This window comes from Apium graveolens, chromosome 2, assembly GCF_009905375.1.
Source record: "Apium graveolens cultivar Ventura chromosome 2, ASM990537v1, whole genome shotgun sequence".
NCBI lineage: Eukaryota > Viridiplantae > Streptophyta > Magnoliopsida > Apiales > Apiaceae > Apium > Apium graveolens.
Genome location: NC_133648.1, coordinates 6,735,798 through 6,807,886, shown reverse-complemented (window position 1 = coordinate 6,807,886; position 72,089 = coordinate 6,735,798). Strand labels below are relative to the sequence as shown.

The 72,089-nt window shown below is 36.3% G+C and overlaps 3 protein-coding genes and 1 pseudogene across 3 annotated transcripts; 2 read left to right on the top strand and 2 right to left on the bottom strand.

Annotated features, from left to right (window-relative positions):
- Positions 1 to 25,275: 25,275 nt before the first annotated feature.
- On the bottom strand, positions 25,276 to 26,745 carry LOC141684977 (putative carboxylesterase 2; annotated as a pseudogene).
- Positions 26,746 to 26,752: 7 nt separating this feature from the next.
- On the bottom strand, positions 26,753 to 28,514 carry LOC141706827 (putative carboxylesterase 2). Its single transcript, XM_074509677.1, has 2 exons — positions 28,380 to 28,514; positions 26,753 to 27,918 (listed from the first exon to the last, which is right to left on the bottom strand). Exon 2 carries the CDS (start codon positions 27,906 to 27,908, stop codon positions 26,928 to 26,930), a length of 981 nt encoding a protein of 326 aa, XP_074365778.1. The 5' UTR covers positions 27,909 to 27,918; positions 28,380 to 28,514; the 3' UTR covers positions 26,753 to 26,927.
- Positions 28,515 to 32,042: 3,528 nt separating this feature from the next.
- LOC141706826 (protein MIZU-KUSSEI 1) lies at positions 32,043 to 33,481 on the top strand. Its single transcript, XM_074509676.1, has one exon. It carries the CDS (start codon positions 32,605 to 32,607, stop codon positions 33,307 to 33,309), a length of 705 nt encoding a protein of 234 aa, XP_074365777.1. The 5' UTR covers positions 32,043 to 32,604; the 3' UTR covers positions 33,310 to 33,481.
- Positions 33,482 to 52,652: 19,171 nt separating this feature from the next.
- On the top strand, positions 52,653 to 53,297 carry LOC141684972 (uncharacterized). Its single transcript, XM_074490104.1, has 2 exons — positions 52,653 to 53,074; positions 53,195 to 53,297. Exons 1-2 carry the CDS (start codon positions 52,653 to 52,655, stop codon positions 53,295 to 53,297), a joined length of 525 nt encoding a protein of 174 aa, XP_074346205.1.
- Positions 53,298 to 72,089: the final 18,792 nt, after the last annotated feature.

Sequence of the window (72,089 nt, the reverse complement as noted above, 5' to 3'; positions counted from 1 at the left end):
TAGCGATTATCTTGTAACTGTGTAATATATAAACACAGACATAGGGTTTACACTATAAGTGTTATCATATATCGAGAATATTATTTACTGTAACCCTAGCAGCTCTCGTGATATTGTTCATCACTGAGAGATAACAGTTCTAGATTGTAACAGAGTTTATTGTTTCAATAAAGTTTGTTTTCTGTTACATAAGTTCTTGAAGTTTGATTTGATTGTAATAAACACTGTATTCACCCCCTCTACAGTGAAAGTGTGACCTAACAAGTGGTATCAGAGCCTTCTGTTAACACACATACAATTAAAGATCCAAACACAATCATGTCTGACACAGAAACTCCAACTAAGCCTACCAAAACTGAGGAATCATCAAAGACATCAATTCAGAGTCGATATGAGACTATCAGAGTTCCCATATTGAGACCATCTGAATATCCCATATGGAAGGTAAGGATGACCATGTTTCTGGAAGCAACAGATCCAGAATACCTTGATAGAATCAAGGAAGGGCCTCACAAACCTACCAAGCTCGCTGTTGTAGTTGCAGGTGAAGCAGCAAAGACTGTACCAAAGGAAAAGAGTGATTACACTGCTGAAGATATAGCATCTATTGCTAAGGATGTCAAGGTATGACACTTACTGCATAGTGCCATTGATAATGTAATGTCAAACAGGGTAATCAACTGCAAGACTGCCAATGAGATATGGGATGCACTGGAGACAAGGTGTCAAGGAACTGAAACAGTTAAGAAGAACAGGAAGACAATACTCACTCAAGAGTATGAACATTTTGACTCAAAATCTAATGAGTCATTGAATGATTTATATGATAGATTTGTCAAACTTTTGAATGATTTGTCATTGGTTGATAAAGAGTATGATCTTGAAGATACCAACCTAAAATTCCTGTTAGCTCTTCCTGAATGCTGGGATTTGAAGGCAACAATAATAAGAGACAACTACAATCTTGATGAAATAACTCTTGATGAAATCTATGGAATGCTCAAGACTCATGAACTTGAGATGGAACAAAGAAGCAAGAGGAAAGGAGGAAAGTCAAGGACAGTTGCTCTCAAGACTGAAGAGGAATCCCCCAAAGCACCTTCCTCAAAGAAAGACAAGGGTAAAGCTCTTTTCATAAAGTCTGATACTGAGTCATCAAGTTCTGAGAGTGATGATGACTCAGATTCTGAAAGCTTGCCTGAAACTGATGCTGATGAGGAGATGCTGAAGCTGTGTGCTCTTATGGTGAAAGGAATCACAAAGATTGCATACAGGAAGTTCAGGAAGGGAAAGAAGTTTTCCAGGAAAGGCATAAGTTCTGATAAGAAGAATTTCAGAAGATCTGAAGGAAGAGGAGGAAAGTCTGACAGAGGAGATTACGCCAATGTTAAATGTTATAATTGTGGTGAGAAAGGCCACATATCTCCTGATTGTAAGAAGACCAAGAGTGACAAAGGCAAAGCTCTTGTCACAAAGCAGAAAAGCTGGACAGACACCTCAGACTCTGAAAGTGAGGAGAACTATGCATTGATGGCAAATGCTGATAAATCAAGTTCTGAGAGCAGTTCTGAAGCTGCTGAAACAAAGGTACCTCAGACTACTTATGCTTTTCATACTGATGATATTAATGAGTTGAGAAGATATCTTAAAACCATGTTTGTTAGTTATAGAGATCAAACTTTAACATGTGAAAGATTAACTTCTGAAAATCTTGCTTTTAGGAAAAGAAATGATTTCTTAGAAAAAGAGTTAGTCATGTTCCATCAAACTCAGAAGGATAGAGATGATGCTTTTTATGTTAGGGATGAAGTGCTAAAAATGAATGAATCTCTAAAAACTGAGTTAGAAAAGGAGAGAGAGATTATTAGGACTTGGACTAACTCTGGCAAAATAACTCAAAATTTGCTAAGCAGTGGAAACTGGAAAGAGGGCTTAGGTTATGGAGAAAATAAAAATGAAAAAGGAACTGTAGAAATTAAGCCTGTTGATAAGCAAAAGCCGAAGTTAAAACCTGTTAAGTTTGTAACTGAAAAATCTGAAAATGAGAAATCAGAAGTTAAAAAGGAATTAGCTTCTGACAAACTAAAACAGGAAAAGACAGCTGAAGTTAACATAGGCTTAATGACAAAGAAGCAGCTTAAGCATAAGCTGAAAGATGTTAAGAATGCAAACAAGGTAAAATCACCTAGGAAAAACAGGAATGGAAAGTAAGGTGTGAATAAAAGCAATAACTATAAATCTGTTCCTGATGCTCCTAGGAAAGCATGTCATAACTGTGGAAGTTCTAACCATCTGGCTTCTTTTTGCAGGAAGAATAAGAATATTAACTCCTTATCTTCAAAATCAGGAGTTAAGAGTCAGTCTGTTAGATACAAACCACAAAATCCTTGTTTTCATTGTGGTAGTTTATGGCATTCCATTTATACTTGTAAGGAATATCATAGTTTGTACTATGATTATTATCAAATAAAACCTTCTTTAAAGAAAGTTTCTGTTGTTCCTTCTAGTGTAAGTTCTGATTCAAAGTCTGGTAGTATAAGTTCTGATAAGAAAACTGTTAACATAAAATCTGATGCTAAATCCGCTGCAAATGTTAACAAACCTAAAAAGGCCAAAGGATCCAAGCAAGTCTGGGTCCTTAAAACTAATAATTAGTGGTCTTTTTGATTGCAGGGCAACAGGAAAAATATTTTAGTTCTGGACAGTGGATGTTCAGGACATATGACTAGAAATAAGGCCCTGCTATCAGACTTTGTGGAGAAAGCTGGCCCAAGTGTTTCTTATGGAGATGGCAACATTGGAAAAACTTTGGGATATGGCAATATCAATCTTGGGAATGTCATCATTAAAGATGTAGCTCTGGTCTCAGGACTTAAACACAACTTACTGAGTATAAGTCAAATCTGTGACAGAGGTTATCATGTTGATTTCTTTGCAGAACATTGTGAAATAGTTAGTAAATCTAAAGGAAAAGTTGTTCTGAAGGGATTCAGGCGTGGTAACCTTTATGAAGCTAAGCTTTCAACAAGTTCTGATGGTTCTGCAATCTGTTTAGTGAGTAGAGCCTCAATTGAAGAAAGCTGGAATTGGCACAAGAAACTCTCTCATTTAAACTTCAACAAGATAAATGAACTTATCAAGAAAGATCTTGTGAGAGGACTGCCAAAATCAGTGTTTGCTCCTGATGGTCTTTGTGACTCATGTCAGAAGGCCAAACAAAGAAAATATTCATTCAAGAGCAAGACTGAATCATCAATTCTTGAGCCTTATTATCTACTTCATGTTGATCTATTTGGTCCAGTGAATGTCATGTCTATTGTAAAGAAGAAATATGCGTTGGTCATAGTAGATGAGTTCACCAGATACACATGGGTGTATTTCTTGCACACAAAAAGTGAAACTGCATCTATCCTGATTGATCATGTCAAACATCTGGATAAATTGATCAAAGATTCTGTGAAAATTTTGAGGAGTGATAATGGCACTGAATTCAAGAATCTGATAGTGGAAGAGTTCTGCAAAAATCATGGAATAAAGCAGGAATTTTCTGCTCCTGGAACTCCACAGCAAAATGGAGTTGTTGAAAGGAAGAATAGAACTCTCATTGAAGCTGCACGAACAATGCTTGAAGAAGCAAAGCTTCCAACCTATTTCTGGGCTGAAGCTGTGCAGACTGCTTGTTTTACTCAAAATGCAACACTCATTAACAAGCATGGAAAAACACCATATGAGATGGTGAAGAACAAGAAGCCAAATCTGAAATACTTTCATGTATTTGGATGTAAGTGTTTTGTTCTCAAGACTCATCCTGAACAGCTATCCAAGTTTGATCTAAAAGCTGATGAGGGAATCTTTGTTGGATATCCACTTTCCACAAAAGCCTTCAGAGTCTATAATTTGAGAACAAAAGTGGTCATGGAATCTATCAATGTCTCTTTTGATGACAAGAAGATCACTGGACTTGAAGATTGCATTGATCATGATCAGCTGAGATTTGAAAATGAAGATTCATATTCTGATACCTTAAATCCTGACAGTCTAAGTCCTGATACTGTAAACTCTGATGGATTAAACTCTGATGTTATTGAAACTGTGGTGACTACGTCAAAGGAAGATGCACCAATGCAGGGGGAGCATACTCAAGATATTATCACATCTCAAGAAGCATCAGAACATACATCTGGCTCTTCAAGTTCTGATTCGTCAAGTTCTGATAAGCCAAGTACTGACAGTGCTGAAAATCTAATTGCTGAAGGATCCAACTCAGAGAGCATAGTTTCAGGGGGAGCATCAGAAAATGAAAACGAAGACAGCATGAATCATGGGGGAACATCCAGTTCTAGAGAAAACCTTCCATCTGCAAGGAAGTGGACAAAATCACATACACCTGATTTGATAATTGGAAATCCTGATGCAGGTGTCAGAACTAGAACAGGTACTTCTAATGAATGTCTTTATAATTCTTTTCTCTCTCAGTCTGAGCCAAAGAAAGTGGAAGAAGCTCTTCAAGATGCAGATTGGGTGCAAGCAATGCAGGAAGAGTTGAATGAATTTGAAAGAAACAAAGTCTGGACCTTAGTGCCAAGACCTAAGAATAGATCTGTTGTTGGTACAAAATGGGTATTCAGAAACAAAACTGACAGTGATGGCATAATTGTAAGGAACAAAGCAAGGCTGGTTACAAAAGGATATTCTCAACAGGAGGGAATTGACTATGATGAAACATTTGCGCCAGTTGCTAGGTTAGAAGCCATAAGGATATTCATGGCTTATGCTGCTCACAAAAAGTTTACTGTCTTTCAAATGGATGTGAAAAGTGCTTTTCTCAATGGAGAATTGGAGGAGGAAGTATATGTTGAACAACCTCCAGGCTTTGTAGATTCCAAACATCCAGATTATGTCTACAGGCTTGATAAAGCACTTTATGGACTTAAGCAAGCTCCTAGAGCATGGTATGAGACTTTAGCTCAGTTTCTTCTGGAAAGTAGATTCAACAGAGGAACTATTGACAAAACACTGTTCTATCTCAACCATGGCAAGGACTTACTTTTGGTCCAGATTTATGTTGATGATATCATTTTTGGGTCTCCAAATGACAAACTTTGCAAAAAGTTTGCCAAACTAATGCAGTCAAGATATCAGATGAGTATGATGGGAGAACTTAGTTATTTTCTGGGCCTTCAAGTCAAGCAGAGTGAAGAAGGCACTTTTATTTGTCAATCTAAGTATACCAGAAACTTGCTGAAGAAATTTGGAATGCAAGACTGTTCAAGTGCATCCACTCCCATGGCCACTGCAACAAAACTGGATAAGGATACTGGTAATTCAGTAGATATTACTGATTACAGAGGTATGATTGGCTCACTTCTCTATCTAACTGCTAGTAGACCAGATATCATGTTTGCTACCTGTCTTTGTGCAAGATTTCAAGCAGATCCAAGAGAACCTCACTTAACAGCTGTAAAAAGAATCTTTAAGTATCTTAAAGGAACAGCTGATCTAGGATTATGGTATCCTAGAGAATCAGATTTTAAATTAATAGGTTACTCAGATGCAGATTTTGCAGGTTGCAAAATTGACAGGAAAAGCACAAGTGGAAGCTGCCAATTTCTTGGAGGCAGATTGGTTTCTTGGTATAGCAAGAAACAAAAGTCAATTTCCACATCAACTGCAGAAGCAGAGTATATTGCTGCAGGAAGCTGCTGTGCACAGATTCTTTGGATGAAGAATCAGTTACTGGATTATGGGTTAACATATTTCAAAATCCCTATTTACTGTGATAATCAAAGTGCTATTGCTATGACAGGTAATCCAGTTCAACACTCTATGACAAAGCACATCAGCATCAGGTACCATTTCATCAGGGAACATGTGGATGAAGGTACAGTGGAATTGCATTTTGTTCCCACAGATCAACAAGTAGCAGATATCTTCACAAAACCACTGTGTGAAGCTACCTTTACAAGATTGGTAAATGAACTTGGAATGATTTCAGGTGTTTTCTCTAAATCTGCTTAAACTTGTTCTATGTTATCAGACTTTATGATCAGTATTTACAGAATTAATCTCTTTGTGTATTCTGTGCTTAATTGATAAATGTTTTTAAGTACTAACTGTTGTCTGATATATATCTCTTAACTCTAATAAGTGATATATCTGTTTAAGTAATCATTCAATCCTATGAGGATAATTGTGCTAAATACTGACCTACTAGTCTTCAATAAACAAATGATCCCATGAAAGAAGTAATTATTTCTGTGGAAATCTTATGACACAAGCAAATTCTGATACTTGAGCTTAGTTTAGTTTACTTTATTCATCTTATTACTAAGTCCCAAATTAGAATAATGCTACTCATCTGTTTAAGTTCTGATTCTAGTAAAACTGCTGAATGTACTAAGTGCTGATAAACCTCACTTATCAAAAGAAGAAGAAAAAGAATCAAAGAATAATATCAGGTACTCCTTTGAGATCTAGAGTAAAAATGTGAATGGGACGACCCAAGTGCATAGCTGGTATTAAGTAAATATGCATTAGAAAAGCAAAATATTTTCTTGGTGACTTTTCACACTCTATGATTACTGGAGAAATACTCTGATAATAGCATAAATTCTGATAAGCAGTCGTAACTCACTTACACTGAGAAGCCACTGTAAAATAGAATTTAAAAAGATGCATAAAATTAGCACAAAAACAGTTGAGGTGGACTCATGCATGAACTCATTTATCAGTAGGTTTCAGGATAATGACAGCTCTTTAGCAAAATTTTAATTATGACTTATTTCTAAGATGTACTGAAGTAAATCAGACTTTACTCTTTATTAGTTATTTAGCTTAATGCACACACAAATCACTCCATATGAATGATGAAATTTTTGTGGTGGTCTATGTTCTTTTAGACAAACAGTCACTGTGTCACCTTGCACAAATTCTGAGGACACATTCTAGTTATATATTCTGATGATTAAGTTCTAAAGACTATAACTCAGAACTTGTATGAAAACTTACTAAGATAGATATTCCTTGTTCGAGTTACGACATTATGTTCTGATGACTGTTAAGTTCTGGTATAGGTCTAAGTTCTGCTTTTTCAGTCTAACCCTTTACTTGACTTATCTGTGAGTAAAATTTGGTAACAGTCTCAGATTAATTTAGAATATGTTGAAGTGGAAGATTAATAGTCTATGGTTAGGACTAATGGCACTCGTCCTTGAACAGTTCACTCTTGTTACATGTGCACACTCCTTTTCAAATGACTGTTATTCTTTTTCAAGTCTAGGGAGACGAGGTAGACTTAACTCTATCTGTCAGCATTAAATATCTTCGCGTCTCCTGGCATTCTCTTGCCTATATAAACAGCCACTTCACATTAGTCTTTCCATCAATTTTTCTCACAATCTTAACTTCATATTCTTTTTCAAAAACATCATGGTCCGATTCAACATGTTTTTGAATTACCAAAATTTTCATATGGAGCTAAGCTGCGCCGACTGGCAGCAGGAGTGGCATGTAACTGCCATTCCTGAAGAGATATGGGGCTCTGTCCCATAGGCGGTGCTGAACCGACTTCTGTTCTTCGAGATGGACTACCAGCTTCATCTTGATCGATTGGAGGAGGAAAGGCGGGAAGCTATCCGTCAGCAAGAGCGAATCATTCGACTCGCTATCTTGTTTGTCGAAGATAGGAAGAGGAAGATGACTTAATCTCGTCTTCTTCCTGTTCTTCTTCATCCTCAGCTTTGTCAGGCTCCTTAGCTAGGACTAAGGCTGTTGATGTTAGATTTAGAAGCTTAGGACAAGATTGTAAAAGTTCTGATGTACTTTCAATTTCATCAATGTATTATTTTGATATATTAATGGAATTTGTTTTTGTCTTATGATCTTGTCTCTGAGAAATTTTGATACGCATTGATAAATCCTGATAAATATTCTGATGATCGTATAAATTGTGTCTGACTTTAAGTTCTGATAATGTTTTATCAGTACTTACTTAACTGATTGATTTTACTCATTCTCACACACAGTTTTTTTTCAGAATATTGATATTGCAGAGTAAAATATTTGCATTAGTGGGAACAGTTTCAATTTTAAATTAAAACTGATTCACCTTGATTAATGGAATCTAGGTAAGTGGAACGGTTTTTCCTTGAAAACTGCAAGTGGGTGGTAATTATTCCTTATTTACCGTGCCCGTTACTTTTTGCCTTCTCTATGTATAACAGGTGTCAAGGTATTTACCACTACTTATAAATGCATGTCTGCCATGTGTCCTCAACGGTTACTTTTTGTGTATAAGTAAAAGAGAGCAAAGATTATCAAATCTTTTATTTACCTTTATATTTTATCTCTCTCTTTACTTTTCAACTCTCTCATCTACTGACGATTTTCTTTTAAGAGGCATTTTCTCAAACACATTACAGGTTACCGATTTCTTTCCAAACATAATGGCACCCAAGGACATTCTCTTTGATGGAGCAAAGTTTGTTCCTAATAACTTCTCTGCGATACTAAACACTACAGAGGCACCCTCTGAACTTCATTTCATTCAGGACTTTCTCACTAGTTCTGATATTGGGTTTGCTCTAACTGAGCCTACATCCATTTCTGGAGTTCAAGTACTGGAGTTTTGGAGGAGTGGAGTATATGACAATGGTGGTGCTCAAGGGTCCCCAAGTTTAATATTTTCATCAGGGGAAAATGAGTATGTTGTGACTTTGTCTACAGTTAGACAGGCATTACAGCTACCTGAGGACTGTGTTTATTCTACTGTTGATGACTCAGTTCTTCAAAACATGATGGTTAGTCTGGGATATGAAGGAACATTGACCAAGCTTGGACAGTTGAAGAGATCTTTTATAAGGAGGGAATGGAGTTTCTTCTTTGATTGCATTACCAAAGCTTTCGCCAACAAATGTTCAAATTTTGATGCAATTCCCATATTCAGCCAACAAATCGGGTATGCACTTCTAAATCACACTGATTTTGATTATGCACGAGCAGTCTTAGGTTTTATTGGGGATAGGATGACAGAAGATCGCAATACTGTATATTTTGCAAGATTTTGTCAGCTTATTTATAGTTTTTTGTTGTAATCAGCCCCAAAATTTTGGTGATCTAATTCCATCTTTCAGAATAGCTAAGAGAGCTTTTACTGATTTATTATCTTCTGATAATAAAAAGGCTGTGTTAAGACCCCTCTTAATACCTTTATCTGTCAAACAAGCCTTAATCACCTATGACCCTGTTAAGTACACCGCACTTTATCCTGATGTTCAAACATCAGAACCTGGTTCATCAGCACCTACCACCTCTACTCAGCCACCTCAAACCTCTCAACCATCTCTCAGAACATATCTCAAGTCCTATGTGAAGCATACATCTTCTCAGTCAAAGAGAACAAAGACTGTTTCTCAAACACCTCAGAAGAAGAGGAGGATTACTTTGAGAGATGAATCAGATTCTGAGGAACAGATTCTTTCTTCAGAACCTGTGGTAACTGCAGCTGAGAAAAAGATTTCTCAGAAGGATTCTGAACTTGGAGGATCTAAGCTTCTCAAGAGGCTTAGAAAAATGACAATTCCTGAAACTTCCAAGGACTCTAAATTACCAAGGAAATACAAGAACCAGAGGGCAAAAAGGCCAGTTTCAGATGATGAGGAGGAAGCAGCTAAGGAAGGGGATCAGGAATCTCTGATCTCACAAGAAAAAGAATTTGCTCCAGTTACTTCTTCTCCATCTACTCCATCTCAGGAAACTGTATCTGACAAGGCTACTTTCCCATCTGTGTCTCCTGGTAATCAAGGCACAAGTGCTGATAATGCTGATCAACACTTAGTTGTGCCTGGAGTAATTTTCTTAGAAGCTCCAACAACAACAAATCTTTTGCCAACACCTGTTACTGATGCTATTCAAACTCCGGAATTATCTAAGTCACCTTCTCTGCATCTAGACACTGATGATCAGACTTTAGGTGAGCATCATGATATGGCTGTTGATCAGAACTTAGCATCAGATCAGCAATTAGAGGATGCTGACACCTCCATTGCTACTCACACTGCTATTATATCAGATGATACTGATTCTATAAGTTCTGATGCTGCACATGCTGGAGATACTGGTGATACTGCTCCAACTGCAGATACTGATGCAGCAGGTCCTTCAGGACATATTCCTCTTTCTAAGTCTGAACTAGTAAAGAAGTTTGTTACAGAGGAACCACCAGTGCCTTGGAGTGAAACTCCTGCAGGTCAGGAGTGGACTAAGGAATGGAACTCAGTCTCATGTATTCCATCCGCGTTACATCTTACTGAGCACTTGACTAAAGCTGATGAAATGTTAAATTCTGATGATTTCAAAACTCAGCTTCGTGTCACTGCATTGAGTACTAAACATCTACAAGGTCTTCATTCAACTACTCATGCAAAAATACACAAGATTCAGGAGAACTTTATCAAGCAGGAACAAGTTTGGAAACTTGATAAGAAAAAGTTCTTTCAACCTTCTATTGACAGGATTGCTTATATTGAGAAGACTCAAGATCGTCAACAAGCACAGATTGATCAAATTCTGCAAAATCAAGCTTCCCAGCAATCACAACTGACTGAAATCCAATCTTCAGTGGAATTGCTTATCTCTCTTCTACTTCCTGCTGATGCCAAAAAGGGGGAGAAAGTGATTAAGTCCAAATGCAAGGATGACAAGACACTGCAAGGAAAGGATGATGAAAAAGATGACCAAGGAAACTCTGGAATGGGTGGAGGTCATAGTCAAGGTAAAAGATTCTCATCAAGAAATGCTGAAATTGCAATTCACAGGATAAGTTCTGATACTGGGAAGAGAATAAGTTCTGATACTGGTAAAAGAATAAAATTCTGATGAACTTCTAGATCTTGATGAAGAAATGTCAAGACAGTTATTTCTTCAAGAAAATCCAGGAATGGACTTGGAAAGTTTAAAGGAAGAAGAAGCTAGACTTAAATCAAAGAAAGCCACATCTAAATCTGAAGCTTCTGGTAAAAAGTCACTTCCAAAACTGAAAGGTATTGTGATTAAAGAAAAGGCACAAACTGAAGCAACATTTGCTAAATCACAACCAAAGATAGATCCAAGATCCAAGGGTAAAGAAAAGGTTGGTGAACCTGTTAAAGTTTATGTACCTCCTGTTGATGAAGAAATTACTGATAAAGAAGATAATCTTGCTCTGACTTCAAGAAAAGTTCTTAAAACAACCTCTGACACAGCTCAAGTTGTTCAGAGTCAAGAAATTAAAAGTTCTGATATTCAAAAGAAGCAAGTAACCTCTGACACAGCTCAAGTTAACTTGATATCAGAAGGAAGATCAAAAACACTCCTACCAGGATTCACTAAAGCAAAACAAACTCAATCTTTGAAGACTACTGCAAGTCGTTTTGAAGCTAGAGTAGTTACTGGAAAGGAAGCAAGAGATAAAACTGGATTGGGAAGTGCTGATGAAAGAAGAGTACACAACACTACCAATGATCCAACTTCCTTGAGTGAACCAGGTATTGGAGCAACTCCTGAAAGATTGAATCAACCGGAATCTGTACAAATGGTTTACCATACCTACTTGAAGGAACACATCTTGTTGTATTTCATGACAGATGGTAGGGTTTATCATATAAGACAAAATGCCATTCCATTGAAGTATTTTGAAGAATTGGAGCATGTATTATTCTTACTTCAAGTGGATGACAGATTGACAGGGACTGCTGCAAACTATTTGAAAGAACAGATTCAGAGACAGAAAAGACTTTATTCTGTTAAGTCTGACAGCATATATGTTCCAAAGTACAGAAATCACAATGGTGATATTGTTGATATGAAGCCTAATACTGCACAGATCAGAACATATCTTGGTATTAAGGGGCTTGAATTCAATCTAGAGTCTGACAAAGCTTATGTCATAAGACTAGATCAGGAGTTGAGAAAAGCAAAGATTAATGATCTCAGAGCTGCAATATTTCAAACTGGTGAAGATACTGCAGAGCTTAAAGATGTCAAACGGAGAATGATTGATGAACTCAGATATGCTGAGAAATGTTTGTTGAAGAATTATCTCAGAACAACTCCTGACATCAGAGAGATCAGAAAATGATGAAGCCAAGTTGAAGATCTATAACTGCTTAAATTCTGATGTGTATACAGACTAAAGTTGTTATCAGAAGTTGAATTGGTAAAAGCTTTAAGGACTGTAAGTTGTAGTTATCTTGTCTAATTCTCATGCATTTGTACTTAATGTTTTTGACATCATCAAATATCTGTTAAACTTGTATATTTTGCTAATTTATAAGTTGGGGGAGATTGTTAGATATATTTGATAATGTCATGGCTAATATGTTTTATGTTTAGATTTCAGATCTTATTTGAACAGGACAAATCAGTACTTAACTGATCAGTACTTATACTAGACGTCAGGACTTAAGGGATATCAGTACTTATGTTATCAGGAGATAAGTATCAGGAGATAGATATCAGAACTTAAGTGCTGAAGGACGATCAGATAAGGACAGTAGCTGATTAAAGTTAAGAAGATCAAGATAAACATAAGAAGAGATATGCATGAAGAAGGAATTCCATAAAGAATGGAATACTTGGAATAAAAGATATCTGATTGATATATATTAGGAAGCAGAATTATATTCCATATCAATTAGCGATTATCTTGTAACTGTGTAATATATAAACACAGACATAGGGTTTACACTATAAGTGTTATCATATATCGAGAATATTATTTACTGTAACCCTAGCAGCTCTCGTGATATTGTTCATCACTGAGAGATAACAGTTCTAGATTGTAACATAGTTTATTGTTTCAATAAAGTTTGTTTTCTGTTACATAAGTTCTTGAAGTTTGATTTGATTGTAATAAACACTGTATTCACCCCCTCTACAGTGAAAGTGTGACCTAACAGAGTTTGTTATCAGGGATGCACCAGTACCTTGGAGTGAAACTCCTGCAGGTCAGGAGTGGACTAAGGAATGGAACTCAGTTTCATGTGTTCCAAATGCTTTACATCTTGCTGAGCACTTGACTAAAGCTGATGAAATGTTCAATTCTGATGATTTTAAAACCCAGCTTAGAGTCACTGCATTGAGTACTAAACATCTACAAGGTCTTCATTCCAATACTCATGCATAGCTACACAAGATTCAGGAGAACTTTATCAAACAGGAACAAGTTTGGAAAATTGATAAGAAAAAGTTCTTCCAACCTACCATTGACAGGGTTGCTTATATTGAGAAAACTCAAGAGAAACAACAAGCTCAGATTGATCAAATTCTGACAAATCAAGCTTCTCAGCAATCGCAACTTACTGAAATCCAGACCTCAGTGGAACTACTTCTCTCTTTTATTACCTGCTGATGCCAAAAAGGGGGAGAAGGTAATTAAGTCCAAATGCAAAACCAACAAGACACTGCAAGGAAAGGATGATGGAAAAGATGACCAAGGAACCTCTGGAATGGGTAGTGGTCATAGTCAAGGTAGAAGGTTTACATCAAGACAAGCTAGTCACAGAACAAGTTCTAATACTGGGAAAAGAATAAGTTCTGCTGCTGGTAAAAGGATAAGTTCTGATGAACTTCTAGATCTTGATGAGGAAATGTCAAGACAGTTATTTCTTCAAGAAAATCCAGGGATGGACTTGGAAAGTTTAAAGGAAGAAGAAGCCAGGCTTAAATCAGAGAAAGTCACATCTAAATCTGAAGCTTCTGGTAAAAAGTTACTTCCAAAACCTAAAGGCATTGTGATCAAAGAAAGGACACATACTGAAGCAACTTTGGCTAGATCACAACCACAGATAGATCCAAGATCCAAGGGTAAAGAAAAGGTTGGTGAACCTATCAAGCCTTATGTACCTCCTGAGGAAGAAGAAATTACTGATGGAAAAGATGATCTTGCTCTGACTACAAGAAAAGTTCTTAAAACAACCTCTGACATGGCTCAAGTTGTTCAGAGTCAAGAAATTGTAAGTTCTGATATTCAGAAGAAGCAAGTAACCTCTGACAGTGCTCAAGTTAACTTGATATCAGAAAATAGATCAAAAACACTCCTACCAGGATTCACTAAAGCAAAACAGACTCAATCTTTGAAGACTAATGCAAGTGGTTTTGAAGCAAGAGTAGTTACTGGAAAGGAAGCTAGAGATAAAACTGGATTGGGAAGTGCTGATGAAAGAAGAGTACACAATACTACCAATGATCCAACTTCCTTGAGTGAACCAGGTATTGGAGCAACTCCTGAGAGATTGAATCAACTGGAATCTGTACAGATGGTTTACCATACCTACTTGAAAGAATACATAATGTTGTATTTCATGACAGATGGTAGGGTTTATCATATAAGACAAAATGCCATTCCTTTGGAGTATTTTGAAGAATTGGAGCATGTACTTTTCTCACTTCAAGTGGATGACAGAATAACAGAGACTGCTGCAAACTACTTAAAAGAACAGATTCAGAGACAGAAAAGGCTTTATTCTGTTAAGTCTGACAACATATATGTTCCAAAGTACAGAGATCACAATGGTGATATTGTTGATATGAAGCCTAATACTGCACAGATCAGAACGTATCTTGGTATTAAGGGACTTGAATTCAATCTTGAATCTGACAAAGCTTATGTTATAAGACTAGATCAGGAGTTGAGAAAAGCAAAGATTAATGGTCTCAGAGCTGCAATCTTTCAAACTGGTGAAGATACTGCAGAGCTTAAAGGTGTTAAAAGGAGAATGATTGATGAACTAAGATATGCTGAGAAATGTTTGTTGAAGAACTATCTCAGAACAACTCCTGACATCAGAGAGATCGGAAAATGAAGAAGCCAAGTCGAAGATCTACAACTGCTTAAATTCTGATATTTATACAGATTGAAGTTGTTATCAGAAGTTAAAATTGGTAAAAACTTTAAGGACTGTAAGTTGTAGTTATCTAGTCTATTTCTCATGCATTTGTACTTAATGTTTTTGACATCATCAAATATCTGTTAAACTTGTATATTTTGTTAATTTACAAGTTGGGGGAGATTGTTAGATATATTTGATAATGTCATGGCTAATATGTTTTATGTTTAGCTTTCAGATCTTACGTGAACAGGATAAATCAGTACTTAACTGTTGATCAGTACTTATACTGGAAGTCAGGACTTAAGGATATCAGTACTTATATTATCAAGAGATAATCATCAGAAGATAGATATCAGAACTTAAGTGCTGAAGGACAATCAGATAAGGACAGTAGCTGATTAAAGGAAAGAAGATCGAGATAAACATAAGAAGAGATATGCATGAAGAAGGAATTCCGTGAAGAATGGAATACTTGGAAGAAAAGATATCTGATTGATATATTTTAGGAAGCAGAATTATATTCCATATCAATTAGCGATTATCTTGTAACTGTGTAGTATATAAACACAGACATAGGGTTTACACTATAAGTGTTATCATTATTAGAAAAGATTATTCATTGTAACCCTAGCAGCTCTCGTGATATTTGTTCATCACTGAGAGGTAACAGTTCCATACTGTAACAGAGTTTATTGTTTCAATAAAGTTTGTTTTCTGTTACTTAAGTTCTTAAAGTTCGATTTGAGTGTACTATACACTGTATTCACCCCCTCTACAGTGTGTGTGTGACCTAACAATATATATAATATTATATATATAATATAGCGGTGCGGTTAACTTCGGTTCGGTTTTGTTGAAAACCGAAACCGAAACCGCACCGTTAATTCAGTTTTTGTCGGTTCGGTTTTCTTCGGGTTTTTTAGCGGTTTGGTTTTTTTCGGTTTAGTTTATCATTTTTTTCGGTTATTTTTTCGGTTTCGGTTTTTTCTGCTCACCCCTAGTTGTCTCCCTGAAGCCTCTTTAGGCGCGCCCTCTCAGCCCGAATCTTATCCACGGCTTGAGTAGAATAGAACATGAGTTGGCAGGAAGCCCTAACAGAAGCCTTGGTAGATTCTTCAAGGCTCATAGCCTGCCATTGCTTAACTTCATCATCTGTCACATAGAGCGAAGCCATAGGACCCAGATGGTTAAGTGCTAATGTCTCAGAGCTGGAGGACGCACCCTCTGTCCTTGCTTTCTTGGACGCGCCTTGGCCTTCTGTTAAATCTACCACTGTCCTTTTTGGGACATGGGTAGGTTGGAGAACAGAAGGAGGAGCAGGAATTGGTGGTTGAGCCTTTGGTGTATCTTTCCTTGGAGGCTTGGACTTGGATTTGTCGCTAGGGCACGCCCCAAATGACTTGGGAATTCTAGGAGGAGCCATTTCTGCATAAAACATATAAAAAAATATTAGTAAACATAGCGAAAAGGCACGCCTAGAGTTTAGGGCGCGCCCAAACCAGATTAAAATTGCTATTAAAAGAAGTAACACATGTGTTTATGATATGCAGAAGTAGAAAATAAAGATAAATGTAAGGTTAAAGTATGATGTGCAGTATACGAATAAAGAAACTAAGGTGACAGCAAAGTAAAACATAGAGAGGACGCGTCCCAAAGGGAAGGCGCGCCCCAACAAGTACTAATGTTATTCAAACCTATTGGGGCTTCATTTTGGGTGGTACTATCTTTATATTCTTCTTTATCTTCTTCATCATCACTATCAACTTCTACAACATGGGTAAGGGGAACGCCTTTCCTAAACTCTGTGTACCTACGTTTAGTCCTAACATGATCAGACAGTATGCCAACTCGCATTAGGTTGGACTCTGTAACAAGTGTCTTCAAATTCCATCTTTCTGCAGCAATCTTGAGTATGGCTTCCGCCCTTTCTTTGAGTGCGCCCTCAAGTTCCCGCACAGAAGGCTTGTCTGGTGCAGAAGGGAAGAATAACATGAGAATAAGAAAAAAGTTAAAAATAAAGAGAAATAAGTAGGGCGCGCCCTTACTTGGGTCTGTGTTGAACTGAATTCTAATTCCGGGGACGTCATATAAGTAGAAGAAGTTTTCTTTTCATCCCTTCTCGTGACTGACCTTCCCTGATGAGAAGCCCTTCTTATTATGATGTTTGTCCACAACCAGGTAGTAATAACCATGATCAGACTTTCTAAGGCTGAAGAAATGGCTAACCTCTTCCATGGAAGGTGCAAGGAATCCTAGATCCATGTACATAATGTACAGTGCTAGAACCAGTTTGTAGCTGTTGGGGGATAGTTGGAGGGGTGCCAGATCATATAACTCAATCACATCCCTCAGGTAGGGATGGAGAAGCACGCCCACACCTAAAGATACCAGCTTTGAACTGGTAACCATCCTTGGGATCCTGCTTAAAGATATGGGGGCGCATCATGCTCAGAGGGCGCGCCCATATCCCTTCTATATCATAGAATTCCCTTAGCCATTCTAATTGTTCATCCGAGCAATTAGATGAAATCCCCACACAAAATAACTTTCCTTGTTCCTTTCTGAAACATTTCTTTACAGCCTCCGTACAAATTTTATACTTACTCCAGTCAAAATCCAGCTCGCTGTCAGAAACTTCCCAGTGAACGAATGGAATGGGTGAAGGTGCTGGAGAGGTAGAGAACTGGAGGGTGTCTTCATCGAAAAAATTCATCTCATCACGAAGAGGCGATGAGTTCTCTTCGGGCGCGCCCTCAGAGTTAGGGGAAGTAGGCGCACCCTTTGATTGTTGTGGGAAAAGACTCGGAGAGATCGCCCTATAAGAAACCTTGGACGGTCATGCACCAATATTGAAGCCAATTTCGGTACTTCTGTACCTATCTGCATTGAGCTCTTCTTGCCAGTCATCAAGTTCTGTGTCAACAGGGGCTGGTGACCTTTCTTTTTGAACTAGCTTTTCCTTGCCCCTCCTTCGAGATAAAGGAATGTCATCCATAGAGGGGCTACTCGGGGAATCTGCCATCAATTTGCCTTCCTTGGAATCCTGGATAAGGCACGCCACACGGCGTAGAAATTCAGGGGTATGATGGGTGTTTGGAGGTTGTTGTTTAAAGTAGACGTTGGGAGGAGAATATATCCCAAGATTAGAAAGGAATTCCTTGAAGGGATGAAATGGAGAAGACGCGCCCTCGTCTTCCAGTTGTCAAAAGAAAAGCAAAAATCATTGAGGGCGCGTCCAATTCAGAAAGAAGAGAAGAAAATATGAATGACAAATAATAGAAGGAATGCATTGAGAAGGTAGCATGCCCCATTCAGAAGTTACATGTGTTGATTTAGGCTAAAAGCATCTATCCTGGTTACCTTTAAAGCCGTGCCCTAAGTTAAGGTAGAGCGCCAAATAAGAATTTGTGTTTCTAAAATTATGACACAGCAAGAAGAATACTAAAAAGAAAAGGGAAGGCGCGCCTTAACGGGGGAAGGCATGTATAAAGCTAAAAATCTAAGTACACTATTAATAATAAAGTAGGATGGCGCGCCCTAGATAAACGGGATGGCGCGCAATAAGCCGTTGGCTTGCCTTAAGTAAATTCTACGATATCATAAACGCGCTTTGAATCCAAACTGAGTGTAGAATAGTAACAGTTGAAATTCTTAAAAACATGAAATTGAAATTCAAAATCCCGAAATTATGGATCTAAATTGCAGAATCCATATAGGTGCAGATATATACACATATACATACAGATATACACTACACCATAAAATGCCTACTGTAACACCAAAAAAATGTTGCATTAGGGGGTAAATATGTTGCTCTTGCCCCACTTTTAAGCTAAGGTAACATTTTCTTAAAGATAGGTTTTTCCATGTTGCCTTAGGGGTCTAAGGTAACATCTTTGGTGTCTAAGGCAACATCATGTTTTAACTTGTTTATATGTTGCCTTAGCTTACTAATGCAACAGAAAGAGAGATCAGCTGTAACTTATTTTTTATGTTACCTTAGAGTTTTAAAATGTTTTTAAAAAGTGGGTCCCACGGTGGGACCCACTAGCTGACATGGAAAGTATGGGGCCCACAGTGCTGAGTTGTCTTGATGACATGGCAAGTGGGCCCATAAAACCTAATGTAACACTTTGAGAAGCTGTTGTAACATTATAACTAGACTAATAAAATATTTTAAACATAATATGGCAACAGTTTAGGAGGCTATTGTAACACTTTAACACGAACAAATTGAAATGCTTATTCTGTAAACTGAAGAATCCCAATTATATAATTTCCTAACTGCAAAATAATGCATCCAACCCAAAAATTAAACATCCAAATATACAACCAAATTAAACGTCCAAACTAACTATAACTACTGGTATGTCTCTGAAAGATGACTCTTTTATTTTCTTGGGCAGATCATAGCATGTCATTCCAGGCATATAGTAGTCTGTTATAATAAGATTCACTGCTATTTCCTGAAATCAAGAAGACCAAGTTTTAACAATCCAGAAGTGCATATAACTGAGCCCTTTTAAAGTTGCAGCTTTAAACAAATGAAATGAGTACCTGTTGATTTTTTGGAGATGTAAATGCTTTGTTGGGACTGATTTGTTCATCATCCTCATGCAAATCAAGAAATTCTAAAGCTTTACTACCAGAATCAACTACTGTAACTGCCATAAAAAAAATCGAACCAAAGAATCTAAACTAGTGATATAAACTAACTGATCAGAAAAGGAATGAGGTTTGTTGGGGGTGAAACTGCTGCCCTGACAAGAGTACATGAATATTTCGGGAAGAAGGCAAGTACATTTTATGTCCCTGTGCCATTGATCAGTTAGAATGACAAGCTGTCGAAAGATAATGTAGTTTGTTACAAGGTTGGTGTTTAAATTCTATAAGTATAACAATATATCCAGGATTTGCTACGGGTATATAAAGTGACCCGGAATGGGATGTTGGGACCTGACTACTCCACAAAGTTTTCTCCTTGGTTAGCTTCTGGAATCATTTCACCTCGCGTTATATATGAAGAGGTAAAGGCTATAATATATTGTCCATTGCATTTTCTGTTTTACATGGGCTAATGAAAGATACTTATCATGGGTCTAACTGCCAATATTTTAATTAAAGGTAAAGAGATATGAAAAGGAGAGACATTCAAACGATTCCACTTACTGGTATCCTATTATCTCCCTCAGTTTTTTTCTTATGTTTAATAGTGAGTTTTACTTTCTTGATAAACGTATGCTTTCGTCATGTAGCAAATGTGTAAAGGAAAATCCAGAAAATAGTTCTTTCTTAATTGTGTAGTAGTCCACCCATTCTCATGAACAAAATCTCTCAGTTCTAAGATTCATATCCAATTCCAGTCCAAATCTTTACATATATTTTGATTTCCTTTCAGCCACTCTGGAAGTTTGGCCGTACTAAAAGTTTATAAATGAATTTTGTTCATACTAGAGATGTTACTAAAAATACCAAATGCTTCACTTCCAAATCCCTGTTAGTCATCCGGGGATGTTACTAAAGACAACAAATCTAGAAGAGGGACATAAAGGACAGTTAAATCACAAACCTTGATGTGAATGGCATAATTGGGAAGTTCTGACTTATCTCGCTGAAAATGAACTTAGATGCTTTAATTTTCAAGGAATGATTGCATCTGAACCTCCAAAAAGCATCACATCCTGCAATAATTTAGACTCACCATGTAAAAAATTATTTGTAAGAAACAAAGGTCACTGATGGCTTATTAATAAATTCACAGTGAATATTGTCAGTAATGAGATTTAAGTATAAAAGATGAGCTAAGGGCTATGTACTCTTAGAATGTATTTTAAAAATATAATATACATAGACACCTAGATGAGTTGTTTAGACATCAATTTCCCGGCTTCGCTTGCGCGATTTGCACTTCTGATTGGTTCCATATCCATCCCCAACCCTAGGTAAGATCGGTTCAGGATCATGGGATCCCCCCTTCTTGTACCCTTGAATCCACAAGTACCGGTAGAGGACTCGAAAACGGCTCTTCTGCTCAGAAACGAAATGGTCCAAATATTCCAGGAAATTATTGCTCCCATTGGACCATTTGTATCTATATGCATCAGGATCCCGATTCATGGATCTCTCGGTTCGAGAAATCGGCATATGTCGTCCTTTGTGACAAGTAACTGCATAGTTTTTAGTGTTATAAGTATTGGTTATAAAAGGTCATCCAGAACCTTTAAACTGATGTTGCCCACATTTTTTACAGGAAGAAACCTAGAGTTATAAGTTCGTCAACTGATTTCCTCAGTAAGGAACACATTAAAATATACCTTTCAATTTTCTTAACCAGTTATTAAGTCCATTACATCTCATTTATCCCTAACTATCACTGCATAATAATTTTTTAAGGCACAAGACTAGTAGTATATACATATATCCTTGTCAAAATGTTGATCGGATCTTCAAGCTAAAAGTAATATTTATGACATGAGTAAGAACATTTATACATGATGCTGTAAATTTGACAAGAGTCACTGAACTATAATACAGATAAGTGCAGTAAAACTACTTCCAAGGGAAGTCCTCCAAATACCATTTATACTTATAAGTTTTAATCCTAACAAACTAGGAAACCTAATCGATATGTTATAGAACTTGAACTACCAAACTTGAAGGTAAAAACATACTACAATCACGTATAAACAACTATAACTTCCAATCATGAATCTCTTCACATATACACAATAAAGGTAAACAAAGTACAGCAAACGAATATGTACACATAACAAAAAAGATACAGAGAATGGTACAAAAAGATAAAATAGCAATGTTAACGCAAACGTTAAGAACAGAATCACAACTTTCAAGAAGACTTAATTTATACCTTGATAACAGAGGTGATTTCTTTAGCAGTGTTGCTCCATCACACCTTAACTAACACATGCATCACCCTTCCATAGAATTAACAATCCCAAAACCCTAACACAAAATCCATCAGAATCAAATCCGTGATCAATCAAGTCGTAATAAAAACAGCAATTAACAATCACTAAAACTAATTTAGTAAATCAGATAACAAATAGGCCTTGAATCCATCAATAAAATAACTCGCCGCAGTAGAGAATCATCAAGAGTGTCACAAGGTGTAAGCGGAGCAACGTATTCATCGAAAAACAACACCAAACCAAAATTCACATTAGTATTGTCGTGTTACTGGTTATTCTTTCAAAACCTGTGTGTTTCAAAACCGAAAATCGATCTCTTTGAGGTCTATAAATTAAATCTTCGTTCTTCATCAGGTAAAATCTGTCGACCAACGGATTGGCTTCGGTGACGAAATAATAGTGCACTAGGATCGTCTCTTGTTTGCGGCTGCTTCAATTAAACACAAAAAATCAGTTCTGCTCAATAACACACATACACACACAATAACCAATAATTAGAAATCAATTGATATTCAATTGAGCCCTAATTTGATATTGAAATCAATTGAACCCTAAGTTCAAATATAAATACCAAATTATTAATTAGAAAGTCCAAGTTATAGCGAGTAGATAGAGAAATAATAGACAGAGATCGAGGGAGAGAGAGTAATGAGATTGAGAGAGCACAGAGGGGAAGAGAGCGAAATAATGAGAGAGAGTAATGAGATTGAGACTCAGTGTTGGTTTTAGTGGGCTGAAAACAGGCGGCCTTTTACCCAAAAAATTGGGCGCTCGGTTTGAGTATTTTCATAAATTTTACCTCCTTATCAAATTTCTAAGATTCCATAAATCTATTTTCAAATATTTAAATATTATGCTTATTTATTTTATATTTTATATAAATATATATATATATATATATATATATATTCAAATATTTTAATACTTTTATTTTTAAACTTATATAACAGTGCTCATATCAAGAGGACGCCAATTTATATGTTTTATTACTAATAAAAATTCTATGTTAAAATTTTATTAGGTTTAAAATATTTATTTTAACTTTTTTTTTGCTAATTAATTCATGTTTTAACTTTTTTAAGTTTTAATATGTACAAAATTTGCATATCGTCACAGATTTTATTCATTCTATTTGTATATCATCCTGAATTCTTGAAAATGAATTTAAATTAATAATTAATCTTAAAAATAACATATTTATGTTTTAATACTCTAAGGTAACATTTTGACCAGAATGTTGCAACGTGCAACACTTTCGACCTAATGCAACACCACGGGTTTGACTAAGGTAACATAAAAACACAATGTTAAATTAGCTCATAACTGCCTTATCTAAGGTAACATATTAGGTAACATTCTATAGGGACGGGGTTGCGATAGGCCATCTATGGCGTAGTGTATACACACAGATACATACACATCAAAGGATGATTATGACCAAGAAGTTGAACAAACTATATGGCATGCACAATGATTTACTTGACAAAACTCGGAAATGTAAAAAGCTTTGTGTACCTTTTTTATCCGTGAGAAAATTGACCGGAAAGAAACTTGAAAGTGGTGGAGGATCAACTGATTCCGGGAGAAATAAAGTTCAATTACCACCGGTGTTGTCTTCTGAAAAGAGAAATTGGAGTGAAAAAGAAAAGTAAAAGTAAAAAGTAAAATAATGAAAAGTTACTTGTATTTATAGCTGAAAAAGACGTGGGACAACTGTTAATCACGTCCATCACGTCGATCACGATTCCCGAGAAAGAATGAACCGTTTTTTGAACCGTTTAAAATCCAAAAGACGCGCCATTTTGAAGGCGTGCCTTCTTTGATCATTACAGTAATTTGAATTTTGAATAAAAGTAGTGATGTGTTCCGAGGCGTGCCCCGTTGAAGGCGCGCCCTGTAAGATAATATTGATAGTACATGAGTTTATACAAATTTTGATAAAGACGAGTAAAAATTTCAATCTCATTTTCAATAGCATATGAAATTTGGGGGGGTAGTTGTTATGCCCAAAAATTGGTATAAACATTATTCAAGTCAAAATCAGATAGAGTGGTCAAAGCTGAGATATGTACGCCTAAAATTAAGGAGAAGACAGGAAAAGTTTCCTTTCTGTCAAGGGAATAGGCGCGCCCTTTGAATAAGGAAGGAGCGCCCTGTGTATTGGTTGATTGAAGGGTTGATGGTTGGAAGCATTCCGTGAATATTGAAGGTGTGTCCTTATAAGAAGAAGGAGGCGCGCCCTGTTGTTGAGAAGAAGACTTCAAGTGATTCTCTGAGCAAGTCCTTCACCTGTGGATGATATTAGGGCGTGCCCTAAGTAGAAGAGATAGTTTGCATAGTGATTACAATAGGGTTACTTGGACGGATTCTTTGGATGATTCAAGGAAGATGGAGATATTATTACTAACATATTTGCTGCATGTACTCTATTGAAGAACTCCTTCCTGTAATGCAACCACATGAAGGCGGTGTCCGTGGTCAGACCTCCAGGGGTATGCCTGGACGGAAGACTTGTCTTGCAATCTGGTAGGGGCTCCTTATCCGGAGGACAAGGATGCGTCCAACATTTGGGGTGAACCACAGCTATACCTGCGTCCACGGATTAGAGAAACAGCTGGTAGCGGAGGGTTATCCTTGGTCAGGGAGATGCCTTTTCCGTGAAGTCTCGAAGCCGCGGACGAGCCTTGAGCTTTTGTGGTTGGGCCTCATCGGCGGACATTCCTAAAGCTAGTAGAAGATGATTTCCAGTAGGTTTTCTACTGGGGCTCAGAACAAGAGATCTAAGCCCATTAGGTTTATCGTTTCCCAAGAACTACGTTATCTTGATTCCATATACATAGGGATATGTAGACAAATTGTAAGGGGGGGAAGCGAGAACGCAAAGGAGCCATTACTAACCCTAAGCAATCTCAGCCACCGATAAAAACAAACAACAAAAATTGTTCATAAAATCCGACGATTACTGCTCACGTTTTTCGACGAAGAACCACCATCACAGATTTTATTTCCGGCTACGAAACTCAAACTTTGTTACTCCCAAATTCCTCCGTCAACAGCCTACAAGGCCATATGGAAGTGAATACTAAAGCAATGATTTATTCAGTATACAACAAGAAAATAAATGTTCTTTTTTCTGCCAAGTAAAAAATTTATTAGAACTCAGCAGATAAAATTACATCATCACCGGGGGCATACCTGGTGGAAAGAGAGGAACAGACTCCAACTCTTTAATCTGAATTAGAAAAATAAAAATGAAGAATTGAAGTTCTAATAATTTTTTATTAAAATCTCATTCTCATTCTCATTCTCATTCCCGTTAACCGGGTTGGAATCTCATGATACAAACAACAACTATATTTGATCATGAATGAAACCATCCAAGACATTGAATAGATTTGTAGCATTTTCACAATCAGGATTATGCGGAACATATGATCCTCCCCTTTTATATCAATCAGCTCCTCATTCAGTCAATTTAACTACGGATTAATCAGAATCATCCCAGCAAGCTTCATCATCATCTTCTCATTTTTGCTTCGAATCATCCTTTGGTGTGCGATACCAGCTCCAGGACTATCACCTGCCAAGAAAACTCTGTCAAAGTCCACATTGTCAAGCAGTCACAGTTCCAGTCCATCACCGGGAGATACATGCAAAGCTACCCACGAGTCATCAAACGCTCCAGGAAGATGATGTTCAGGAGCCTTTCGGTAATCGACTGAAACAAGAACCACATTTGCTACACAAACTCGCTTATTTTAAGAGTTTTGGTAGCTTGGATCCCAAGGCGATGAAATCAAATAAGCTCCACCATGAAAATAAATAACTAAACGCAATTTTTGACCCTGGGGAATGACATTAGGCCTGTGTAACCTGGCCGAGACGCCTGTTTCCTGGACAATCATAAAATCTTTAGATAAAACACCAGTTCGAGAATCAAGGCCTGGAGCACAAACTTGATATCCTGAAAGCCTCTCAACTGTCCCGTCTTCGTACGCTTGAAGCCATGGTGGAAGGTCATGAACAACTTCTGATTTGCTAGAGGAGTTTACCTATTCATTGTAGAAAAGACAGATGTGGAGATCGTTGCAGATGGAATGAAATGATCAAATATATGATTACATTGATTCTGTCGAGATTTTGTTTGGATTTTAAATGTGTATATATAATTTGGATTTGAAAAAATTTCTTAAAAATTCTCTTTTAAAGGATTCATTTTAGATTTTAAAAGTGTATATTTTATTTAGATATTCTTGTAAACTCTCTTTCAGATGCAATGACCATACATCAATGAAACTGTTATAATCAATTTCTTTAGTACCATCTCATTTGACTAGCTCACAAAGTACTGAGTAGCAACATAAGAACATAAAACCAAAAGACAAAAGGATTTAGATAGAACACAGTACCCTATTGTGCTCCCGTCTCAACTGATCATCATAATTTCAATAGAGCTCGCGGATGATCAGAAAAGTTAAACAGACGTTCAGAGTGACAAATAAGTACTAGTTTGCTTTACAATGGTGATTTGATCATTTCAAGTTTAAGATATGGGAAATTCAGTTTGACAATGTGTGTGTCTGTAACACACTCATGTGCTGCATTAGGGTGCTTAAAGCGTTCTATAAAAAGAAGATGATAAAAACGATTATTACAGGTCTGGTAACTGAAACAACAAACAAGGAACAAAGCGTTCTATAAAAAGAAGATGATAAAAACGATTATTACAGGTCTGGTAACTGAAATAACAAACAAGGAACAAAGAAAGGCGCAGAAATTATAACCGCCTTCACAAGTTCATTTCATCTGACAAGAGTTTAATTAATGAACTTGTGAAGAGCTTCTACACTAAAGGCTAGCTGGTCCTGGGGTATGATGATATGATTTAACGACTTTGCTTTATACTTCCTCCGTCCCATTTTATGTGACCCTTTGACGTTTTCACGCATCTTAATGTACCTGGAAGAGGTTATTGGTTTTTTCTAACACGTACAGACTTAAATGTATAAAGTTGACAAGATGGTCTTGGGCCTCGGGGCTTAATCATTAAATCATAGCATATACAGGGCCTTATGAAAGTTGATGCTAATACAATACTTTATATAATCAACAACAAGAAAATTAATGAACATCATATTTGATCATTCATGAAGCTAGCCAAACCCTTGAACAAGTTTGTAGCATTTTCACAATCAGGATTGAAAATGTGGAAGACATGATCCTCCCCTTTTACATCAATCAGCTCTGCCTTCCCTTTCCACTCGCTTTTCTTCAGTGACTCGTAAAAGAGCACCCCTCTGTCCCTTAGTACATCCTTCTCCGCAACAGATACAAGAACCTTTGCACATTCCAAATTTTCCAAGGACGGTGCTCCTGCTGCCAGAGGGTTAACCAATGGATCATCATTTCCTTTATCCGACGGGCAAACAAATGCCCACCATTTGTCCACCAAAGCCTTCCGGAACGTGTCAGTCACTTCTGATCCAATTGGCTCATTGCCCCAGAAGTAGGGGTTGATCAGAATCATCCCAGCAAACTTCATCATCATCTTCTCATTTTTGCTTCGGATCATCAGCTGGTGCGCTATACTTGCTCCAGCACTATCTCCTGCCAAAAACACCCTGTTGAAGTCAGCATTGTCAAGCAGCCATGGTTCTGATCCAGCACCAGCAGAGGTGTGTGAAGCTGCCCATTTAAGAGCATCCCACGAGTCATCAAACGCTACAGGCAGAGGATGTTCAGGAGCTTTTCTATAATCTAGTGCAACAAGAACCACTTTTGCTTCAGCAACTAGCTTATTTGAAGAGTTGTGGTAGGTTGGATCCCAAGGCGATGAAATCAAATAAGCCCCGCCATGAAAATAGAGAACTAAAGGCAGTTTTTGACCTTTTGGAATGACATTAGGCCTGTGCAACCTAGCAGAGACGCCTGTTTCCTGGACAATCATAACATCCTTAGACAGAACATCAGTAAGAGGATCAAGCCCTGGAGCGCATACTTCATATCCTGAAAGCCTTTCAACCGTTCCATCTTTGTACACTCGAACCCATGGTGGAAGATCATGAACGACTTCTGATTTTCTAGAGGAGTCCATCGGAAATGCATTATCCATTTAGTTTACTCTGGATATAAAAGAGAGATGTGGAAATTGTTGCAGATAGGAATGGAATGAGCAAATGTATCATCTAGACAGTGAATATGAAATGAGCATACATTATTGAATTGATTTTGTCGATAATAAGCTGTCATATTCAATATGGGCCGCGAATCTGCTATGTGATGTTGCTGGACAAATTCTAAGTCTTTTTAAATTACATGATGAACTGGTTTAATTATTGATTATACTCTAGGGTAACATGTCGAATCTCTAGAAGTAAACGAAGAGCTCTTGGATCTCTCATATACTTGCTTTGGTCAACTCTCCTGCCTGTCTTATACACTCTTCAGAAAATTATTTGATGTTCTTGTAAATTCTCTTTCAGATGCATTGACCACAGATTAATAAAACTATTATACTCCAAGCAAGATGAGTAGCATACTAATTAACGTTAGGAGAAATAAAATATGCAGCTGGAAAATTCACCTTGGCTTCTTTTTCTTCTTATTTGATCTGCAAAGAGAAAGTCACTGAAATAAACTACTGACAATCCAAGAGCCTCTACAGAGAAAGCTACACAAAAAACCTCACGTCCAGATGCGCGCTGAACACATGATACCATGTAATGTAATTAAAGTACTAAGAACTTGTTAACCTACATATGTAGCTTATTCAAATTTTGGTTTATATGCATTTTGCTTAATTGCTTGAAACGTCGAGAAATTTAATAATTATTCAAGTCTTTGCTCCTGCTTAAACTTTGTGTTAGCTGACAACTGGAGAAGTAGCAGTATTGTGTAAACTGTAACACATGGAATATCAGTGCACTGTCCATTCTATTTGCTCATTTGGGCTTCATGTCTGACCTATAAACCATGAAACTCAAAATGGTTTGGGCTTGATAGAAATGAGGTGTTTCTTCAGATCCAACTTATTTGTTGTTCCTAAGCAAAGTAACCAACACATCATTGTCACAAGAACTAAAGCAAACACTCAATCCATACATGAAACAGAGCAATCATATGATCACACAGTGCAAATGCATGTAAGCAATTATACCACATGTGCTGTGGTCCTAAAACACATAGTGTTTCCATAGGTGGATCGATGTATATCGGTCCCAATGTCGATCAGAGTCTGGGGGCCTCGCGTCTGTTTAGCTAGTTGGTTGTAATGCCCTCCAAACCTTCATATAATTAGTTGGCTTTTATAGTACTGGGGAACAATTTAATGATTTGAACTTGTTTAAAGCGAAGTTGGTCATTCGAAATGTAGCTTTTATATAATTTGTTGCATCGATACGATATGAACCTAACATGATCAGTTATGGGAACCAGATGCTGCTTGTTTGCGATTCTAACACCGGGCACGTTTGACACTACGTGCAATAGTTAGCTTTCGTCGAACATGTGGTTGTAAATTATTTAGTGTTACGCTACAAACAAATCCACCACATACTCTGGTGAAACATGTACTGATCATGTAATGCAAAGTGATGAGAGCTTTGGAGCCTCGAGTTTGAGGAGACGAATCGCTTGTCATCCAAATATAGGTTCTCAACAAAGGTACTCAAGGTAGGTGTCTGAGCTAATCAGCAAACAATCGTGTACATTATTTAGTTTGCCAGAACAAAGAACAATTATTTGAAAACAAATCCTATTATTTAAACTATAATTTCCATGAATTTTCTCAATTCAATATTACGCTAGGGGTGTAAATGAGCCACACTGTTCGTGAGTTACTCGAGCTCGGCTCGTAAAAAATTCGATTTCGGCTCGAAAATAATTGAGCCGAGCTCGAGCTCGAGCTTTTCGAATTTTAAACCGAGCCGAACTCGAGCTTCAAATTATTCGGCTTGTAAGGTTCGCGAGCTTCATTGAGCTCTATTATTTTTAATTTTTTTTATTATAAATATATATTTATGTAAATATATTTTATATATTATTTATTTATTATCGAGTCGAACTCGAGCCGAACTTGAGTCGAACCGATCATATTTCGAATTTTTGTTAATATTTAATAAATTAATTCGAGCTTTCGAGCCGAACTCGAGCCTACCGAAGAGCCGGACTTCAAACTTGAAATTAAAGGTGCGGTCGAGCTCGAGTCCGAGCCCGAAATATTATAATCGAGCTCGAGCCGAGCCTGACAGTATTCGACCCGGCTCGGCTCGATTACACCCATATATTACACTATAATATCTCCCATGGCTTACCGGGATCATATTTTATCAACACACCCCTCCCTCTCAATCACGGGACCTCGTTCAATTTTTGGGCCCAATATAGTACACATTCTAGACCTCATCTGATATCATGTTAAGCAATCAATTCTTCTAAAACCACGAGATGTTACAAATTGAGTTTACCATGATCATATTATCAATATATACCTTGCCTCGTTATCTAAAATTTTTGTTAACACTATCTCCGTTGAAGAGTTATCTTTTTTACATATTAGGGACATTTTCAAATTTTTGGTTGTTAGCTAGATTTTATAGCTAACAAATGCATCGTATCGAAGATGCTCTTTTGTATATCAGGATCATATTCTATCATCAACGGTACCAACGCCTAGTATATGTACAAGCAGCCGATGCACATAGTCCAGGTGGGTCTATAATACCATCCTATAATTGCTTAAAAGTCTAAATGCTCTTATCCATCAACTTTGTTTCTAACTAAAACAGTGAGCAATAGTTTGATCTAATATTGTGCCAGGTCGTAAGTATGGATGGAATCTTGTCGAAGATCTAATCGGGTCCTTTAGTTCTTAAAATCGCTATCAATATTTAATTATTCCTCACGCAAACAGTTAATAATTTTCTCAATGTCTAGCTTATACAGAACTTGCCTACCTTCGTCTTTTTAAAGCATAATCAACTTAAATTTTAAATGCAGCTAGATATTTCAGTCGTAAATGGCCCCAAATATCACTATTTGAGATCAAATGGTCCTCAATGTTACTTTCTGAATAACTGGTCCCAAATATCACTCCAAAACGGAGTTTTAGGTGAAGTTTTTGTTATTAATAAAAAACGCGATTTCGTGTTCTGTTTTGATTTTTTTTTTCAAAAAAAAAATTTGAAAACGCAACTTCAATTCGTGTTTATGGGGGCAAAACGCAATCGAGACTGCGTTTTTGACCGAAACAATTTCTGAAATTGCGTTTTCATCAAAAACTCAGTTTGAAACCGTGTTTTTAATCAAAAACACGAAACGAAACTGCATTTTTCTTTTATTTAAAAAAAAATGTTATAGAAAAACTCAACACAAGACTGCGTTTTTCATCTATTTTGAAAAATTTCATCGAAAACGACATTTGGGACCAACAATTTAAAAAGTTACATTGAGGTCATTTGACTCAAGAAAGTGACATTTGGGGCAACACCCTCCCTATTGTCCCGTGATCTAATCAGACGGAAAACTCCGTGTTTCTTGTAACGTTTTGATCCATTTCCCTGTCTTACTGCTCAAATAAATCGAAATAATCTGATCACCAGCAATCCCCTTGCACAGTCTTTTCGTACTTGATCAATGAACTAGTAATTCAAAAAAAATGCATTTATCGAATATTCGAGTACGTGTTTGTAGGGTACCAAGAAGAAAAATGGGAGCATTTTGAGAGCGATAGAAAAGGAGGATCACTTTGTTAAGGTAAAGTGAGATCCCTCGACATGACAAATGGAGAGAAATGTTCCGGGTAAGATGAGATGCACCTATGACCTATGCCTACATGGTAGAGACAATGAGCATCGAAAAATCTAAAAACCAGTATTTTTTGCAAAAATTATATAAAATTTTCGCTTGAGTCGTTCAAGTTATCATCTAAGAAAAGGCCTTTCTAAAAATAAAGATTATATTTTTTTTCCATGTACAGATGTATTAGTTCTCGCACTAAAGTAGTTCTCATTGAGGTAGCTCTCGCACTAAAGTGAGTCTCACGTAGACGATAATAATATGCTACGGAAGTGGCGGGGCAAGAACCGGGAAGGGAAGAACATAAAGCAGTGAGAATTGATACCCCATGAATAGAAATGAGCAGAGAAGCACATGGAGGATCCACCATTATTTTGCCAAACTGTAGCACCCTTTTTACCTTTTCTCTCCATGATAAACTCCACAAAACATAACTAGTGGTCCGACCATTCTTATCCTATCACTTAAACGCCCACTCTCATCACTAAACTTGGTAACATCATACCAAACTTTAGTAAACCCCTCTTTCAATTCTTTTCACTTTTCATTCCTCTAACTTATAAGCCTCGATCTTCTTGTTAACTAACAGCCTAGATAGGTCACCACACTAGTTTGTGAAAGATTCCAATGACAACTCGCCCAAAAGACTTTCATAAGCCGACTTCCTGGGCGTGATTCTAGTGAGAACAATTTTTACACGAGAACAGTGAGAATAATTGTTCCGCACTTTCTAATAAAGTGTTAAAAGGTGCGGAATAATTGTTCTGCATGTTTTTCACATATTTGATGTTGCATTATGGTGTTGCAAAACGTGTTATCGCTGTTCTCACGATAATGTATGTTCTCAATAGAGCGTGACCCTATAAATGGTCCCTATAAATACACATAATCCTTAATCACAGAACCATTGCCAGATCCATCTCCCAAGTCCCAATACTGATCTCATTTCGAAAGGGGAGTTTCACACCAGTATTCGATATTTTATTTCATTTCTTCTTAGCACACGATACATAATGCCACCGGTGCATTCGACCCCTTTCCACCAGATGGAAAACCCTGCCCTAATCTCACTTCTCCAACACACCGCCCGCGATAAACGATCATCCTCAAAAAGCTCCGGAGGAGGCATTTTTCGCATGTTCAAGCTCCTTCCCATGCTAACCACAGGTTGCAAAATGGTAGCACTTTTAGGCCGTCCAAGAAAGGCCTTACTAACTGATCATGCATCAACAGGAACCTTATTCGGATATCGAAAAGGCCGTGTAACCCTAGCCATACAAGAAGACCCTCACCGCTTGCCACTCTTCGTTATCGAACTACCTATGCTCACTAGCGTTTTTCATAAAGAAATGGCATCGGATGTAGTTCGGCTCTCGCTCGAAAGCGAAACGAAAACCAACAAGAAAAAAGTGTTGGAAGAGTTCGTATGGGCAGTTTATTGTAACGGCAGAAAATATGGTTATTCGATACGGAGAAAACAAATGACAGATGATGAGATTCATGTAATGCAACTGCTTAGAGGAGTGTCTATGGGAGCTGGAGTTCTCCCGGGACCTGCTGATCAAAGAGAGCACATTTCCGACGGGGAGTTAACGTATATTAGAGCTAGATTTGATAGGAGAGTTGGATCAAAGGATTCAGAAGCATGGTACATGATTAATCCTGATGGTGCTAGTACAGGTCAAGAACTGAGTATTTTCTTTGTACGGACGCGTTAGATTGGTTGGGTTTTTTTTTTTTTTTGTTACTTTTAGTTTGGGTTTTTTTTTTGAAACATGTATTTGGATGATCATATAGTTAGGTCTTCGTGAAAAGTAGTCACGATTATACAAACAGCTTGTGCAATGGATACATTAATGTAATAATAAAATTTGTTTAGTTGATTTCTAATTTTAATGGGCTGGAAATGTATACATATAACTCTTGTTATTTTCATAACTAGGTGGTAATATCGCGCTTCGCCCGACACTAGAAACTTTTTAATGGAAACGTAATTTGTGATATTCTTACGTTATATCTAAAGCTAAACTTCAGGTGAGCTATCTTGGAATTAACGTGTGATAAGTTATTTCGCGATTTTCATCGTTTTTTTTCAAAATTACTTAGTGCTCGTTTGGGAAATCTGAAAATAAATAACTTACAACTTAAAATTAATAAGTGAATTATAAGTGATAATTAAAAAAATACTTATAAGTTAAATTAAAGTGTTTGGATAATTTTACTTATAAGTTATAATTTTTTTTTCTTAAATAAACTAAAATAAATAATTATTAAATATAATTATCTAAATTCTTAAATTTTAAGTTAGATTAACATTTAAAAATATATATTTTAAAACTGAGGTTAACAAATCAGCGAAAAATCAAAATAAGTTGACAAAAAGTACGTCGTTACTAACATTCAACTTATCAGCTTATAAGTTGTAAATTCAACTTATAAGTTGGATCGACAAACACTCATCAATAAGTTGTTACGGGTTTATAGGCCATAAATGGCTTATAAGTTGGGTGTCAAACAGGCCCTTACTACGTCTCTGCAAGAATAGCATATTTAAATTATTTTTAAGTAATTTGATTATTGTCATCCCTTGGGTCAAATAGAATTTTTACTCATTTTATTATCAACTAGCATATTCAAAAAACCCCCAATTTTGTTTGTTTTCAAACTTAATTTACACATGACATGATAGGTCTGATTTTGCATTAAGCCTCAAACCCAAGACATTTGAATTCAATAACAATAAAGCAAAAAAAAAACCCAGAGTACTTCCAAACACAAATAAAGGTACATGTGTATATATAAAGTCATCTCACTAAGAAAACTTGTAAACTAACATTTAAATGTCTCTCACTTATAGAACTAATGCTTTTATCAATATTATTCTGTTGAAGAAGCTGAAGAAGAGGAGAATAAGAAAAGATTTATAAGCTAATCATCCAATCGAGTGGCCTAGATTACTGTTACGAGAGAAAATTGATTATAACACCCCGAATTAATCGTGTTTGATTAACTAAATCACCATTGATTTTTAAATGAAATGTAACTGTTGTAGCTGTTGAAAAGAGGTTCAACAATAGAGATAAAGCTGTAATTTTGTATGAAATATGAATTGGATCAGTAAAGAACCAAGTAAAATGGCTGAGAAATGCCTTCTCAATTCCTTCTCAATTCCTGCCAAATGCACTTGGAAAATAATCACAATGGTTACACGTGCAAATATGTGTAGAAAGTGAATATTCGAACCCTTTTGCAATTGCCTACATACCATATATATAGGGATCAAGTTCAATGTAATTCTCTAGGGTTGGACTTCATTCCTTTGCCAATAATCCACATTTTTGATAAGTCAAATCAGTTGCCACAGTTATTCCGACTGTTTCCAAGTGAGGTTCAGTGTCTAGGCGCGGCTGGACTCTTGGAAACCTATTTTAATCCATTAGCGAGATATGATTTCCATGAATTTATGTATTTCTCCTTTAATTATTAATGTTTGTCATGTTTTATAGTGACAGAATCCCATTAAAAGTCCATTTCACGTAGATAAGGGTTGTTTTCCTTCATTACATGAGTTACAGTCCTAGTTGAACACTACATCTGCCAGTCGAGGTTCACCGTCCCTGCCAGCCAAGGTATGCTGACGCTCCTGCATCAGCACCTCACCATCCTTTTCACCAATACAGGTTCTTCCAGCACCTCACCAGCCTACAAGGACCTATTCTTGATGTATCTCAGTATCTTATATGACCACACATCATGTCAACAGCCAGCTGAACCTCCTGGTTGACTGCTGTTTTTCTAAGACCCCTACACCTTGATGCAAGTACCTCCAAAACCATGATCCTTTAAGCAAAAAACCTTATCAAAACCTACATTATTCCACACAAATTAAGCTCAACCCCTTTTTGGGCCTTAAATCTAGCCCACACAAAATTTTGGGCATAACAATTACCTAAACCTCTAACTAAAGTACTAAACTTATATTAGTTTTGCTTGAGGAAATGTAATGCTCTAACATAAATTATTATTATTCAGGTGACGTAATTCAAATAGAATAGAATGCGGGGGAAGTATTGTTAATTGTACCCTTGTTTATCAGCAAATATTAATCAAATTGTACCTTTGTTTATCAGAAAATGTAAACCTCTAACAGAAATTAGATACATAATCTGATAAATATAGGAATAACATTAAAGATGAAAATTTATTGGGTGCCCTCAAGTGGATCAACAAATAAAAGGAAACTCAAATTAATCTCATGATTCACATGTCGCAAGCAGTAAATCATTATAATCATATGAACGTAAACCATTATTAATCCAATGACTTTACCCGGTATCTTATTTTTTGGAAAGTAAAATTGTTTCGACGCAAGTGAAGACTTAAGGATGCAAGTCTTCTTAGTTATCTCGATCCACAAACCCAATTAATAAAGGTCCATGCTAGATACGATTGAACAATGGAATCTTTAACATCATTCAGTATTAGTTTATCCATTTACTTAAGAGTGTGTCACCCAATAGAATGTCAGGTCCCTAAATGTATAATAAACTTCAAATTTAAGTTTGACAACTGAACATATGCTAGCAAACTTAATGGAAAGAAAAAGTAAAAAAAGTGTTTATTAGCAATTTTAAATCTATTGCTTAAAGTGAAAGATAATCCTTGTGCATAATTTTGACATATACCTATTTATCAGTCCCAAATGCCCAAATTGACCGTCCAACAAGCAAATCATAGTCATACTTTAATTTAAAGAAATCACCCAATTTCTTACGCCGCCAGACAATGCTGACAACACCATTCTAAATGTCTTTGGCAAACCCTCAATCCAATGGCTCTTCAATCTAATATGATGCTATCAATTAAACTATGTTCCTACATTACATGAATAAATCAAAATGAATTGATATAATAAAAATCCTATTAATATTCCATACCATTGTTATCTTACTTTTCTCGTTAGGTGTTTCAGCAAAATATTTCACTGATGACTTAACCACTGTCTCATAACAGGATGTGCCACTTGAAATATGTGCACACAAAAATTATATTTGTGAAGAAAAGGTAGCCATAGGAGTGCTAAATTTTATATTTATGAAGAAAAAGCAGGAGTACACTTCCCTTCCAGATAATTAGAAACCAGAATATAATAAAGCAATAGAAATTAAATGATAAATTTATTATATACCTTCACTTCCATTTCTGAGTAGAGCTCCCTCAGATTCTTCATTACAGATTCAAGTACAACTCTCCAGTACCCAAGATGGTGTGCTCTCCAGACTCATCTATATATTATAAATTGCTGGATAACCCTTTCCTAAGGTTTGGTATCCATATTTTGGTTCGGATATGATTTTTAACTTTAATTTGACCCAGTGGACTATCCAATTTTAGGTTTGGTATCCATATTAAATTTATAAAAGATCCATGTACTTATTATGACCCATTTTAATTATAGAAACTTTGTAATATAATTTTAAATATGAATTGTATTACTTATGGTAAGTTTTTAATACAAATTTGAAGTAATGTTTAAATTTTAATAGATCTATTTATAGAAATAATCTCATAAAATATATAACATAAAAATAACATATGTAACGAAAGTAGTTCTTAAATAAATTTATCATAATATGTAGATGCAATACACTTATTATATAGATAATTTAATCTTTCATAATCATATTATTCAATTTGAATTATAAATTTATTTATTTATTTTATTAAATAATTTTTGAGATCCCCGTTTGCGTAGCACGGGCTATAAACTAGTCAACTTTAATAATCGCAAAATAGGAATGACTAAACATACACTGAGCACACATGAACACAAAAATTGTTATAATGAATTTATGAGATATATTTTCAAATTCTTATAACTTGAATTATAACCAAGTAAAAATTTGATAATTAGAAAAGAAGGATGAGAAAAAAATAACGCCACTTGTTGTCTCGTAATTCAGAGAGCTAAATTTTTAGCCAAAATCTTGTCATAGCAAACCCCAACAACGGCTACCTCCTGCAAGAGATAATTACCATAAAAAAGTTTATTACTTGTTTACAATCCAGTAGCTAACAAAATGATAAAACCACAAAAAAGATAAAAGATTAAAAAAAGGTACTTACCCTAGTAGATATTTGCATTGGTTAATTCATTAATCTTCTCCAACAACTCCTCATTTATCTTTGGTATGATAAAAATGGAAACTCCAAAAAAGTGAATTAGTCTGTATTTATAAATAATTTGCATAACTATAAACATGAATTTAACATTCTTAAAACACAATAATTTACAGATGAATTCTGAAAGTTCTCAAAGCTTAAAACTTAAGAACATAGACTTTAAAAATAAACAAACAAACATAGACATATCCAAACAAATTTGCAGCCTACTTTCTGAAATTTGAGAATGTGAGATTGGCCGGGACCGACACCGATCAGAAGAGGAGTGTTGGGACGTTAGTTATTGATGATGACATTATTATTGATCTTCTCATGGAGGGTAAACATTCTCAATTCTCGAGGAGGCAAGCATCATCAATTCTTCAGGAGGCTAAGCATCATTACTCGTAATGCTGGTTTGGAGACTATAATCATGCTGGTTTGAAGACTGTAACATGTATAATTTGCATAAACAATTTACGGAAGAAGGAAAGGAAGAGATCATAATGAAGATAGAGGTCTTGTTCTTGGGTCTTCTGTTTGTTATTTTGCTGAAGTGTCAAGTCCAAATAAAGCCAAGGTGTGCAGATGGGGCCTTACTGAAGATCACAACTGTGCATTCTTGTTAGGATAGAGTCTATTAGCTGGTAGAGGTTATTTTAGTCTTTGCATTAAGTACGTTGGAGTAACAAACTTTTGTAAACGTTAAAAGGACACATGGTGGAGACAGACTCCTCAATGTGAGTATTGGAGTATTCAGTGAATGCACAATTATTGTAACGACCGAGGAATTACGCTTGTATTATGTTATAATAATAATAAATTATGTGTATTATTATGTGATTAAATGTGTTAAGTCGTTGAACCCTAACTGCTATGTGTTATGTGTTGGTTGTTTTGATCCAAACGTGTTTTGGATATTTATTGAGCGTTCTATCGTCAGTTATATATATTATATCAAAACCTGTACAGCTCAGAACTATGTTTTAAAAGCCTGTATTTCAAACAAAATCATTGGCCCTATTTTGCCAAAAATGCCCTATACCGTATCGCTATTCTGAACCCCTAGACGTTTTACCAATTGACCTTTTTCGCGAAAAACGACTTTTCCGGATCCCTTCGGGTACCAAAAACCCCACAAAAATCACATTTTTATTTTTATATGATCATGAAATTACCATATATCAATTTTCTTTGTATTTTTGTATTTTTCATAATTTTTGGGAATTTTTAGTATTTATTTTGTATTTATTGGATATTTAAAAATTCATTATTAATACCAAAAAAATTATAAAAATTGGGGCCAAATATTTTTATTAGGAGTGTAATTAGACCCTTAATTTTACTTAGGGGTATTATTTTCATAAATATAAATACCTGAATTACTATTAATTAAATCAGTTAATTACAATTAAAAATCAGAAAAAAAAAAAAAAAAATAAAAGAAAAAGAAAGGGGATTAGGGTTAGGGTTTGGTGAAGAACAGCAGGAGGAATCAAAGCCAAGTTTGATCGTGATTCTGTTAACCAAATCAGTCGTGTAAGTATCCGTTGTGAAGCTCTTTCAATTCTCTATCTGATTATGTAATCGTTTTTGTTGATTGTTGAGTTGAATTTAATTTTGTATTTTCGGGTTTATTTCGTGAATTCGGGTTTTGTTTTTGATTGATTGTTTGATGATTTCGTTGCTACGAGTGTTTAGATCGTCGATTATGGAGTCGTTTGGCACCGGTTTCACTCGATTTGGTGTCCGTTTCGAGCTCGTCGGAGTTTCGCCGCCGCCGCCGTGTTCATCGCGTTTCCGGCCGTTGTGGTCGACGAGGACGATGGAGAAAGGAAGGGAGAGCATCGTTTTGTTGCTGGGTTTCGAAAACACAGAAGATGCGAACTGGAATCAAGTGTTTTCGTCTCGTCGGAATTTTCCGCCGGCGTCGGATTCTGGGGAAGGGGCCGGTGTTCTTCGTGACCCGATTGGGTCGAAGACGACCCGGTTTCCAACCCGGTTTCGACCCGGTTTCGATCCAAAAATCCCCAATTTGATTTTCTGATTTTTGTTTCTGAATTCTTATTATTTAATTATATTTTTATAAAAACAGAAATTAGATTTATTAATTCTAAAAATTTATTTAAAAATTAGTTTTAAAATCTGAAAAATAGTATTATTAATTTTTAAATTATTTTATTAATTTATAAATTCGAATTTATTTATTAATTAATTATTTAATCATTTATCTAATTATTTATTAATTATCTAATTAATTAATAATTGGGTAATTAATAATTAGGTAATTAATTAGTAAATAAAGATTAGAAATAATTAAGTAATGTGATTAATAATCTAATAATTAGTTAATAGTGCGAGTAATGATTCGATAATTGAATTATTATTCGAGCGTTAGTTATTTGAATAATATTGTAATAATTATTCGTATCGTATAATTAGATATCAGTAATTAATTGATTAACGAATCGTATAAGTTTCAGTAATAATATAATAAGTTCGATAATTATGCGGGAGTTGCGAGTGGCTCGTGAATATACGAGTGATTAATCGTTAAGTGATCTATAATTCGAATAATTCGTAGCTATTCGATAAATAGCGTATCAGTTAATTAAGTTGATTGATTATTTGTAAATAATCGATCTAATCGAATAAATATCGATAAGTTATAAATATTATAATAAATTGTGATTAATCCTGATAATTAGAGATTTATTATTTTAGATTATTCAATAGACAATTATTAATTATTTATTAGTTATTTATTTATTCAATATTTAAAAAGGTGATTAATTATTTCGATAATTAATCACATAATTTTCAATAAATCGTAACTTCTTCATTTTAACTCCAAAAATTATAAAAAAATTATTTTTGACTTTGATTTTTCTTAAATAATTATTTAAAAATTATTTTAGGATTTAAAAGGTTATAATAATTATCTATATTGATTAATAAATTGAATTATCAGTGTTTAATTCATAACAATTCAACCGTTAGTCCGATTTGAGTGAAACGAAGACCCCTAGACTCAGAAAAATGAGACGAATCCAATAAAAATAATTGTAAGTTATAATTTCTTCTGAAAAAAGAGTGGTTGGTGATAATTGATAGTTCGTAGGTCCTAGTAGGGATATAATTGAGCCGAATAAATCCCGAAAAATTATAATAAAATCAGATACGACTAGTAATGCAGGTATAAGTCCAGAATTGATTCTAAAAATAATTATAAATCTAGAAATTAATTGTGTGCTTTACGTGTTACGTGTTATAGGTGATTATGTGTATAAATGTGTTGTGTAAATATATGTATATATATGCGAGTCAGATAGAAACGCATGGGTAGACTGATAAGGTTGCGTGATATCAATTCAAGATACACGTATGTAGTAAATTATCTAAACACCTATCTTTCCATGATTTGTTCAGTGTTAGCAAGACAAAGCAAGCTAGGATCAGAAGGCAGTGAGTTAAACCAGGTTAAGTACGCGAAAGGCAAGTACCCCTAACTTCACTTATCATTCAAGTGATGTTCATTTCGAATTATATTATGCAAGTTTTTCCCCCTATTCTAAATTCAGAATAGTGATTTATAATTCCTTCCTATCGTATCAATTCTCTTTGATAATCATTGTTCATATACACTGTTACCCATTTATTATCACTTATTCCATTTCATTTCAATTCTTGATTTACCCAATTTATTGAATTCCTTGTTCATATTTCAATTCCTTTACCCTTGTTACATATATTCTGGTATATCCTGGTGTTGGGATATATCAATAGCATTCCGAATATTCCGGATGCTAAGCCTTGGACTGGATGGTTACTTTACGGGCTGGGTTTTACCCAGACCATTAATTAATAGGCCATAGTTGCCTGAGTACTCCTAATGTTGGTTGGGTCTATGCAGTTGGGTATAGATCCGCACTATATTCTGACTGATCAGCAGATTATAGTGCATATGTTGGTTCTTGTTTCCAGTCTTGTTCATTTGGCACTCGCCATCATTGGCAAATTATTATCATATACAGATACAGATGGTTGTTACAACCAACAGCTTATTGTTTCTCTTATTTCTCTTTCTCTATACCATATATATATACTTTTGCAGGCTTGTTGAGCAATTTTGGCTCATTTCTTTTATTGTCACTCCTATTGTTTTACAGTTAAGGTAGAGAATGAAACCCATCAGGACCCGCATAGTCAAGAAGCGAGTCAAGCAGCGGGACCCTCTTATACCAAGAGTGTTCCTTCCTATTCCCGAAGAGAGTTTTGAAGTGCCAGATCAGGTGTAACAGGATAAGTAGTAATGTTGGGTTGAATAAAAGTTTTGTGTAGTTTGAATAAAAGATTGTGTAGTGAAACTGTAGATAGAATAAAGTTTTGTAATAAAGAGAGTTCTTGAGACAGGTTTTATTTAGTCGGGTTTGTAATAAAGTGTAGTGCATGATTCTTGTTTCCAACCTCAACCCTTAAAAGATCCTGAGTAGTGATAGTTCGGGGTAATTATTATATTAATATTCCGCTTGTGCAGGTATAGTTGGTAATTGTTGTTAATAATGCCCCAAATCTATACCCCGGATTTGGAGGGTGTGATAGTTGGCATCAGAGCTTAGGATTGACCTTGGAAAACAAGAATGTTAGGGTTAAGATAAGATAGGAAAATAAGATAGAATGAGAGTGAGAGTGTTAGGACTGTTTGTCTATGTGATTAGAAGTTATGAGTTATAGGATTGTGGTTTGATTGTTTTGTGTTATTATTTTTATGTATATTAGATGGCTTCTTTATCATCATCTACGGAGAGGACCGAGACAGATCCAGTGGATGCACAGGTAGTAGCCCCAGTGTCAGGGCAGATCTTACCTCCATTACCACCTGAGCCAGCACCAGAGATACCACTTCCCCCGGAGGTACCAGGTTTTGCAGATTATTTTCCATATTTTGAGCCAGAGATACCAGATATTCCACCATTAGAGTTTCCGATGTTTGATATTCCTGATATGGTTGATCTTCCGCAGTGGGAGGATTTAGAGCCTCAGATTCCTATGCCACCAGTTGAGATTCCAGAGATGCCACCGATGGAGCCAGAGGCAGAGCCGCCTGTGTATGCGCCTATGGAGCAGCCTGTCTTATTTCCTGCCCCATTAGCCATTTATGCACCTGTTCCGGGAGTGTATCAGTTTCCTCAGCCAGAGTTTATGGATGAGATCGTGGTAGATGGACCATTACCTTCTCGAGGTTCCAGCACTGATCTTCAGGAGCATCATACCGTGACTTACCAGCGCTTTCAGGCAGAGAGGGAGGAGAGGATTAGATGGCAGAACCAGTGTAGAGAGATCCTTGGATTGTATGAGACGCAGACGGATGGTCCTGTCAGAGCATTACGACCGGATTATATACTGAGAGAGAGACTACATCATATTCACCGGGTTAGTTCGCAGCAGCTTACTGAGTTGAGACAGCAGGATCTTAGTGCGGAGACAGCATATCGCAGAGCATTGGGACTTACCGAGGCAGTGCTAGAGGCAGTGCGGGAGGAGTTGAGCCACGTACCACCAGGATTTTGAGACCAGCAGATCGATGAGTGTTGTATTATGTATATTTTGTAGATAGAGGCAGCATAGTATTGCATATTAGTTTGTATGAGTGTAGCTACTAACTCTGACTGATAGTAGTAGCAGTACGACTGTTATATTATAGGGTTTTGTATCAAGCACTGACACCTGTAGCTGGTGTTCTACCTATATATATATATGAGATAATCTTTTGCATATTTCTTTATTTTATTTCCAGTCATTTAAGCATTTACATTTATTTCAATACCATTGCATATTTACAAATGTAGTTTTATTCACGATCATGTTGTAAAAAAAAAAAAAAAAAAAATATTTTTTTAAAAAAACTATCATACTGTTTTATCTATTCAGTTATTTAATAAGTTATTTTATTTCTCGAATCGACTGTTTTAATATATGTTTAATATACTGTTATTAAATAAGATCCATTATTTATTTATCAGAAAAATGGCACCTAAGAGAAAAGCGCAGCCCGACTCATCGAATGGAAACACCGAGGGCCAAAACAATAATATACAGATGGATCAGATGTTTAATCTCATGCAACAGCAGATGTTGATGATGCAACAGCAAATGCAGCAGCAGCAACAGCAGTTCCAGCAACAGATGTTACAGCAAGCCGCTCATCCAGGACATCAAATACCACCAGCAGCACCTATGACTACTTTCAAACAATTTCAGTCGGTGAAGCCACCGGAATTTATGGGTTCCACAGATCCTACAAAAGCGAGAGCTTGGCTGAAAGAGATGGAAAAGGCTTTTTCGTTGGCAAAGGTCGAGGAAGAGCAGAAGACAGATTTCGCTAGCTATTTCCTAAAAGGCGAAGCTAATTACTGGTGGGAATCAAAGAAAGCTTTGGAAGAAGGTGTGGTGAACTGGAACAGATTCACTGATCTTTTCTTGGAGAAATATTTTCCTCGTTTTATGAAGAACCAGATGGAGATCAAGTTCCTGGAGCTGAAACAAGACAACTTATCGGTTGCGGATTATGAAACCAAGTTTACGGAATTGGCAAGGTTTGTTCCAGAGCAGGTGGATACGGACGAGAAGCGGGCCAAGAGATTTCAGCAAGGACTAAAATCATGGATTCGTAGCAGGGTAGCTGTGTTTGAATTGACAACTTATGTGGCTGTTGTTCAGAAGGCTATGATTATTGAAGGAGAAAGCGAAGCAGCTCAGAAAGAGAAAGGACCAGGGAATTTTCAGAATCGTTTCAACAAAAGGCCAGGATTTCAAGCTCGGGGAAAAGTACATTTCAAAAGGCCAGAGCAAAACAACCAGAGGATGGGTAATCGACTACCTGCCCCAACTCAGCAAAGGCTTATTCGACCGCCTATACCTGATTGCAGAACGTGTGGTAAAAAGCATACAGGAGTTTGCAACAAGCTAAATGTTACGTGTTTCAAGTGCAAGCAAAGGGGACACTATTCTGGAGAATGTCCAATGGGAAAGGCAGAAGTTACTTGTTTTCAATGTGGGAGAAAAGGACATATCGCCAAAGACTGCAGAGGAATTGCAATGGCTGCCAGTATTCCAAGAATTTTAGCATTACCTCCACCTCCACTACCACAGCAAAATCAGCCCAGAGCAAGGACTTTCAACATGTCAATGAAGGAAGCGGTACAGAGTCCGAATGTGGTTGCAGGTACACTTCCTGTAAATTCCGTAAATGCTTTGGTATTGATTGATTCAGGAGCTACTAGATCTTTTATTTCTGAAGCCTTTATCTCTAAGATAGATTGTGAGATTCAGTGGTTGGATGAAGTATTAGTTATAAAATTAGCGAATAATGATCAGGTTGCAGTAGATCGAGTATGTCCGAGCTGTGATATTGAGATAGGAAGATGTCATTTTTCAGTTGATTTGATACCTTTTAGGTTAGGGGAGTTTGATATTATTTTAGGAATGGATTGGCTGTCTAGTAATAATGCTCAAATTGACTGTGCGAATAAGAGAGTGAAATTACAAACTGAAGAAAATGAAACGGTAATATTTAAAGGTGAGAAGCAAAAGCAGAAATTCCTATCAATAATGCAGACGAGAAGATTGCTACGTCAAGGATGTCAAGCTTATTTAGCCTATGTACGAGATGTTGATAAGGGAAATTTGAAGATTGAAGATATTCCTGTAGTTTGTGAATTTCTTGATGTTTTTCCAGACGAATTACCAGGACTTCCACCAGATCGAGAAATTGAGTTTACTATTGACTTGACGCCAGGAACTGAACCAATTTCGAAAGCTCCATATAGAATGGCACCTGTTGAAATGAGGGAATTAGCAAAGCAGTTGCAAGAACTTCTTGACAAAGGAATTATAAGGCCAAGTGTATCCCCATGGGGTGCGCCAGTATTGTTCGTGAAAAAGAAGGATGGTAGTATGCGACTGTGTATTGATTATCGTGAGCTGAACAAGTTAACTATCAAGAATAAATATCCTTTACCTCGCATTGATGATTTATTTGATCAACTAAAAGGAGCAGCATGGTTTTCGAAAATCGACTTACGATCAGGCTATCATCAGTTAAAAATCAAGGCCGAAGATATTCCAAAGACAGCGTTTAGAACAAGGTACGGACACTATGAATTTCTTGTAATGGCTTTTGGATTGACGAATGCACCTGCAGCGTTTATGGATTTGATGAATCGAATATTCAAGAAGTATTTGGATAAGTTTATCATTATATTTATTGATGACATTTTGATCTATTCAAAGACGGAAGAAGAGCATGCAGCGCAATTAAGAACGACATTGGAAATATTACGGAAGAAGCAGCTTTATGCAAAATTTTCCAAGTGCGAATTTTGGTTGAAAGAAGTGCAGTTTTTAGGGCACATCATCAGCAGAGAAGGCATTCAAGTTGATCCAGCAAAGATTGAAGCTGTGCTGAATTGGGAAAGACCAAAGACGCCGACAGAGGTTCGAAGTTTCTTAGGTTTGGCAGGATATTATCGAAGATTTGTCAAAGATTTTGCAAAGATAGCTACACCGCTGACCAAGTTAACTCGACAAAGTGAAAAGTTCGAATGGAATAGTAAGTGTGAAGAAAGTTTTCAAGAGTTGAAAAATCGGTTGGTGACGGCACCAGTATTAGTATTGCCAGACGAGCAAGGAAATTTTGTTATCTACAGTGACGCTTCATATCGTGGTTTAGGATGTGTGTTAATGCAACATGGTAACGTCATTGCCTATGCGTCGAGACAACTTAAACCCCATGAACAGAAATATCCTACGCATGATCTGGAATTAGCAGCAATTGTTTTTGCATTGAAGCTTTGGAGACATTATCTGTACGGTGAAAAATGTGAAATCTACACGGATCATAAAAGTCTGAAGTATATCTTCACGCAAAAGGAACTAAACATGCGACAACGTCGATGGCTGGAATTGATTAAAGATTACGATGTTACAATTAGTTATCATCCAGGAAAAGCAAATATTGTAGCGGATGCGCTAAGCAGAAAAGAAAGATTAAATCGGTTGACTTCATGCAAAGAATTGGCCAGGGAATTCGATAAATTAGAAATCGAAATTCGTATTTCCGATGAATCTGCAGAAACTATCTACGCTATGACTTTCCAACCAGAATTGCTGGAAAAGATTCGCCGTTGTCAAGAAGAAGTGATGAGTCAAGACGACAACTTAACAGGAGAAGAGATTACAACTCAGAAAGATAATGAAGGAATTTTACGTTTTGCGTCAAGAATCTGGATCCCTAACGTGGCAGAATTAAAAGAAGAAGTTATGCGAGATGCGCACAATTCGAAGTATTCCATTCATCCAGGAAGCACGAAAATGTATCGCGATTTGAAGGAAAACTTTTGGTGGCCGAATATGAAGAAGGAGATAGCAGAATGGGTGAGTAAATGCTACACATGCCAGCGAGTTAAAGCAGAACACCAACGTCCGAGTGGATTATTGCAACCATTAGACATTCCAGAATGGAAATGGGAACATCTAGCGATGGATTTTGTGGTAGGACTACCGAAGACTAGGGCAAATCATGATGCGATATGGGTAATCATTGACAGACTTACGAAGTCGGCACATTTTCTACCAATTAATGAAAGATTTTCGCTCGACAAATTGGTGCACATATATCTCAAAGAAATTGTGATGCGTCATGGAGTACCAGTATCAATTGTATCGGATCGAGATCCTCGTTTCAATTCAAGATTTTGGAGGCAATTCCAAGAATGTCTAGGAACGAAGTTGAATATAAGTACAGCTTATCATCCGCAAACTGACGGCCAAAGTGAAAGGACAATTCAAACTATTGAAGATATGCTACGAGTTTGTGCGATCGATTTTGAAGGCAGTTGGGATGAACATTTACCCCTAGTGGAATTTTCTTATAATAACAGCTATCACGCCAGTATTGGAATGCCACCGTATGAAGCATTATATGGAAGGAAATGCAGATCACCCGTGCACTGGGATGAAGTTGGAGAACGCAAGATTTTGGGTCCAGAATTAATTCAGCAGACAAAAGAAAAGATTAATCTTATTCGAAAACGAATCGAGGCAGCACAAAACAGACAAAGCAGATATGCAAACCAAGCCAGGAAGGATATGGACTATCAGGAAGGAGAACACGTATTGCTCAAAATATCGCCATGGAAAGGATTGACCAGATTTGGCAATAAAGGGAAATTGAAGCCACGATACGTTGGACCATTTGAGATTTTGAAGAAAATTGGGAAGGTTGCGTACGAGTTAGCTCTACCACCCCATATGCAGCACATTCACAACGTATTTCATGTATCTATGCTTAAGAGGTATAATCCGGATACAAGACATGTAATAGAGTATGAACCAGTAGAACTTCAGGCAGATTTATCATATGTAGAACAGCCAATAAGAATTCTAGATAGGCAAGAGAGGGTATTAAGAAATAAGTCTGTGTCATTAGTGAGAGTTTTATGGAGAAACCCAGTGGTTGAAGAATCAACCTGGGAGCTTGAAAGTGAAATGCTAGAAAAGTATCCTCAGTTATTTGCATAATTAGATTCTGAGGACAGAATCTTGTTAAGGGGGGGAGAATGTAACGACCGAGGAATTACGCTTGTATTATGTTATAATAATAATAAATTATGTGTATTATTATGTGATTAAATGTGTTAAGTCGTTGAACCCTAACTGCTATGTGTTATGTGTTGGTTGTTTTGATCCAAACGTGTTTTGGATATTTATTGAGCGTTCTATCGTCAGTTATATATATTATATCAAAACCTGTACAGCTCAGAACTATGTTTTAAAAGCCTGTATTTCAAACAAAATCATTGGCCCTATTTTGCCAAAAATGCCCTATACCGTATCGCTATTCTGAACCCCTAGACGTTTTACCAATTGACCTTTTTCGCGAAAAACGACTTTTCCGGATCCCTTCGGGTACCAAAAACCCCACAAAAATCACATTTTTATTTTTATATGATCATGAAATTACCATATATCAATTTTCTTTGTATTTTTGTATTTTTCATAATTTTTGGGAATTTTTAGTATTTATTTTGTATTTATTGGATATTTAAAAATTCATTATTAATACCAAAAAAATTATAAAAATTGGGGCCAAATATTTTTATTAGGAGTGTAATTAGACCCTTAATTTTACTTAGGGGTATTATTTTCATAAATATAAATACCTGAATTACTATTAATTAAATCAGTTAATTACAATTAAAAATCAGAAAAAAAAAAAAATAAATAAAAGAAAAAGAAAGGGGATTAGGGTTAGGGTTTGGTGAAGAACAGCAGGAGGAATCAAAGCCAAGTTTGATCGTGATTCTGTTAACCAAATCAGTCGTGTAAGTATCCGTTGTGAAGCTCTTTCAATTCTCTATCTGATTATGTAATCGTTTTTGTTGATTGTTGAGTTGAATTTAATTTTGTATTTTCGGGTTTATTTCGTGAATTCGGGTTTTGTTTTTGATTGATTGTTTGATGATTTCGTTGCTACGAGTGTTTAGATCGTCGATTATGGAGTCGTTTGGCACCGGTTTCACTCGATTTGGTGTCCGTTTCGAGCTCGTCGGAGTTTCGCCGCCGCCGCCGTGTTCATCGCGTTTCCGGCCGTTGTGGTCGACGAGGACGATGGAGAAAGGAAGGGAGAGCATCGTTTTGTTGCTGGGTTTCGAAAACACAGAAGATGCGAACTGGAATCAAGTGTTTTCGTCTCGTCGGAATTTTCCGCCGGCGTCGGATTCTGGGGAAGGGGCCGGTGTTCTTCGTGACCCGATTGGGTCGAAGACGACCCGGTTTCCAACCCGGTTTCGACCCGGTTTCGATCCAAAAATCCCCAATTTGATTTTCTGATTTTTGTTTCTGAATTCTTATTATTTAATTATATTTTTATAAAAACAGAAATTAGATTTATTAATTCTAAAAATTTATTTAAAAATTAGTTTTAAAATCTGAAAAATAGTATTATTAATTTTTAAATTATTTTATTAATTTATAAATTCGAATTTATTTATTAATTAATTATTTAATCATTTATCTAATTATTTATTAATTATCTAATTAATTAATAATTGGGTAATTAATAATTAGGTAATTAATTAGTAAATAAAGATTAGAAATAATTAAGTAATGTGATTAATAATCTAATAATTAGTTAATAGTGCGAGTAATGATTCGATAATTGAATTATTATTCGAGCGTTAGTTATTTGAATAATATTGTAATAATTATTCGTATCGTATAATTAGATATCAGTAATTAATTGATTAACGAATCGTATAAGTTTCAGTAATAATATAATAAGTTCGATAATTATGCGGGAGTTGCGAGTGGCTCGTGAATATACGAGTGATTAATCGTTAAGTGATCTATAATTCGAATAATTCGTAGCTATTCGATAAATAGCGTATCAGTTAATTAAGTTGATTGATTATTTGTAAATAATCGATCTAATCGAATAAATATCGATAAGTTATAAATATTATAATAAATTGTGATTAATCCTGATAATTAGAGATTTATTATTTTAGATTATTCAATAGACAATTATTAATTATTTATTAGTTATTTATTTATTCAATATTTAAAAAGGTGATTAATTATTTCGATAATTAATCACATAATTTTCAATAAATCGTAACTTCTTCATTTTAACTCCAAAAATTATAAAAAAATTATTTTTGACTTTGATTTTTCTTAAATAATTATTTAAAAATTATTTTAGGATTTAAAAGGTTATAATAATTATCTATATTGATTAATAAATTGAATTATCAGTGTTTAATTCATAACAATTCAACCGTTAGTCCGATTTGAGTGAAACGAAGACCCCTAGACTCAGAAAAATGAGACGAATCCAATAAAAATAATTGTAAGTTATAATTTCTTCTGAAAAAAGAGTGGTTGGTGATAATTGATAGTTCGTAGGTCCTAGTAGGGATATAATTGAGCCGAATAAATCCCGAAAAATTATAATAAAATCAGATACGACTAGTAATGCAGGTATAAGTCCAGAATTGATTCTAAAAATAATTATAAATCTAGAAATTAATTGTGTGCTTTACGTGTTACGTGTTATAGGTGATTATGTGTATAAATGTGTTGTGTAAATATATGTATATATATGCGAGTCAGATAGAAACGCATGGGTAGACTGATAAGGTTGCGTGATATCAATTCAAGATACACGTATGTAGTAAATTATCTAAACACCTATCTTTCCATGATTTGTTCAGTGTTAGCAAGACAAAGCAAGCTAGGATCAGAAGGCAGTGAGTTAAACCAGGTTAAGTACGCGAAAGGCAAGTACCCCTAACTTCACTTATCATTCAAGTGATGTTCATTTCGAATTATATTATGCAAGTTTTTCCCCCTATTCTAAATTCAGAATAGTGATTTATAATTCCTTCCTATCGTATCAATTCTCTTTGATAATCATTGTTCATATACACTGTTACCCATTTATTATCACTTATTCCATTTCATTTCAATTCTTGATTTACCCAATTTATTGAATTCCTTGTTCATATTTCAATTCCTTTACCCTTGTTACATATATTCTGGTATATCCTGGTGTTGGGATATATCAATAGCATTCCGAATATTCCGGATGCTAAGCCTTGGACTGGATGGTTACTTTACGGGCTGGGTTTTACCCAGACCATTAATTAATAGGCCATAGTTGCCTGAGTACTCCTAATGTTGGTTGGGTCTATGCAGTTGGGTATAGATCCGCACTATATTCTGACTGATCAGCAGATTATAGTGCATATGTTGGTTCTTGTTTCCAGTCTTGTTCATTTGGCACTCGCCATCATTGGCAAATTATTATCATATACAGATACAGATGGTTGTTACAACCAACAGCTTATTGTTTCTCTTATTTCTCTTTCTCTATACCATATATATATACTTTTGCAGGCTTGTTGAGCAATTTTGGCTCATTTCTTTTATTGTCACTCCTATTGTTTTACAGTTAAGGTAGAGAATGAAACCCATCAGGACCCGCATAGTCAAGAAGCGAGTCAAGCAGCGGGACCCTCTTATACCAAGAGTGTTCCTTCCTATTCCCGAAGAGAGTTTTGAAGTGCCAGATCAGGTGTAACAGGATAAGTAGTAATGTTGGGTTGAATAAAAGTTTTGTGTAGTTTGAATAAAAGATTGTGTAGTGAAACTGTAGATAGAATAAAGTTTTGTAATAAAGAGAGTTCTTGAGACAGGTTTTATTTAGTCGGGTTTGTAATAAAGTGTAGTGCATGATTCTTGTTTCCAACCTCAACCCTTAAAAGATCCTGAGTAGTGATAGTTCGGGGTAATTATTATATTAATATTCCGCTTGTGCAGGTATAGTTGGTAATTGTTGTTAATAATGCCCCAAATCTATACCCCGGATTTGGAGGGTGTGATAATTATTGTTACTCACTCTCTCTCTATTTGTGTAACTTCTTGCTAGCTATCTCTTGCCTAAAGTTTGTGTTGTCATTATGGTATCAGAGCTATAATAGATAGCTGTGTAGTGAGAATTCTTTCTTAGAGAGATCTGTGTTATTTCCGTTGGTCAATTCTTTGCTCTATGAAAGGTGTCAGTGTTGTCACTGTCACACAACATTGTTTTAGAGTTAAAGATGGCTACTGGTAGACTGTCTGCATCAGATCTACAAAATCCTTTGTTTACACATCCTTCGGATGGACCCTGTCTTTAAGTGTCCCAAAATTGCAAGGAGCAAATGATTATAGAACCTGGAAAAGGTCATTTGAAATTCAACTATCGGCAAAGAGGAAGCTGCGTTTCGTTGATGGAACCATTACAAGGAGTACAACAGATGCTACAGAGGCCAGCCAATGGGATACATGTAACAACATGGTAATCTCATGGATACACAATAATATTTCTGAAAGTATAAAGTCTTCTGTTCTTTTTATTAACAATGTTTGTGACATATGGAAACAACTTGAAAAACGCTTTTCGTTAACAAATGGGTCTAGAAAGTACAAGTTGTGTATAGATTTGTTTAACTATAAAGAAAATGGAATAAAGGTAAGTGAGTATTACACTGGTCTCAGTAGCCTCTGGGAGGAGATTGACTCCATGAATGCGCTTCCAAGCGTCACTGTTGTGGACCCAGAAGTCACGAAGCTGCTGAATGCCATTGAGTCCTTGAAGGAAGAATCCAGATTGTTTCAATTTTTGAATGGCTTGGATGAGATGTACGGAGTACAAAGAAGCCAGTTGTTAATGTTGAGTCCGCTATCGTCGGTTGAAATAGCATGTGCTGCTTTGCAGTAAGAAGAGCCGCAAAAGAAGATTCTTCATCATACAATCTTGGGAGATAATGATGCAATGGCCATATTTGGTAAAGGCATTAGGGAAAAGGGTTTAATGTGCACTGCTTGTGGTTGAAGGGGACATATAAATGATAAGTGTTGGGGAGTTGTTGGATATCCAAAATGGTACTCAAAGCCCAAGCTCACACAGAGAGCAGCTCCTGGTAAATGGACTGGATAGAGACCAAGTGCATCAAGAATGGCGAATAATGTTCAAGGGGGTGTGGATGATCAACAAAACATAACTATGACGTCCCAACAATTGGAACAGATACTCAAGTTGATCCCAAAGGAAAAATCTAATCAGAAGGGTTCTGAAACAGATGAGGAAATAGATTATGGGTTTTCAGGAATGGTTTGTAGTGGTGGAAAGAAGGTACTAGGTGGTGCAGAGTGGATCATAGATTCCGGAGCTTCAGATCATATGACGTCCTCATTGCAACACATGATCAATATCAAGTTAGCCTCTGCAACTTTTATAATCATACTACCAACGGGTTCAACAGCTGTTATTACACACATAGGGGATGTGATTCTCGAGAATGGTTTGAAACTAAAAAATGTGTTACATGTCCCTCAATTCAACCATAACCTTCTGTCAATTCGTAAACTTTCTCAAGACTGCAAATGTGAAGTGATATTTGGATATGGTGGTTGTGTCATAAGTGATTCGGTCTCGAAGAGTGTTGTGGGGGTTGGTGAAATAAGACAAGGCCAATACTATCTGAGAAATAAAAAAATTGCAGCAATGCAAGCCGTTACAGGGGGAGATGTGCAAAAGAAATTGGCAGATGAGAAGAAAAGGCTGAAAAACAAGAGTGAAGGTCAGTATGATCTTTGGCACAAATGTTTGGGGCACGCTTCCCACTCGAAGATGCAACATATATCACTAGTCAAACCTTACTTGAGCCAACACAAAGATCGGGTATGCATCACTTGTCCCCTCTCGAAAATGACAAAACTGGTGTTTCCTTCTAGCAAATCATATGCAGAAAAACCCTTTGATTTAATTTATGTAGATATTTGGGGTCCGTATAGAGTCTGCACTAAGGGAAAATTTAGATATTTTTTAACTCTAGTTGATGACTGCACCAGAGTAACGTGGGTTTACTTGCTGGAAATGAAATCAGACTATTTAAACACATTAATGAAATTTGCTGAATATGTGAGTAATTAATTTGATGGAAAGATCAAGGTGGTTCGGTCGGACAATGCATTGGAATTTGCTGGCAAGGCATGCACTGAATACTTTGCCAAGAAAGGAATGATACATCAAAAATCATGCCCTCACACACCCCAACAAAATGCAAGGGTGGAGAGGAAGCACAGACGAGTGCTCGAGATGGCGAGGGCATTGCGGTTTCAATCAGGATTGGCTTTATCATACTGGGGAGGCTGTGTACTCTCGGCAGTATACATAATTAACAGATTGCCTAATGCAGCTCTGAACTTTGAAGTGCCCTTCGAGAAACTCTATAATGAGCAGGTGGACTATGAGTACATGGGTCGTTTGGATGCTTGGCATTAGCGTATAATTCAGCACACGGGACAGACAAATTTAATGTAAGAGGAATAACATGTTGCTTTGTTGGATATCCTCATGGCACAAAGGGATATAAGTTGCTGAATCTCACAACAATGTAACCATTTGTGTCGAGACATGTGAGATTTTTTGAAGACGTTTTTCCTCTCAATAAAAATTATAACAAGCCATACACAAAACCATTACCAATTAAAATGCCTCTGGAAGATGATATAAGTTATGAAACTGAGCTGACGAATAGCCTCGAAGAAAATAAAGAAATGGTTAATGAGAATGAAGAGATAGGGGATTCTGAAGAACAGGAAGAAAGAGAAGTGAATAAAGAGAGGTTAGAGACATCTGATGTTGCAGCAGAACAACGGAATCCGAGGAGGCCCACGAGAGAAACAAAAAAACCTGCTTGGTTGGGTGATTTTGTTACACCTGGTTCCAGTAAAGCGATGAGTGCCAGTGCAGTAACAACTCAGATTGTAAGTCCTGAATTTAGCTGCTTCCTAGCAGCCATAGAACCCCGGGTTGATCCAGTTTATTTTCACCAAGCTGTCAAGAGTCCATGTTGGATGTCCTCCATGAATGAAGATTTGGATGCATTAGAGAGAAATAACACTTGGGAAGTGACTACATTGCCACCGAACAGAAAGGCCATTGGAAGTAAATGGATATACAAAACGAAATACAGAGCAAATGGTTCCATAGATAAATATAAAACATGTCTTGTCATCTTGGGGTATAAATAAACGTATGGCATAGATTATGTTGAGACGTTTACCCCGGTGGCTAAGATGACTACCATGAGAGCCATACTTGCAGTTGCGGTAATGAAAGATTGGTTTGTCTATCAGTTGGACGTCTCAAATGTGTTCCTGAATGGAGACCTGGAGGAAACTATTTATATGACCTTGCCACAAGGATACAGTGGGCATGGAAGCAGGATAAATACGAATTGGTCATAACCCAGGAATGCAAAACTAGTATGCAGGTTGGTAAAGGCACTATATGGGCTCCGTCAAGCATCAAGACAATGGCATCAAAAATTAGTTGTGCTGCTGGTGTCCATCGGATTCAAACACTCAAAAGCTGACTATAGTCTATATTCCAAGACATCTTCAGAGTCAATCATACTGGTATTGATATATGTGGATGACCTGTTAATTTCAGGAAATGATATGGCTGCTATTAGTGACTTAAAAAAGGAGTTATCAAGTCACTTCACAATGAAGGACATGGGAGCAGTCAACTACTTTTTGGGCCTGGAAATAGACAGAAGTGAGGTTGGTTTCTTCATGTCCCAGAAAAAGTATGTAATGGATATGCTCAAAGATTTTGGGATGTTGTCTGCAAGTCCCCTGAAGGTTCCAATGGATACTCACATAACCTTGACCCCAGATAAAGGTGAATTACTACAAGATCCACACCCGTATCAACGCTTGCTTGGAAAGTTGATTTATTTAACAATCACAAGGCCAGACCTTGCTTTTTCAGTGCACAATTTAGCACAATATATGCAGAAACCGACCAACATTCATATGCAGGCGGCTAAACGTGTACTCAGGTATTTGTTGGGGACTCCTGAGCAAGGGATATTGCTGGCTTCCACCTCAGTTGCCCAGCTCATTGCTTACTGTGACAGTGACTGGGCCAGCTGTCCAACCACTAAAAAATCGACATCTGGTTATTGTGTGCTGCTTGGGATTTCACCTGTTTTGTGGAAGACTAAAAAACAGTCTGTAGTTGCTCGATCCACGGCTGAAGCTGAGTATAGGGCAATGGCCCTCACATGTTGTGAAGTGACGTGGTTATCCTCATTATTGAAAGATATGGGGTTGCTGGATTTACCACCAACTTTGATCAAGAGTGACAACCAGGCTGCGTTATCGATTGCTGCCAATCCTGTATTGCACGAGAGAACAAAGCATATCGAAATTGATTGTCATTTTATTATAGACAAGATTGTGGAGGGTGTTGTCACAACTGCTCATGTCCCATCTCACCTACAACTGGCTGATGTCCTAATAAAGCAACTACCAATAAAACAACAAAACTACCTTTTACGCAAGCTTAGTGTCTCAGCTGGTGCCTCCACTCCGCTTGAGGGGGAGTAATGAAGATGGAGGTCTTGTTCTTGGGTCTTCTGTTTGTTATTTTGCTGAAGTGTCAAGTCCAAATAAAGCCAAGGTGTGCAGATGGGGCCTTACTGAAGATCACAACTGTGCATTCTTGTTAGGATGGAGTCTATGAGCTGGTAGAGGTTATTTTAGTCTTTGCATTAAGTACGTTGAAGTAACAAACTTTTGTAAATGTTAAAAGGACACATGGTGGAGACAGACTCCTCAGTGTGAGTATTGGAGTATTCAGTGAATGTGTTAGGTATGAATACAACGCAGGGGGGTGAATGTGTTTTGGCTTAAATGTTTGATTTTGATCGACTTTGACTTTAGCAGTTGGTTGTTAACAATGATTTAGTAGAGTAGATGTTAAACATAAATAACTGTGCAAATATGTAAAACAAAGATCTTCAAAACTCACTTAATTTTATATTAAAAATCAAACAGTATTTTGCTACAAAATCTCTAAGTTCTTGTTTTAGAACTTAGCTTCTTTCTTGAGAGAGAACACCCAATTTTCTATCTAGATTGTTCTGCTTAACTAGAGGACCAGTGTTAACTTTATTACTCAATTAACTGTTGGTTTACACAGTGGATAATAAACATGCTATTAGTTTTTCTAAACTGTCACTTGTCATTTCTATTTATAGAAAAGCAAATCTTCCATTTCTGGCTTAGCATATCTTTAGTATCCCGTGATTACTTTAATCTCCTCTGTCAGTTAATCTTTGCCATTGATCTTGCACATCTCTCAAGCTGCTTTTTATAGACTTGTTAATCCATCTATGTGAATTGTTTATTGATTTGCAACCTTGGATATTAAACTGTTCTGCAATTCTGTACTTAGAGAAATTTCTTCACTTCGAGATCTCCAATTAAGTTGTAGAGAACTCGACATCTCGATAGGCATGTTGGCTTGTCGATATCTCTGAAACTTCATTGTTGACTTGACTTATCGACAAGTCTGAGTTCTCTAGTGAATTTTGGTTTATCGATAACTCAGAGTTCTCTAATGGACTTTGGCTTATCGATAACTCAGAGTTCTCTAATGAATATATACTTGTCGATATCTCTGAGTTCTCGAATGGGTATCTGACTTATCGATATCTCCAATAGCATTTCCTGAGTTCTCGATAATCAATTCCTGAGTTCTCGATAGGTCTTTCTGAGTTCTCGATAGGTCTTTCTGAGTTCTCGATTGACTTCTCTATAACACTAATTTTGTGACTTGTAGAGATCTTGACTTAGAATGTTTTACACCAAACAGATTTATTCAACTCCAAGTTTCTTCATAATTCTTCTGAGGCATGATCTTCTTGATCTTCTTCCAGATAGAATTCTTAGGCCTGACACTGTTTAGAGAAAAATGCTCCAGTCTGCTCCATTTACATTTTACAGACATTAAGTGTTACAAATATGAATTACAGATTAAGGTTACAGTACAACTAATCTCAGGGTTATCAGTATGACTTAGTCTTGTTATGATACAGGCATGTCTTGCACAACAATCTCCCCCAATTTGTGAGAAGATTGTTTATCACAAATTCATGCCTGTTAACAAGACTAACCCCAAGTTAAAGAATGAAAATAAAATGATACAAAAGTTGATACAACACTTGTGCATTGAATATGTTCTTAATCTGCACAAGTATTTCTAATTCTTCTAGGATGGGGGTGTAAGTTAGAGCCTCTATTAGTTTCAGCAAATCTGGCTTAGGATAACTAGCTAACATCCATATCCTGTATCTTGACAAAGAACCAACTTTTACATTCAGAAATTTTCCATCCTTTGAGATTCTGCTCTTGCCTGCTGCCTTCAACTCTTCTGATCTTCTGATATACTCAGATCATTAATGTGATATACTCAGATCATAGATGTTGATGATATTATTAGCTCCAGTAATCTTTGACATCATCTATTATATATTACAATCTCCCCCAACTTGTTCATTATGAAATTATGCACAAGTTTTGATTGATAATGTCAAAACTTTATCCAAATGCAGAAACCAAAACCAATCTTCCCATCAGGTCTTCTTTTGTTGAGTTGCATTTAGATTTATTCAACATCCATTAGTTGTTTTGGCATTTAGATATATTCTCCCCATTTTTGACATTATCTCCACGAAGAAAGATCCAGCTAAATGCACATTGTTCAAGCTGCTGTCATTGTCCATTTGGACCACTGTCTGCAGCTTCAAGCTTCATTGAGATTCATGGTGATAAGTTTTAAAAAGAATAGAAGTTTCACTTAGATCTGCAAAAAAATTATGTTAGTGATAAAAGTCCTAAGCTCTCTGTTCTTTTGAATAGGTAGTCTCAGAAAATCTCACTGTACTAGTCTCATGACTTTTGAGAGTCAGAGTTCCCTCACAAGGATTACTAAATCCATACATTCATCTACCTCTCCTTTTGCCAGGAAGGATCCTGCCTCTCTTATTCTGTGTTTTTCACTCAGTCTTTTCTCTTATCCTCACATGAAAGGCTCAAATGTTGTTTGACCTACAGAAATAAGAGGTGGCTGAGAAGAGGTAATCTGTGATCATATGATTAGGGAAGACCATATAGGGCTAATCATACTCATTTCACCAGAAAAATGAGTGCATTAGCATCTATGACTGGGGTCACAGTTTGACTCACAGATTGTTCTGTGGTTGTGACAGTGTGTTGTCCTCCACTTGTAGTGGGAACCTCCATTGGAATGGAGAGGATTTGACTGGGTTACTGTCATGTACACCAGCCTCAAACCTTTGTGCACCTTGCAGAGCACTGTCACATAAATGTGATGAACTTTCCTCTCCCATAACTTCAACTGTCAAGGCAATTTCAGCTAGGGTTTTGAGGGGAGTTGTTCCTTCTAGAGGAACCTCCAATTGAATTGGAGAGGATTTAGATAGCTCTCCCTCAAGAGTACTACCCTCAAACCTATTCATATGTGAAGATGATTGTGCACATGAAGGTGCAAGAGTGACCATGGAGTCTTCAGTAAAAACTGATGAAACCCCCATGTTTGTGATGGTGTCATCAAGGTCTACCCCAGCTAGTAGCCTCTCACCATCTAGATGTTGGTTCTGGGTGGTGAGCACAGTTTCATGAACCATGTCACTTGAGTGTTGGTGCACTTGAGAATCAGATTCAAGTGCTCTATATGATGACAAAATTTGAGAGATTAGAGAAGTTTGCTCAGTTGTGAATGTTGGCAGCTCCCCCTGAATGGATGAGGGAGCTTCAAGTGATGTGCCCTCACTGTGTGTGCCATCCTTATTTCTTCTACCATACACTCTATGTGCAGGTTGTGCTGACTCAGTACAGGATGCATTGGGGTGAATGCTCTTTTCAATAGATACACCCTGTTGAGAGAATGCATCTAGTGACTGTTTACTCCCCATTTGTTCAATTGTGCCCTTTTGGGAGGACACAGAGGTGTTTTGAGTGGTCAACTCAGGTAACTTACTCTTCTTTGGTTTTTTGACCAAGGGTGACTCTGGTTCAGTTTGAATTGTTTCACTCTCATTTACAACAGCAAGAGTTGGTTCCTTTCTCTTCTTTTTACTCATTTCAGTCTTTTGAGAAACTAAAGTGGTTGGTTTGCTAACATTTAGTGGTTTAGAAGAAGAAGCTGCAGCTTTGGAAAGTCCCTGTTGGTGTGTCTGTGTTTGTGCTTCCACAGGCTCAGGAACCATAGCTGAACTAGCAAATTTAGGAGCCCTCATGTTTGGCATAGGGTAAGGATAAGTCCTGAATCTTTCCAACATAAATGGAGTGATCCAAATATTATTCTGGACACTTGCTTATAAATGCCAATTCTACTACTATCAATACCAGCTAACAAATGTATGTCATTTACTTTATAAGCTAAAGTAGACATAATAAACCTTGGCAAAAAGATTTCTTTACGGCTATTCTTCAAAGGCATAGTAAGTCTGGTAGCCAGCTCCTCCATAATTAGAGCCCCAACATTCAGATGCCTGTTGTGAGCTATTGAGAACACCAGCTTCTGCACCACACTCGATATGTTGTCAAAGCCAGTTTTTCTGTACGTGAAAGCCCTCACTACAGAATCAAACACCAAGGACCATTCCTTCCTAAGGTTTGTCCGGTTCAGGCTTGCCAAGTTGATTGAGCCACTGTAGTTGATGAAGTCCATGAATTCACTCAGCTCATCTGCAGTTGGCATCTCTCCATAATTCTCAGTTGGCAATCCCAGGGCTATATTCACATCAGCAGCTGAAAACCTAATTTCCTGGCCTCTAATTGTGCATGTGACCACCATAGAAGTGACATTCTCTAGAACAACTGTCCTAGTTATAGCTGATGTCCAAAATTCATGAAGAACGTCCAAATACAGCACAGGACTTGCAGTTAAAGCACCTGCAATATAAGATTCAGAAAGAAACTTCACAAATCCCTTGAAACTATCAGGGGCTTGGTTAGCATCAAGAAAAGCAATAAAGTTAGTTCCATTCTCTGGAATGATAGCTCTAACAATGTTTTGTGCCATTTTAGTGTTTAGAAGTAGTGGGTAAGAAAAAGTTTTGAGAAAGGAGTAAAAACAAGAGAGAAATTGCCTTTTGTCTGAAAGCTAGGTCACTTGAGATCTCGAGAAAGTGTAAGTACAGTGTATGTATCGAGAAGTCTGGGTATTTATAGAAAAAGTAAAATACTTATTGAGAAGTCAAATAAACGTTTGATTTTAAACTTATCGAGAAGTAATTTTGAATTTGAAAGAAGTACATTTGATAAGTCATTTTATTAATTCTTTTCGAGAACTAAGAAATGATTTATCGAGAACTCTGATAAATGCCCAGTTTGTCCGAAAATGGACTAAAAATGATTCTAATTTATTTGAATTGAATCAAATTGAAATCAGAATAAATTTTCCAAAAGTATTTGTCTAAAATAATTCATTGAATTAAATTATTTTACTTCTGAGTTATTGATAAGTCTCAAAATATCCTTGTCGAGAACTCTGTGAATTAACACTATTAGAGAACTCTACGTGGTCTTATCGATAAGTCATAATAGAGCTTATCGAGAAGTCATTCGAGAAGTCTGTAAATAGACTTATCGAGGACTCACTCGAGAACTCTAAAATGACTTGTCGATAAGTCATTTTGACTTATCGAGAACTCAGTTCTCTATACCTTTGAGTACTGTAATTTTGCCTTGTGTTAAGTTTTACACATTTAAGATGTAAATTAACAATTGAGCAGTTTACTTAGAATTTTGAAATATTCTAAGTTAATTTTTGAATTTTTAAGAAAAATAAATATACAGAGATTCTGAAATATTTATAATTCATATTTCAGTTAATTTCCAATTAAATTAAACTAGGTTGATTTATTAGAAATTAATCTGCTGCAACACATTAGTTGAGTTCTTTGCCTTAGGATGAAGAATTGAGCATTCCAATTTCACTCACAAGTCTAGTGAATGTTGCTTCATCCAAAGGTTTAGTAAAAATGTCAGCTAATTGTTTTTCTGTTAGAACAAAAATGAGCTCAATGGTACCATTTGTAGCATGTTCCCTGATAAAATGGTACCTAACATCAATGTGCTTTGTTCTAGAATGATTAACTGGATTAGCTACTATAGATATGGCACTAGTATTGTCACACATAATGGGAATTTTGTGTAACACTAGACCATAGTCCATTAGCTGATTTCTAATCCAAAACACATGAGCACAACAACTTCTAGCAGCTATATATTCAGCTTCAGCTGTGGAAGTTGACACAGATTGTTGTTTCTTACTATACCAGGATACAAGTCTTTGACCAAGAAATTGACAGCTTCCACTAGTACTTTTCCTATCAACCTGCATCCAGCAAGATATGCATCTGTGTATCCAACAGCTTCAAAACCAGTTCCCTAGGGATACCATAATCCCAAGTTTGGAGTTCCCTTTAAGTATCTGAAAATCCTTTTTACAGCATCAAATGTGATTCCTTTGGATTGGCTTGAAATCTGGCACATAGACAAGTAGCAAACATGATGTCTGGTCTACTACCAGTCAAATAAAGCAATGATCCAATCATCCCTCTGTAGCTTGAAATATCCATACTATTGCCTTTCTTGTCTTCATCCAACTTGGTTGCAGTAGACATGGGTGTAGATGCAGGTGAGCTATCCACCATACCAATTTTTTTTAATAAGTCATTCACATATTTGGTTTGGCTGATGAAAATAACATCACTTCTTTGACTAACTTGAAGGCCAAGAAAGTAACTCAATTTTCCCATCATGCTCATTTCATACTCACTCGGCATTAGCCTAGAGAATCTTTGACACAACTTTTCATTTGTAGATCCAAAGATGATATCACCATGCTTCTTGTAGAAGAGAGTCTTATCAATAGTACCTCTGGTAAAACCATGTTTGAGTAAAAATTCTGACAATGTGTCATACCAGGCTCTAGGTGCCTGTTTCAATCCATATAGAGCCTTGAGTAATTTGTAAACAAAGTTAGGGAATTCTGGATCTTCAAAGCCAGGTGGTTGTTGCACATAAACTTCTTCTTTTAGTTCATCATTAAGAAAAGCACTTTTGACATCCATTTGATACACCTTAAAATTTGAGTGTGCAGCAAATGCCATAAAAATTCTTATTGCTTCTAGTCTTGCAACAGGAGCAAAAGTCTCATCATAGTCAATTCCATCTTCTTGTGAGTAGCATTTAGCAACCAGCCTTGCTTTGTTTCTAGTAACAATTCCATTTTCATCCATTTTGTTCCTGTACACCCACTTAGTTCCAATTATGCTTCTATTCTTTGGTGCAGAAACTAATTTCCAAACTTTGTTTCTCTCAAACTGATTCAGCTCCTCTTGCATAGCACATATCCAATCAGGATCCAATAGGGCTTCTTCAGTTTTCTTGGGCTCTACTTGAGATAGAAAACATGCATGTAGGCATTCAATATCAGTTGCACTCCTAGTTCTCACACCAGCTGAGGGATCACCAATAATAGCTTCTACTGTATGACTTATATCCCACTTTCTAGTGCGTGTCTGTTGACTAGTGCCTTCATCATTTTCTTCAGTATTACCATGACTGTCATTTCCATTCTCTTCTTCTCCCCCTGAGTTTGTGCCATCAAATTCAGGTGTCTGAAGAGAGCTTTCATTCCCATGATTTTGTTCAGAGGTCTCTTCATTTGTCACTTATTGTGCCACAACTTCATCTTCCTCATCAGAATCACTATCAATGGTTAGATTTTCAAATGCAAGGGTTTCAGCATCATTTACATCAAGGCATTCCAAGCATGGACACTTGTCATCATCAAAAGTCACACATGTGCTTTCCATAATTTTCTTTTGATCAATCACATAAACTTTGTAGGCTGTTCTTTCCAATGAATATCCCAGAAAAATTGCTTCAAAAACTTTAGAGTCAAATTTTCCTACATATTCAGAGTTGTCTTTTAGAATATAACACTTGCCTCCAAACACATGTATATGCTTCACTGTAGGCTTCCTGTTAGACATGATTGAGTAGGGTGATTTTCCATGAGCTTTGTTGATGAGATATCTGTTTTGAGTGTAGCATGCAGTATTAACAGCCTCTTCCCAAAAACTAGTTGGCAATTGAGCATCTTGTAGCAAAGTTCTAGCAGCTTCAACCAATGTTCTATTTTTCCTCTCGACTACTCCATTTTGTTGAGGTGTTCTAGCTGCTGAAAATTCTTGAACAATGTCTTTGCTTTTGCAGAATTCACTTAATGTTGAGTTTCTGAATTCTGTTCCATTATCACTTCTCAATCTTTTCACACTAACTTTTCCTTCAGCTTGCTTCTCAATTTTCTTGATGTGCTCAATTATAATGTTTGGAGTTTCATCTTTAGAGTACATGAACTCAACCCAAGTGTATCTTGAGAAATCATCAACCATGACAAGAGCATATTTGTTCCTTGAAATGGACAAGACATTTACTGGCCCAAACAAGTCCATGTGAATAAGTTGTAGAGGTGCACTTATAGAATTCACAGATTTTGACTTGTGACTTGATCTTTTCATTTTTCCTTTCTGACAAGCTTCACAAACTTCCAGTTGAGCGAATTCCAGACTGGGCATGTCTCTCACAAGCTCCTTCTTGACTAAGGTGTTGATTGCTTTGAAATTCAAGTGAGATAGCTTCTTATGCCATAATTTGCTTTGCTCTTCTGATGCCTTGGTGTAGAAATAACACACTCCATCCTTATTTGTTGAGTCTAAGTCTGCAACAAACAAGCTTCCCTTTCGTACTCCTTTAAGAGCAATTTCACCAGTCTTTTTGTTAATAAAAGCACAATCTTCTTTGTTGAAAATAACTTGAAAACCTCTGTCTGCAAATTGACTAACACTTAGGAGATTTACTTCTAATCAAACAACTAGTGCTACATCTTCAATGACAATATTTTCAGAAACAATCTTGCCATATCCCATTGTGAATCTTTTGATGTTGTCTCCAAAGGTCGCCAAAGGGCCAGCCATCTCCTCAAATTATGATAGCAGGGCCTTATCACCTATCATATGCCTGGAACATCCACTATCAATGATCCACATGACCTTCTTTCCTTTTCCCTTCACACAATGAGGATTAATTGTGTTTAGTTACCCAAGCTGTGTTGGGCACTTTCTTCTTGTTAACTGATTTTGCAGAAGTTGAATGAGAATTTTCTGATAAAATGAAATTCATAGACTGTTGAGCATTTTCCCTTTTAGATATAGAATCAACTTTTGATTCTATGAGATCAATTCTCAATTTGTGGCAACTCTTCATCACTTTCATGTTGCAGGGAATGCAATCAAACTTGTCACAGAATGAATAGAGATCATTAGCCTTAGCTTCATTGTACTTGCAGACTCCTTCAGGTGGATTGCTAACAATCTTTTTACAAAGATGAGTTAGGTGATTCATTGATTCACAATTCTCACACCTCTTTCTAGGAGCATTTGCAACATAAGCAAAATTATTGCTTTTGTTTATCCCAATCTTTCCATTTCTATTCTTCTTTTTCTTTTTGACCTGTTCAGCTTTAATCTCCTTCACAGACTCCTTAGTTTCTTGATTGGCTTTTGGTGTTTCAACAGAGATGGAAGACTGAGTTGTCTCATCATTTTTCTTTTCCTTTTCCTTGTCCTCATCAGCTATCTCCTGTTTGATGATCAACTCTTCTTCACTGAAGTTCACTTCACATGCCTTGAACAAAGGTGATTCAACATTCTTCAGAATAATTGGAACATCCTCAGTTTCAGTTGATTTTCCTTTGTCACTGACAGACTTCTTTTTGTTGTTCAAACCCTCATAATCAAGACCAATGGCGATGTTTGCACATGGTTTGTTCTTTTCATGATATTGGCCAATCAAATCAGAGGCATTTTTGAAGGATTTCAGCTTCACTTCATTCTTCTCCAGCTTTTCTCTCAATACTGCTTCAATTTCACTTGCACACTTTAATTTGTTCTTTAAGTATGCATTTTCTTGCTTAGCAGTATCAAGCTCAACCAGCAACAATTCAGTCTCTTGTTTTTCACTCTCAAGTTTTTCATTGATCTTTTTCAATCTGCTAACTTCCTCATTTGCAGCAACCATGCTTGTATGAATGTGGAACATTTTTGTGCTCATCTTTTCAACAGTTTCCTTATATTGACTCACATTTAAATCAATTGTGGTAAGAGTTGGTACCTGTGATTTAGATGATGAAGAGTCTCCTTGCTCCAAGGCCATGAGTGCATAGTTTCCAACTTCTTCATCTTTATCATTATCTGAATCATCCCAGCTTTTACCCTCAGCAATATAAGCTTTCCCTTGTTGCTTCTTTAGAAGAGCATCATACTTTGCTTCCAATTCAAGATAGGCTTTGTCTTTCTTTGCCTTCTTGGGTTTCCTACATTTTGTAGCAAAATGGCCCAACTTATCACAATTAAAGCACCCTATGTTTGATCTATCGACAGATCCAGTTCTGTAGCCATTTTTGCTATCAGGAGTGTACTTTCCTTTTCCTTTCCAGCTGCTGTCTTTGTTGAAGGACTGTCCTTTACTTTTGAAAAATCTTGGTTTCTTCACTCTAATGTTAGAGAATTTTCTAGCCAAGTAAGCCATTGATTTATCTAGCTCATCAAGCTGATCAAGAGTGTAGAACTCGTCTTCTTCATCCAATTCCAGTATGACTTGCTCTTTAGTGTCATTGGCTCTTTTCTCACTTGTAGAAACTTCTGGAGTTTGAGATCTTTGTTCATCATTAGAGGTCTGGCCATCATTCACAATTAGTGCACTTGAGCCGTCCAGTACATATCCTTGATCAGCCCTTAATGATTTCTTTTAAATCATTTCAAGTTCATAAGTTTTCAGAACCCCATAAAGCACTTCCACTGTGATTCTACTCAAATCCCTTCCTTCTCTGATTGCAGAGATCTTTTGTTCCAAATGGTCAGGGAGAGCAAGCAAGAACTTCAAATTCACTTCTTCAACATCATAAAATTTATCATGAAGCTGCAAGTCATTTATCAGCTTATTAAACCTTTTAAACACATCAGTAATACCCTCCTTTGGTTTAGCCATAAAACCCTCATACTGAGAAATCAATATCCTTCTTTGATTTGACCTAACCTCCTCAGTTCCTTCACAAAGTATCTCAATCTTTTCCCAGATCTGTTTAGCAGTGTCACAGTTGACAATGTTATTATACATTACATTGTCAAGTGACTCTATTAGTATCAGTTGCAAAGCACTGTCTAGTGAAACTTTCTCTCTTTCAGGTTCAGTATACTCAGAGGGATCCTTGGGAGTATAATGAGCTGGAATAACCATATCTCCATCTGTGGTTTCCTCAACTCTAACCACAAGAGTGAAGGGCCCATTCTTGAGGATACCAATGTAAAGGTGATTGGCCATTCTTATAAACAGCAACATTTTCTTTTTCCATAAAGTGTAGTTGGACTTATCAAAGGGAGGAATCTTGATACTACTGATTTCCTGTGTATTCATTTTTCCAAGATCTAATCTGTTTACTCTCAGATTTTGCTCTGATACCACTTGTTAGGTATGAATACAACACAGAGGGGGGGTGAATGTGTTTTGGCTTAAATGTTTGATTTTGATCGACTTTGGCTTTAGCAGTTGGTTGTTAACAATGATTTAGTAGAGTAGATGTTAAACATAAATAACTGTGCAAATATGTAAAACAAAGATCTTCAAAACTCACTTAATTTTATATTAAAAATCAAGCAGTGTTTTGCTACAAAATCTCTAAGTTCTTGTTTTAGAACTTAGCTTCTTTCTTGAGAGAGAACACCCAATTTTCTATCTAGATTGTTCTGCTTAACTAGAGGACCAGTGTTAACTTTATAACTCAGTTAACTGTTGGTTTACACAGTGGATAATAAACATGCTATTAGCTTTTCTAAACTATCACTTGTCATTTCTATTTATAGAAAACCAAATCTTTCATTTCTGGCTTAGCATATCTTTAGCATCTCGTGATTACTTTAATTTCCTCTGTCAGTTAATCTTTGCCATTGATATTACACATCTCTCAAGCTGCTTTTTGTAGACTTGTCAATCCAGTTATGTGAATTGTTTGTTAATTTGCAACCTTGGATATTAAACTGTTCTGCAATTCTGTACTTAGAGAAATTTCTTCACTTCGAGATCTCCAATTAAGCTGTAGAGAACTCGACATCTCGATAGGCATGTTGGCTTGTCAATATCTCTGAAACTTCATTGTTGACTTGACTTATCGACAACTCTGAGTTCTCTAGTGAATTCTGGTTTATCGATAACTCAGAGTTCTCTAATGGACTTTGGCTTATCGATAACTCAGAGTTCTCTAATGAATGTATACTTGTCGATATCTCTGAATTCTCAAATGGGTATTCGACTTATCGATATCTCCAATAGCATTTCCTGAGTTCTCGATAGACAATTCCTGAGTTCTCGATAGTTCTTTCTGAGTTCTCGATTGACTTCTCTATAACACTAATTCTGTGACTTGTAGAGATCTTGACTTAGAATGTTTTACACCAAACAGATTTATTCAACTCCAAGCTTCTTCATAATTCTTCTGAGGCATGATCTTCTTGATCTTCTTCCAGATAGAATTCTTAGGCTTGACACTGTTTAGAGAAAAATGCTCCAGTCTGCTCCATTTACATTTTACAGACATTAAGTGTTACAAATATGAATTACAGATTAAGGTTACAGTACAACTAATCTCAGGGTTGTCAGTATGACTTAGTCTTGTTATGATACAGACATGTCTTGCACAACAATCTCCCCCAATTTGTGAGAAGATTGCTTATCACAAATTCATGCCTGTTAACAAGACTAACCCCAAGTTAAAGAATGAAAATAAAATGATACAAAAGTTGATACAACACTTGTGCATTGAATATGTTCTTAATCTGCACAAGTATTTCTAATTCTTGTAGGATGGGGGTGTAAGTTAGAGCCTCTATTAGTTTCAGCAAATCTGGCTTAGGATAACTAGCTAACATCCTTATCCTGTATCTTGACAAAGAGCCAACTTTTACATTCAGAAATTTTCCATCCTTTGAGATTCTGCTCTTGCCTGCTGCCTTCAACTCTTCTGATCTTCTGATATACTCAGATCATAAATGTAACATACTCAGATCATAGATGTTGATGATATTATTAGCTCCAGTAATCTTTGACATCATCTATTATATATTAATGAATAAAGCATGAGGTGCTTTCAACATTCTGTTATCCCCGAGTCTTCGTCTTAACATGTTGGCCACCATTATGCTCTGTCAGAAGTCCTGAACCTAACCTGGTGGCCACATTAATTATCTTCCACCGAGTACATGCAAGTGAATATGGTAAACTGATTGACCAACGATAAAAGTGCGAGAAATCAGCGTGACAAACATCATGTAAAATCTATTTGATTCCAAAAAAAATTATTGACTATAAGATCTTAATAAAGGTTACATAAAAGTTATAAATTTATATATTGAACATTCAAATTTTATCAGTCTTAATCATGGACAATATTATTGATTATGTTTTATCCTTATTTCTTTATTAGTATAATTACTGGAAGCAACAAAAGGTTGTGTTTGCTACTTAGATGCACCTTGTCCATGGTTAATCACAACACGGAACCCATCCACAATATCTTCCTTCTCTGTAACTAATTTGGCAGCATAAAAAGATGCCTTGTAGTCGTATATCTCTGTGTCTTTCTTCGGCCTACAAAATTAAGATGAGCACAAAGCTTACCTTAATCCAAATTCAGATCACTTCCTCAAATTCCTGAAAAAAATTGTGAATTGTTGAGCGAGAAGGTTAAAGAGATAACATCAGAGTCCTTCGATGGTTGTGTCCACTGTTATTCCTCTCAGAATTGCTGTTACTATTGTCGATGCTATCCAAAATGAACATTACAAGTCAGATGTTAAGTGTCCAATGAGAAACTCATATAAATTAGTATGTTGATGCCCTTATAAGAGGACTGTCACTGAATAAAAACTCAAATGTGAAACAAAGTCTGGGCATATAGTAACACAAACCTAAATACAAATGTAGTAGTCCAATATTTAATTCAGGTAACTTGTTTAAAACCTCAAGATTGATTTTCTCCACATACTCATTGAGGGGTTTTCATTGCTTGCTCTCGCAGGTATCCAACATCTCATGATTGCAGCTTAGGTCTTCATAGATTCCATCAACAGTTGCCTTTATTGGGTCACCAAAGTAGTTGACGTGTATCTACAATAAAGAGACTAAAGAATATAACCATTTTGCACAAATAAGATAAAAAAAAATTGTTGGCAGCGTAAACATATTCATTGTACTATGAACATCACTCGCCTACATTTCGGCAGTTTGGCTATATTTGAAGCCATGCTTTATGTAGTAAGTCTATTTCTGATTTTCAAATATTTAGTTCTTTACCCGCATTGTTTAAGTTGAATAACCCACGTTTTATCATCGCTATTAAATGTTTGTTGCCTTAAAAGTTCATAAAAAGTTGTTTGTCGTGTAGTCATAGATTATACTAATTTCAAATGCACAAACCTAGTGCATTATTAAAACCTCCTTGCGTCTTGTTTTTTAACTGCCAAGTAAGCAAAATCAAGGAACTTAATAACAGCACAACAAAAGTGCAACTATGCTTCAGTGGCATCGATACAATAATGGGAATTAAAGCAGGCAATGGAAACAGGATTAAAGCGCGTCATCAAAATCCCAGCTTTATAAGCTCAATGCAATGAAAAATATGTTCCTAATTTTTTCGCAGCATTCATCATGTCAAAATATCAGTCCTCAAATACATTATCCACCTTTAAAATTTAATTTGAAGAAGAGTATTTCATTACATATTTGCAGATAATAATTCGTTAGTCCACTAACTTTTAATAATACTTAATCAAAAACCCACATTTTAGAAATGCAACAACTAATCTATAATCACGAGATTTTAGTTGTGAAACACAAACAATGGCAACAGAATAAAAGGGATTTATAAAGATCTTAGCTTTTTAAGCTAAATGAAAAAATATATGTCTATTAATATTGTTTAATATTAATACTAAGCACTCACAAGCAATTCAGGAGCCAAACAATGTTATCAAGGCAAGTTATTAATCATAAAAAAGGGTTTAAACACTCAATCAGATAACTCAATACATTAATTCAAACATGTACAATCAAGTTAATGTCATAAAAATATGAGCTTTAGTACATTTATTATAAATTATACATGCACGGTGCACATAATAGTTACATAAATTTGCCATATACACACATGTGTGTTTATTGCAGGTGCTCTTTTCTATAATGTGAATGAAGATGTGTCATCGAAAAGAATTGATCTATTGTTTGCAAACAAAATCAAAATATGATGAGTCATAACAATGTTAAAGTAGACAAAACGTAAACAAAACACTCGCTTAAACAGTAATTGGTCCTCCTTATATACACATGTTAGGGATGGTAATCGGGTCGGATCGGATCGGATATTGCAGAATCCATATCCAAATTCGAAAATTTAATCCATACCCGAACCCGACCCGAACCCGAAAATAAATACCCGAACCCGATCCATCGGATTTCGGATCGGATTCGGGTGTACCCGAAACCTGAAATTTTTTTGAATTGGATATTCATACCTGGACCCGAAACCCGAATCCGAACCCGAAATCTGAAAATTTGTTTAATTATTGATATTGTAAGTGCTTGAGATCGAACGCGCGACTTGTAGAGAAAGAGTTTTAAGTGTCATATTCAACCACTACACCACATCATTAATTGTGTTATTATATGTATAGCTAATATTTAAAAAATCAACTCAATTGATACCCGGTTTTTTTGATTTATTACT

What these genes read in the sequence shown, in the direction of transcription:
- LOC141706827 (XM_074509677.1), bottom strand. Translation starts at nt 27,908, where the DNA reads ATGGATAATGCATTTCCGATGGACTCCTCTAGAAAATCAGAAGTCGTT.
- LOC141706826 (XM_074509676.1), top strand. Translation starts at nt 32,605, where the DNA reads ATGCCACCGGTGCATTCGACCCCTTTCCACCAGATGGAAAACCCTGCC.
- LOC141684972 (XM_074490104.1), top strand. Translation starts at nt 52,653, where the DNA reads ATGGTAATCTCATGGATACACAATAATATTTCTGAAAGTATAAAGTCT. An exon ending in ATAGCATGTGCTGCTTTGCA is followed by an intron (nt 53,075 to 53,194) that starts GTAAGAAGAGCC and finishes TTGTGGTTGAAG; the next exon opens with GGGACATATAAATGATAAGT.